This window comes from Schistocerca americana, chromosome 8 (genome assembly GCF_021461395.2).
Source record: "Schistocerca americana isolate TAMUIC-IGC-003095 chromosome 8, iqSchAmer2.1, whole genome shotgun sequence".
NCBI classification, from domain to species: Eukaryota; Metazoa; Arthropoda; class Insecta; order Orthoptera; family Acrididae; genus Schistocerca; species Schistocerca americana.
The window spans coordinates 486045309-486117397 of NC_060126.1; positions in this window are offsets into that span (position 1 = coordinate 486045309).

A 72089-nucleotide genomic window follows, 5' to 3' on the forward strand; every position below is an offset into this window, starting at 1 on the left:
TGTTTTGTTTCCAAAGTAATCTCCATTCAGTTATACATTGCATAATGTTGTTTCGAAGATCTTACAAGAATTGTCTAAGTAAAAAATACATTTAAAATTGCACTGAATGGCGCAGTACCCAGAACTTTATGCCGCTGGAACAACATCTTTCTTATTTTTCCAACAACAAGTAAGTAATCCTGATGGTCCAATGCAGCTTCCAGTTTGAACTTGTTGGATACAGCTTCTGTTTGGTCTTCCAACATTTCTTGTTTCTGCTACCTGATAACGAAACACTTTTAGTTACGTTTACGTTCGATTCCTCGTTGAAATCCTTGAGCAAGTCTAGTCTTCTCAACCATCTCTTTCAGTTGCTGGAATGAACCAAGTATGGTCTCCGAGCCCAGTCTCCGTGTTAACGCCACAGTATCTGCAACTACACCTTCTGAATATTGTTATCAGTCCCCGAAAATTACGATATAATGTTATTATGGTGGCTTGTTTTGCAAAATTGACAGCGTTTGGTGTATTGTACCAGATGAGAAATGATTGATTTCTGCTGTAAACTTTTGTCCAGAAATGTAAGATTTCAATTCTGTGGTACGTCCGAAGCTTCAGAGCGTTTCGGATACAATAATAAGTTTCTGTTTAACATTTCCACAAAAATTCGAGAGAGCGGCACACTTCGCTGTAAATCAGAAAATGAATGTTAGATCTGAGTCTACGACTGGATTACGAGCGTGCAAACACTGTCGCTAACTTGATTCATGTGATAAGTTTCGATACTGAATTTATAACAGTAGTACACACAAGTTTCGTAACGAAAGTCGATACACAATACTCAGAGTGAGGAAGATGTACTGACTGATAAGCAAGGTACATGTTTCATTTATTGCCATTTTACTGATTGGTTTGTTGCTTTTAAAGTTAAGCAGATTAAACTTTTTACTAGTATTTTTAATCACTAACTTTTTATAATAACTGTATTCAGATAAACCTGCAGTGATAACTGCACAAGGAAGTTAAACGTCCGATCTGGTGAGATCTCGGATATAAGCTATCGATAGTGGGAAGATGAAGTGAGACAGTGTGGCTCAACCTCCCCCACACAGCCTAAAAACCCCACCCCCATTTTTTTAATGAGAAAAGGAGAGAAATAAATCACTTAGATTTTTATTTGGCTCACACATACCTTCAAGTTTTTCCCAGTCACAAGGTTGTGCACCAACTGATTAACAGGACTGAAGCTTAACAACTGCACAGGGTCCCACAAACCTAAGTGCAAGCTTCCTGTTACCCTGATTACCAAGCTAAAATTCTGAATAAATACTTTATACCCAACTCCGCATCAAATGGTCTCCTTTCCTGGTTATACCATCTCTCTTGACAGCGATGGGTTAGGTCGATGTTTTTCCTAGCTCTGTACCAGCTCTCTTTAACAAGACAAGGATAATTCACTCAGACAACAGATCATTTACAGTCCACAAATTAGCCAGAGGATAATTAATGGAATAAGGAAACATCAAAGCAGTAGGAACTGCTTAAGAAGCCTCATGCTGTGCTGAATTGAAGGTGTAGAGGACAAGGGGTTGTGTTTAGGAAATATGGTGCGAAATTGTGATTTAGTGTGTTTCAGTGCATGATGCGCCAGCCTCACGGCAGACGGCGGACGAAGGCTGGCCGACGCGTTATGCACATGTCACAGTTTTGCAACGAGCATCAATATGTGTGTACGTGCGCGGCAGCCATCAACAGCCAGAACTCAGCATTAGCAGAATTACGCAGGCGCGGGCCGCGTGTGGCGTGGTTGCGTTAGCCAACTCATCGAGGACGTTCTAATAAACATCGGCGCCACGTAACCAGCGGATTCAGCAACAGTCTGCACTATTTAAGGGCATCAGAGGTGGGCATCGGCATGCGGTTCGACCGATTGGGCGTTCGGTCGCTGTTACGTCGTCGTCATCAGTGACAATGTCCCCGAGGACCTGTCAGCGGAGGGCGTTGCCCACTGCTGCACCGGCGACTCCCGGCGTCATCACGAGCCGCAGTGTCTGCAGGAGGTGCTCGGGCGGGCCTCATGCTGCTAACCTCCTACCGCCTGCGCAGGCGCTGACCGTGCATGGCGTCGCGTTCCCCGGACTGCGTGCATCAGCACGTCTCCACCACGACACGAGCAGTGGCGCTGAGCTAACGGAAAATTTATTGTAAGAACCAACAATAAAGAGGAAGATTGCTAAAAACAGCCACCTTCTTCTACCCAGCCACGCCCTACAACCCCAACCACGTCACCCGCTCTGGTCATCCTATTACAAAGGCCGCATTAATGCAAGGAATGGAATTGTCCCATTTGGTGTGATTCTTAGCATGACAAATAATTAAAACGGCCTTAAGATTACGATTAAACCTCTCAGAAAAGTTGAGTGTATTATGGGGTGGTCACAATGTGCTTAACGGCATTACCAAAACGAAACTGCTTAAATTCTCATGACACAGAGGCGATGGCACTGTCGCTGACAAGGTCCTTTGGTGCACCGAATCAGGAAAATATTTGAGTTAAATGATGAATAGTTAATGAGACAGTAACACTTCTACTTGGCAAAAGCCACCTATAACGAGAAAAGACATCAACAATAACTAATACATAACGATTCCCAGCTCTTGTTCGAGGCAAGAGACCGACGCAATCCATGAATACTTTATCCACAAGGCTTCGCTCCCATTCGAAATGCAATAAGTCTTCAAGTGAGTTGCAATTGGGCTTCCTCATTTTGCAAGATTCACACTCCTGAATCAATCGGCGAATATACTTGTGCAAGAACGGCCATGTAAAATGAGCACGGTCCTTAGCAAAGGTTTTTATAGAGACCCAGATGCCCACCTAATAAGGAACTGTGAAAATAACAAAATACAAATGGCATAAGTTCAACAGGCAAACAAATTTTGGGATCGGATAATTTCCCAACTTCACGACAAAGTATACCCTCCGCAAGGAATAACTATAATGTTTTGCACCTGCCAACAACAGACTTCCTACAGATCCTAATTAAGGATCTTGTCCTGCTTATTCCTTAAATCAGAAAATAATCGAGGTATCTCAGTTAATGCGTCAAAAACGGAAGACCTGATGACGGAACAACATTCCCCAGATTCGTGGGGGCCCTCCTCAAATATGTTGTAGGAAAGCAGCCTACTCACGCTGTATAAAATTCACGTCAGTCTTTCCATTGTGTACCAGCCTAGTCTGCTGTAACTAGCTCTAACGTCATAAATGTTGCGCAATACTTTAAAAATCAAGTAAAGAACCTGAAACGTTTCTAGCATGTCAGGAGTAATACTAAATCAATATGTGTTGAATATCAGTTCAATAACTTTAACCATTTTCGAAATTTGGACATTCTTCTGTAAAAATCATTGGCGCAACAGAAAAGAGCTAGAAACTTAAAAATTTATATTTAGATTCCTTTTTCATAATAATTTAGTAAAAACAGTATTCTGGATCTCACAAATTAAAAATTTAGTTGAAATTAATGATTTCCTGGTTTTTGTCTAAAAAATTAAGGAAGCAAGATAGATTAAGTAGGCGAATAAGTAAGGCTAGGATGTTTAAATTTAAGTAGAAGGGAGATCCGCTGTAATCATAAAGATATGAGAAATTTCAACTGAATAACTATAAAACTATAGCGATAGCGTATCTCCAAAGGGCAAGTTCAGAGCTCGTCTACTGCGTGTAGTGTAATTAAATTATTTTTCTCGCCCAAAATAATTGACTTAGCCACGTCATACCTTTATTATGATTACTTACCTGTGTGCTGAGTGCACATTTAAATTGGCAGCTTCATCAGCCATCAGCAAAGGAAGTGATGATTTATTCAATAACTTAGAGTGGTGCATTACTAGCCCAGCGGCAAGTCGGGAGAGCCGATTTGATCAGGCGTGCCCTTAGCCGTCCGCACCGCGGCTTTATATGTAAGAACGCTGCGCGAGGAAAGAAGGCCCCAGTTCTCTCCAGACGCTGATGAGCGCACCATCTGTGTCGGGAGTCACGTCGCGTCGGTATCATTGCTATAACAGCCTCGGATGCCGTAATAAGTTACTCGGGATACGCGTAACCATGAAATCGTTTTCGGGTGAAGTGTTAACTCTGGGATGACTTTAATCATCTATCTTCAGTTTGTGTATGTCGTATTTTCAAGTGTCGTCGCGGGACAGACATTCTACCATTATTTAGCGTGGCATTTGACGAACATTATCATCAAATTATGGCGAGCATTCACTTAAACATTTAATTTGAACAGTTATAGTTGCATCAGCACATTAGACTCTGAACTGCTCTGTTAGTTGGATTGTGTGGATTCTTTTTGGTCTGTGCCTTTCAGAATATAGTGAACATTTTTAGAGAATCGTTTTTGATTATGAATCCCAGACAATCTCCTAATTCCTCAGAGCTATAAGCTGTAGCTATAAGTGTATTTCTCAGATGAAGTGGGCACAAGGAATTCTAATCACAGGCTTCACGTTTTGCTAATCACTTTCTGGTTGCCAATATTGTAGTTAGAGAGCCAGTGTTGAGAACGGCAAACAACAGCATAAATAATAGGAACATTTATATAACAATTAATTTCCACCAGCCGCCCCACAATGTGGCTGAGCGCTTCGGTCACCCAGTTATCTGAGCCCTTGGTATGGCGAACCTGGAAACGAAAGGCAGATATACGGATCGCCCACCTCGCAGTCCTGCCCGTATTCCTTGGGCTGGCCAAAATCCAACTCCAGTTCTGGTTGTCTGTCTCTAGGTCAAATTCTCTGTGTTCAAGATAAAGGCCTGCCGTTGTGGCTGAGCGGTTCTAGTCGCTTCAGTCCGGAACCACGCTGCTGCTACGGTTGCAGGTGCGAATCCTGCTCTGGCATGGATGTGTGTGCTGTCCTTAGGTCAGATAGGTTTAAGTACACTACTGCCCATAAAAATTGCTACACTACGAAGATGACGTGCTACAGACACGAAATTTAACCGACAGGAAGAAGATGCTGTGATATGCAAATGATTGGCTTTTCAGAGCATTCACACAAGGTTGGCCCCGATGGCGACACCTACGACGTGCTGACATGAGGAAAGTTTCCAAACGATTTCTCATAAGCAAACAGCAGTTGACCGGCGTTGCCTGGTGAAACATTGTTGTGAGGCCTCGTGTAAGGAGGAGAAATGCGTACCATCACGTTTCCGACTTTGATAAAGGTCGGATTGTAGCCTATCGCGATTGCGGTTTATCGTACTGTGACATTGCTGCTCGCGTTGGTCGAGATCCAATGACTGTTAGCAGAATATGGAATCGGTGGGTTCAGGAGGGTAATACGGAACGCCGTGCTGGATCCCAACGGCCTCGTATCACTAGCAGTCGAGATGACAGGCTTCTTATCCGCATGGCTGTAGCGGATCGTGCAGCCACGTCTCGATCCCTGAGATGGGGACGTTTTCAAGACAAAAACCATCTGCACGAACAGTTCGACGACGTTTGCAGCAGCATGGACTACCAGCTCGGAGACCATGGCTGCGGTTACCCTTGACGCTGCATCACAGACAGGAGCGCCTGCGATGGTGTACTCAACGACGAACCCGGGTGCACGAATGGCAAAACGTTATTTTTTCGGATGAATCCAGGTTCTGTTTACAGCATCATGATGGTCACATTCGTGTTTGGCGACATCGCGGTGAACGCACATTGGAAGCGTGTATTCGTCATCGTCATACTGGCGTATCACCCGGCGTGATGGTATGGGATGCCATTAGTTACACGTCTCGGTCACCAACAGTGGAAGTTACATTACAGATTTGTTTCGATCCGTTGCTCTACCCTTCATTCGGTCCCTGTGAAACCCTACATTTCAGCAGGATAATGCACGATCGCATGTTGGAGTTCCTGTTAGGGTTGGGTTGTTTGGGGAAGACCAGATAGCGAGGTCATCGGTCTCATCGGATTGGGGAAGGACGGGGAAGGAAGTCGGCCGTGCCCTTTCAGAGGAACCATCCCGGCATTTTCCTGGAGCGATTTAGGGAAATCACGGAAAACCTAAATCAGGATGGCCGGACGAGGGATTGAACCGTCGTCCTCCCGAATACGAGTCCCGTGTGGTAGCCACTGCGCCACCTCGCTCGTTCGCAGGTCCTGTACGGGCCTTTCTGGATACAGAAAATGTTCGACTGCTGCCCTGGCCAGCACATTCTCCAGATCTCTCACCAATTGAAAACGTCTGGTCAATGGTGCCGAGCAGCTGGCTTGCCACAACACGCCAGTCACTACTCTTGATGAACTGTGGTATCGTGTTGAAGCAGCATGGGCAGCTGTACCTGTACACGCCATCCGAGCTCTGTTTGATTCGATGCCCAGACGTATCAAGGCCGTTATTGCGGCCAGAGGTAGTTGTTGCGGGTACTGATTTCACAGAATCTATGCACCCAAATTTCGTGAAAATGTAATCACATGTCAGTTCTAGTATAATATACACTCCTGGAAATTGAAATAAGAACACCGTGAATTCATTGTCCCAGGAAGGGGAAACTTTATTGACACATTCCTGGGGTCAGATGCATCACATGATCACACTGACAGAACCACAGGCACATAGACACAGGCAACAGAGCATGCACAATGTCGGCACTAGTACAGTGTATATCCACCTTTCGCAGCAATGCAGGCTGCTATTCTCCCTTGGAGACGATCGTACAGATGCTGGATGTAGTCCTGTGGAACGGCTTGCCATGCCATTTCCACCTGGCGCCTCAGTTGGACCAGCGTTCGTGCTGGACGTGCAGACCGCGTGAGACGACGCTTCATCCAGTCCCAAACATGCTCAATGGGGGACAGATCCGGAGATCTTGCTGGCCAGGGTAGTTGACTTACACCTTCTAGAGCACGTTGGGTGGCACGGGATACATGCGGACGTGCATTGTCCTGTTGGAACAGCAAGTTCCCTTGCCGGTCTAGGAATGGTAGAACGATGGGTTCGATGACGGTTTGGATGTACCGTGCACTATTCAGTGTCCCCTCGACGATCACCAGTGGTGTACGGCCAGTGTAGGAGATCGCTCCCCACACCATGATGCCGGGTGTTGGCTCTGTGTGCCTCGGTCGTATGTAGTCCTGATTGTGGCGCTCACCTGCACGGCGCCAAACACGCATACGACCATCATTGGCACCAAGGCAGAAGCGACTCTCATCGCTGAAGACGACACGTCTCCATTCGTCCCTCCATTCACGCCTGTCGCGACACCACTGGAGGCGGGCTGCACGATGTTGGGGCGTGAGCGGAAGACGGCCTAACGGTGTGCGGGACCGTAGCCCAGCTTCATGGAGACGGTTGCGAATGGTCCTCGCCGATACCCCAGGAGTAACAGTGTCCCTAATTTGCTGGGAAGTGGCGGTGCGGTCCCCTACGGCACTGCGTAGGATCCTACGGTCTTGGCGTGCATCCGTGCGTAGCTGCGGTCCGGTCCCAGGTCGACGGGCACGTGCACCTTCCGCCGACCACTGGCGACAACATCGATGTACTGTGGAGACCTCACGCCCCACGTGTTGAGCAATTCGGCGGTACGTCCACCCGGCCTCCTGCATGCCCACTATACGCCCTCACTCAAAGTCCGTCAACTGCACATACGGTTCACGTCCACGCTGTCGCGGCATGCTACCAGTGTTAAAGACTGCGATGGAGCTCCGTATGCCACGGCAAACTGGCTGACACTGACGGCGGCGGTGCACAAATGCTGCGCAGCTAGCGCCATTCGACGGCCAACACCGCGGTTCCTGGTGTGTCCTCTGTGCCGTGCGTGTGATCATTGCTTGTACAGCCCTCTCGCAGTGTCCGGAGCAAGTATGGTGGGTCTGACACACCGGTGTCAATGTGTTCTTTTTTCCATTTCCAGGAGTGTATTTGTCCAATGAATACCCGTTTATCATCTGCATTTCTGCTTGGTGTAGCAATTTTAATGGGCAATAGTGTAGTTCTAAGTCTCGGACTGATGACCTCAGATGTTAAGTCCCATAGTGCTCTGAGCCATTTGAACCATTTTTCAAGATAAAAATTAGACTTTTCAAAAGCAACAGAACAGCCAAAGTCTCACACTCATACACCGAATACCTAAGCTTAGGTGCCACCAATCTTCGCAAGGCAAAGGAAACAAGTCAGTCTCTCGAAGAATTACTTAGAGCTGTCGTAATCGCCTCAAATGCGGCCTGCAGGCTTCCCCCAAACAAATTCCCATTCCTTCTTACGAAGAACGTTAAGAGGGGCAGATAACTGAGCGAAATTAGGTACAAGCTTCCGAAAGTATTTGGCCATCCCGATAAATCTGGCAACTCCCTTTTTCTTCTTAGAAGGAGGAAACTTCTTGAGATCGGAAATGCGTTCTTTATCAATTCTGATTCCAACTTAAGAATCCAGATGCCCCAAAAACAAAATTTGCTGCTCGGCAGCAGTGACCTTAGAAGGTTTAACCGTCATACAAGCAGACCTAAGCCTCAATAAGACCTGCGAAAGACCAACTATACACAATAACATCATCTAGGTAAGATATGTGTATGGTGCGAAAAGTGGCAATTGACCCTGAATAAAGAAAAGTGTGAAGTTATTCACATGATTACTAAAAGAAATCAGCTAAATTTCGATTACGCGATAAGTCACACAAATCTGAAGACTGTTAATTCAGTTAAATACTTAGGGATTACAATTACAAATAACCTGAACTGGGACGATCACGTAGATAATATTGTGGGTAGAGCTATCCAAAGGCTGCGATTCATTGGTAGAACACTTAGAAGGTGCAACAGGTCTACTAAAGAGACTGTTTACACCACGCTTGTCCGCCCTATTCTGGAGTACTGCTGTGCGGTGTGGTATCCGCATCAGGTGGGACTGACGGATGACATCGAAAAAGTACAAAGAAGGGTAGATCTTTTTGTATTATCGCGAAATAGGGGAGATAGTGTCACAGACATGATACGTGAATTGGAGTGGCAATCATTAAAACAAAGGCGTTTTTCGTTGCGACGGGATCTTCTCATGAAATTTCAATCACCAGTTTTCTCCTCCGATTTGCGAAAACATTTTGTTGGCACCCACCTACATAGGGAGAAATGATCATCACGATAAAATAAGAGAAGTCAGGGTTCCCACAGAAAAATTTAAGTTCTCGTTTTTCCCACGTGCCGTTTGAGAGTGGAATGGTAGAGAGACAGCTTGAAGGTGGTGAATAGCAGAGTAATCATGTAGATGTAGATCATACAGATAATTATAAATATAATTTACAAGCCATGAAAGCACGGCAGCTCCAGTGGCTGGGCCAAAGGGTATACGGTGGAATTCATACCAATTCCGGTCCAACAGAACGCTGTAACAGACTTGGAATCCTCACTCAAAGTTATTTGATAATAAGCATAACTTAAATCAATCACTGTAGAATAGGAGGCATCAACAAACCAAGTAAAGTAGTTATGGATATCTCGAAGGGAAGTGATCATGATATATCTTTTTCATTGAGGATCCCGTAGTTAACAACGGTCTAAAAGCCTTGCCCTGTCGCTTAGGCACCAAAGATAAACGTGAGACATGTGGAGAAGTTGAAGGTGTAATTACTCCATAGCAAAACACGATCTCAATCTTTTGCCTTAAAATCTTCATTTTAGGTGGTGGCAGACGATAAGGAGCCTGATGAACGTTAACATCATACACTAAACGGGTTTTATACTGAATCTTGTCGGTCACTCTCAACCGATCAGTTAATACATCGGGAAACTTGCTCAAAGGATCAATTAACTGAATAGCCTGAGGTTTACTAGGATGATCCACTTCCGTCCACTCAGTCTGAAAGGTATTAATATTAACACTGTTAGCGAAACAGGAACGGAACGCTATACTCTCTCTTGAACGTACTCAAAGAAGAAGATATTACTGGCAAAATCGAGGACTAATCCGGTACACTGTACATCCAAGCAATGAGGTGACAATTTCTTCACAACTAATAATTTAACGGGTCAGGAAAAACTAAGGATCGACAGACTCACTCGCTCCTCAACAGTAAAGGCCAACGGCTGCCTATTGATAACACATCTGTTGGGGAGGGGGAAGGTCTAAGAGCTGCGAAGTTAACGCAAATGTCGAAACTCGAGGTACCAATCATAATCAAGTAAATAAACAGAACTTCCGGCATCAAGCAGACCGCAAATTGGTTCTCTATTAATTGAACACACACATAAGGAATAAGCGGTTTGTTACAATCGCGAATACGCGCACAAAACCCAGTGGTCCTTTTCGCTCGAGCGATTACTCGCTTACGATGGCGTCAGCTGTTGGGCCTAGGTCCGCACTCAGCGGGACACTCCCGCACTAATGACTCCGGAAATCACACTGGGAACAGCATTAACTAGATGATAATTTAACAGCTGATCTGCGATAGTTGTCGCGACAACAACAAGAAACAGGTGGTTCACCCTCAGTTAGATTACGCTACTCATCAGCAAATGTAAAGGCTTCGATAGAGGTTAGCAAATCAGTGAGTTGAGCAATGGTGGCCGGCTTCCGAGCGAACACGAGCCTCGACCGATCCTCAGACCTCATGTCCTCTAAGATGTTAGAAATACAGTCCCATTCGGTGACATTCATACCCAAAGCTGAGACACGCTCAGTGAATTGAAACAAGGATTCATCAGACGCCTGTACCTTCCAATACTACAAGCGGTCAAGTTCGTTCCTAATACGTGCTGGTAACTTCCTTTCAATTATTCGGCCTAGATTTTCCAACTCTCAGAGTACACCTGACACCAACTCGCTTAACGAACGCTTAGACAAAGAATAAAGAAGAGAAAGAATGACTAAATGCAAGACTTGCAAGGCGCTAGCATGTAATTCAGTCCACACGATCGACCATAACACACACGAACTTGGTGCCGTTGGACAACCACTAGTTCAGTGACACCATAAACACAAAGTAGGATTCGGCAATTTAGCGATAGAATCCGAGATGGATCACCCAAGAGCTTGGGCTTCGGCCTTTCTGATTTGGAACTGATCAACTAAAACACCCTCTTCCCCACGCGGTCCTACACTCTCCCAACCTAATCACCCTCGCTAATCTGTAATTATTTAATCCTATGCATAGCTGTTTTACAACGCTTTTCTGCCGATCATTGAATTCAAGGTGGGCTAGATCGGCAAGATAATTACTAACAGATACTGAACCCTACACACTTGCTTACGGATGGGTTGGTTACCCTCTAAGAATTTAATGTTTTGAAATGATTCATCCAAGGCTAAAGAAATGGTGGAAATTGTTACGGCGTAAAGTCAAGCGGCGGCACGCCATTCGGGAAGGAAAGGGAAGGCTTTGAGAAGAAGTCAGCCAATCGCATGCTGACCGACCTCCCTTCCAGGACGACAACGTGACACCAGTGGCCCCTATGTGAAGAGGATATAAGTGCCGCGCCCCACTGGTGGCGGCCCACTTGGATAGCAGTGTCAACGTAAGCCACTTCGATAGCAGTCCAGGACAAACATTTGTCAGCTGGAGATCAGAGGTCACTGCAGAGATGTACAGGGTGTCCGAAAAGACTTTCCCTGATTACATAAATCGATAGCTCAGGCTAAAAGTAAGATACAAATATGAGACTTGTGTTGAATTGTTTACAACTATCAAAGTTTTTTTTCTGTTTCAGTTTCGCAGTACGTAAGTAGTGGATGATGCGCAGTGCCGAAGAAGCCATGTTAACCAATCAGGAGAAGGTACAGTGTGTTCTGTGGTACCATGAGACAAGATCACCAACCACAGTGCAGAGACACTCCGAGGCAACATTTGGAAGGAATTCACCTGATGTCAAGAGCATTAAAGCCTGGCATGAGAAGTTCAAGAACACGGGATCGGTTGCTGACCTTCCGAGGTCTGGTCGACCAAGAACCTCAGCAGACAGGGTGGAAGCTGTAAGGCAGCCTTTTCTGCGAAGTCCAAAGAAATCGGTGCGCAGGACCTCACGTGAATAACAGATGCCAAAAAGCTCTCTCCATGACATTTTACACAAACGTTTATTGTTTCGTGCATACAAAGTGCAAATCGTTCAGGCCTTGTTGCCCAATGACAGTACACGTCGATATGACTTTGCGGTCGAAATGCTATCACGTATTGAGGACGATGATGGTTATCTCAGACGAATTGCCTTTTCTGACGAAGCGACCTTTTTTTGTTAGTGGAATAGTGAATCGCCATAATGTGCGCATTTGGGGTTCACAACCCCTCGCGAGGTCATGGAGTGCACCAGAGGCAGTCCAAAGGTGAATGTTTGGAGCGCACTATTGCACGATCGAATTATCGGGCCATTCTTCTTCGCTGAGGCTACCATCACATCTGCAGTGTATCTGGACATGTTGCAACTGTATGCTGTTCCTCAGCTGCTTCAGTATCACCCCGGTGTCTTGTTTCAGCAAGACAGTGCACCGACTCATTGGGGTTTCGACGTCCGTGCCTATCTCCATATGACCTTTCCTGGGCAATGGATTGGTCGTGATGGGCCAACGGTTTGGCCTCCACGCTCTCCTGACCTAACCCCATTAGACTTCATTTTATGGGGTTATGTCAAGGACGAGGTCTACCGAACATGTGTAGCAGATCTTGAAACCCTGAGGCAACGGATAACCACAGTCGTTGAATCGATCCCTCCAGTGATGTTGGCTAATGTGTGGACGGAAATTGAATATCGCCTAGATGTGCTACGTGCTACCAAGGGTGCTCATGTGGAAGTTTACTGATGTGTGAAAAAAACTTTGATAGTTTGTAAACAATTAGACACCAGTTTCATATTTGTATCTTACTTCTAGCCTGAGTTATCAATTAATGTAATCAGGAAAAGACTTTTCGGACGCCCTGTATTATTTCGTATTTTGCCCTTTGCTTGCAACACATCCGTCTGATTACCAAAGTTAAGTATTGTATTTGATTAATTGTAATAAAACACATTAATCCGAGTTGTTTGATTGTTTGTCTAGCGAGCCTAGTAGGCAGGATCCCTAGACACTACAAGATTGGCGACGAGGTGTAAGAATAACAGAGCGACAACCTGTTAACGTCTCGAACCCCGAGCAGCAGCTGCCACAGGCTTTGTTTTGTCGTGGGCTTTTGTGTTTTGCTGGCGCCTTAATTCTACCTTGTCTTTTACTTTGCAGGGTTGTGTTTACGTGTTTTAACAGTGTCTCTTATAGGGTTTTTTCTAGTTAGTGTTTTCAGGTGGGTGTTGCGGAAATTTTCTTTGTTTGTGTGCTTATTTTTATTTTTGCACTGTCTGTTTATTGCGTTTGTCCATTCCGAAATGAACAGCCCACCTCTCCCACGCCCCGCTGAGGCGCCTCAGCTGCAAGCGATAGATGTAACGCAGCTAATATAGATGTTTCAGTTTCACACGCAGCAGATTGCAATCCTTCTAAACACGGTACGGCAGTTACTCGCAAACCAAATTACTAACGCACCTCGACATGCAACAACTAGCCAGTTTAACGAAAAAGAGGAGGAATGGCTCGAGTGGTTGCAACAGTATGAATCCCACATCATTGCTCACAAAGTGGCAGGTATTGAGAAACTACATTACTTTTTGTTAACGGTAGGAAGTGCAGTCTTTCGCCTCATACAGAAATTGTTCCCTAACGCGGCTCCTAATGAACTTTCCAGTGATCAGGTTATAGGTTCTCTAACTAGCTAGTATGACCAACAAGTGAATATTGTGACAGCTAGGTGCCAATTCTTTCATTACAAGGAAAGGTCAGAGCAAACTCATCGCGAGTGGGTAACAGATTTGTAGGGTATGACGAATAAATGCAAATACAAATGTGCTTGTGGTGCCATATATTCAGATGTTATGTTGTGTGATGCGATCATGTACAATGTAACTCAAATTAAATGGCTCTGAGCACTATGGGACTTAACATCTTAAGTCATCAGTCCCCTAGAACTTAGAACTACTTAAACCTAACTAACCTAAGGACATCACACACATCCATGCCCGAAGCAGGATTCGAACCTGCGACGTAGCAGTCCCGCGGTTCCGGACTGCAGCGACTAGAACCGCACGGCCCCCGCGGCCGGCACAATGTAACTGATATCAAACTTAGAGAACAGATTTTAAAACAGTTAGATCCATCATTGCAGCACATAGTGCAAATTCTAGGTCAGTTTGATTCAGGTGCCGTAGCGGCCTATAAGTCTGAGCAGCCGCCAAATTATCGGTTTGAGTCGTCACTAGCTCATGACTGACCCAGTAGCCAGCTACAGCATACGCGCGCCAAATCACGTAAAAAGTTCTCTGAACAAGCGGCTACATTTGTGAATAGAATTAAGTCATGCCCTCGGCGCTATTCACGGCATAACCGCAGAGACTGTCCATTCAGAAAAGCACAGTGTTACGCTTGTGGGAAGAAAGGTCATGTACAATCCGTATTTTTGCAACGGAGCATACATAAGAATTCTGCCCACTCACAAAAATCTAATCACAAGGCCCATGTAAACAATGCAGTGTATTCGAAGCCTGCTGTAGGCATTAACAAAACTAGCAACCAAGCAAACAGTTTCTTCAGTTCTACGCCAGTCCAACAAACTTTTTGTTCATTTGCATCTTAGTGGAAAACATGTGAAATTTCAGTTGGACACGGGTGCCTCTGTTACATTGCTGCATCATAACACATATGAACTGTTAGGCTCCCCATGCCTGTCTAAAGCTAGAAAGCACCTGACGGCTTACAATGGACAAGACATACCCGTTCTTGGAAAATGTACTTTGCCTGCAATGTACCGCTCACATGCGAAAACTGTGACTTTCACTGTGCTACACTCACGCATTTGTGAGAACATATTTGGCCTTGATTCCTGTGAATTGTTCGGCTTTCAAATTCAGGACAATGTGTTTTCAGTGACTGCATTCAATGCCAAAGACAGTGTAGCTAGCTTGCTTTTCTGAAGGTTTAGGCAAGGCTACCAATTTTGTTGCACACATTACTATGAAAGACAATGCTCGGCTGAAATTCTGCGCGGCCAGAACTGTTCCCATTGCATTACGGGACAAAGTAGTTGCTGAATTTTGGCCGGCCGGAGTCGCCGAGCGGTTCTAGGTGCTACAGGCTTAGGTTAGTTAGGTTTAAGTAGTTCTAAGTCTAGGGGACTGATGACCTCAGAAGTTAAGTCCCATAGTGCTCAGAGCCATTTGGACCATTTTTTTTAGTTGCTGAATTTAAAGAATTGCAAGCCAGCAGAACTATTGCGCCCATGCGAGCTAGTCAATGGGCAAGTCCTCTAACATGTGTGAGAGTGGTTCTGATCTATCTTTCTACCACAGTTGCACAGGGACGCTCTGTGAGTGTTTTAGGAATTTGGTATGGTACCTACGGCCTGCAAGGTAGGAAGATACCATCCCATGCATGCAGAGTGCAGCAGTACAGACAGTGATGTAATCAGACACTGATCTCAATGTCGCTCCAACTACACTACCTGTACGGTAAACATTATTGCTAACATAAATTAGTATACAGGTTCAGGCGTGACTATATGATACCAAGGTTTATTATTTCTCTAAGTATGACTACATAATATCATAATTATAGAACGTACAGGATGGTAAAAAATTGATATTGGGTGTTCCCAACTGTGAAGCGAAATTCCTAACTATTCTATGGCTCTTTAACAGTAAGATGGTTGATGACCAGGTCTGGGATCGATAAAATACAAACAAATACAGTAGGGGCAAGAGGTATCAATTAAGCTAAAAATACACAATGAAAATAACGAAAATTCAATGGGGTCTGTATAGGGTATGTAACTATCACTGCAAAGATAACTGCACTATTAAACAGTTCAATAATTTCAGAGCATAAAGCACTCTGCAGTGGATAATCAATCCTTTTTGTTGGATCGAATATCTTCCATCTCTTCTTCAATTAGCCCCGACAACCATGAATATGTTTAGAGACTGGTCATAGTTGAATGCACAAAGAAATAGGAGACATGGAGACGACCGCAGTTCTCAATGTCAATTGAATATAACTTGTTGGCGTAGCGCGGGCGCGCGTGTTTACCTTTCGTCCGCGGCGGCAGTGGCGGCTGTCGCTGCGAGCTGTGAACCTGAGAATCTATTCTAAATCTCTCTCGACTGTTAAACCCCAATCTGATACATTTCCTACATCTTTGGTGAAGCCGAGACACTCATTTATTCCCTAGCTAAGTTAATTGGCATGGTAAATACTATTTGGTTGGAACAGTGCATGCGTCATTGCCCTCAAAGCGTTAACTGTGAGTGCCGGCGCGATTCTCCGTACCAGGAGACTTTGCAGTTTAACCTCTTACGAGTTAAGACAAGCCTGTAAACAAGTGTTTACATAAAGACTCGCAGTCGTCCCAGCGTGGCGCGAGTCGCCTTGCTCAAGCACTCAACGATTTGCTGCAAGAGAAAATACGAATTTCTCTGTCTACATTTGTCTATATCAAAGCTGGTGGCCACGCGTTTTCTTTCTGACCAATCAGAGCATTCGTATTTGTTACAACTCCACCCACTAGAGTTTTTGTAGCCTATCACAGGCGCCGTTTCTTTCGTAGGGTAGAGTTTAACTTCTTCTGCGTAAAACTGAAATAAACAGATTTTTTTTTAATGCGAGTCTCAACACAGGTGTCTACAATGAGTCACCCATGTTTTGAGTTTGGTTTCTCTGGACGTTTATCTGACATCTCCGGCCATGTTCCTGTAGAAAGGCGTTTCAAAGTGTCGTCGTTAAAAGCAGGGACAAGCGCAGCTTTTACCAATGGCCTGCGCAGTGGCTCTGGCGATTCATTGTGTCCCCAAATGTCCAGCTGTGTGGGTTTCGGCCTAACACTCGGATGGGCTTTGCCGTAATATTCTCCTTCCCACAGAACTGCGTCTCTTAGCTCGGTTCTGGGATATTACTTGTGTGCAATTACTAGTGTGAGTGTTAGTGGTTTATATTAATGAAATGCTGGCTTGTTTGTTCACTTCGTCTATCAATAATTTGTATATTTTCACGTAACTATGTCGTGTGTCATATCGATTTAACTGGAACTGTTTCAGGAATAAAATGTGAGGTGTGTTATTTGTTTGACACCTTACAGTGCACGGTTTTGCTCCTCAAACCTTCAAGTCGGCATAGCCTCACCACACAGCAAGGTGTGATTCTTGTTCAGAATGACAGTGGACAGTCACGTGTGTTGATCCCCAAAGCTTTACAAAAGGAAGTGTTGCAGCTACTTCGCCAAGGACACTGGGGAATTGCTCGTACAAAACAGTGCATCAACACTGTATTTGGCAGGGTATGGACACCCAAATTGAACAGATGACATCAGTATCATGCATGTGCGGAAAATCAGTCCGCTCTGTCACAAAAATTCTCTGCTTGACCTAAGTCACAAATACCATGGCAACGTGGGCACATGGACTTTGCGGGATCTGTTTGGAACATTCATTTGTTCATTGTGGTATATTCTTGTAGCATGGTTCAAAAATTCAAATGGCTCTGAGCACTATCGGACTTAACTTCTGAGGTAATCAGTCCCCTAGAACTTTGAACTACTTAAACCTAACTAACCTAAGGACATCACACACATCCATGCCCGAGGCAGGATTCTAACCTGCGACCGTAGCGGTCACGCAGTTGCAGACTGTAGAGCCTAGAACCGCACGGCCACTCCGGCCGGCGTAGCATGTTTCTTTTTGCCGTGCCAATGAACTCTATATCATCACGTAGCACAGTCCGGTGCTTTTCGCTATTTTTTGCCTCGTAGATTTGCCTGAAGTCATAATGTTGGCCGGCCGGAGTGATCGAGCGGTTCTAGGCGCAGTCGGGCCAACCACTCACTTTCCGACGACAACCCAACCGCCAGACAGTCAACGGACTCACCGAGAAGATAACTTCCACTTCATCTGACTGGGGCACAACAGGAAGTTCAACGGAACAACGTAGAAGGTATTTACGCTCACAACCAATCATACATGGAGCTGTCAAACTACACACCGTGCTGGAGACCAACAACACAATAAGGAAACTACACTGCCAGCTGATGTGGCCGAGCAGTTCTAGGCGCTACAGTCTGGAACCGCGCGACCGATACGGTCGCAGATTCGAATCCTGCCTCGAGCATTGATGTGTGTGATGTGCTTAGGTTAGTTAGGTTTAAGTAGTTCTAAGTTCTAGGGGACTGATGACCTCAGCAGTTAAATCCCATAGTGCTCAGAGCCATTTAAACCATTTGAACCATTATGTTGGACGACGGCCCTCAGTTCACATCAAATGAGTCTGAAAGATTCTGTGAACACACTGGCATACGGCATCTAACTAGTGCCCTATTCCATCCACAGTCAAACGGTGAAGCGGAACATTTTGTCAGAACCTTCACACAGCAGGTGGCCAAACTTCACACCGCACACACCGGGGATCAAGCATTGTAATTGTTTGTCGCCTACTATCATTCCCATCCACGAGTTGGACCGTCGCCAGTGGAACTGCTACACAGCCGCCGCCATCGCACACTGCTTCACCCTGCTCAGCATCTAGCGGCGATGGAAGGCCGCAAGTATTGCTTTGCGCTGCATGATATTGTGTTTTACAGGGTTTTTAGCAGCAGCAGATGGTGGGCATGAGGTGAGATCCTTCGTCGACTTGGCGCATGCATGTATCTCATTTCAGGCCCAGATGGATTGCAGAGATGACATCACGATCAAATTCGCCACTGTCATGTCCACAGTGATCCTTTTGTATTTCTTCCCCCACATTCAAAGATTCCAAGGAGAGCACGGCTATAGGAGCCTCCATAGGACAACCCCATGGAAGCTTCACCTCCTCCACCTCCTCTCGTCTTACCGATGGAACTGGAGCTGGACCCGCCCACGCCTTCTACATCACAGTATGATCCTCAGGAGGTGGACGTGTACCCTTCTGCATGTTTTCCATAGGATGTTTCCACCAGTGTGAAGGCTGGATGATGAGGTACGGAAGTCTGACGCCCCCTGCAGCCACAGCTTCCAGGCCATCAGTGTGTTTACTCTCGTACCTCCCCTTCTGTTGTTGTGCCCCATATATGAGGATAGTCTATCGCTTTGGGGAGGAGAATGTTATGGCTTAAAGTCAAGTGCCAGCACACCAGTCAGAAACAAAAGAGAAGAGAAGGCTGTGAGAAATCAGCCAACTGCACGATGACCGACCTCCCTTCCAGAACGACAGCGTGATACCAGCGGCCCCTGTGTGAAGAGGACGTAAGCACCACGCCCACCTGGTGGCGGCCCACTTGGATAGCAGCGTCAACATCAGGGACTTCGATTGCAGTTCAGGACACACTGTTGCAAAGAGCGACACGTCTGTGTGATCGCCAAAGTTAAATATTGTATTTGATTAAGTGTAATAAAACTCATATATACGAGTTGTTTGATTGTTTGTTTAGCAAACCGAGTAGGAAGGATTCCTAGACAGCAGAAATAGCGGCACCCATCCACCTAGCCTACTGTTTCGGATTAAATGTGAAGAGGCTTTCCCATTGCCACACACAACCCTGCTGCCAGCTCTGAAACAACACCGTCGATAGGTGTGCAACAAATTTCAGTTCATATTGAAGATGTTCGCGTTTGAGATAGCTATGCCTGCAGAACTCCTTGCCTCAACACTGGCCATGGTTATCTGAAACAAACCGAAATATGTTACAAATATTACGCTTTGTAGGGACAAATCATGTTAACAGGGGCACACAATTCTGCTCCCCGCTTCCCCTCCCCCCCCCCCCCCCCTACCAAATAGCCAACAGGAATGCAACCTGCCGGCCGCTGTGGTCTCGCGGTTAAGGCGCTCAGTCCGGAACCGCACGACTGCTACGGTCGCAGGTTCGAATCCTGCCTCGGACATGGATGTGTGTGATGTCCTTAGGTTGGTTAGTTTTAAGCAGTTCTAAGTTCTAGGGGACTGACGACCACAGATGTTAAGTCCCATAGTGTTCAGAGCCATTTGAACCAAGGAATGCAACCTGCTCTATGGCTTACACTATCTCGCGAATTACCAGGATCAGGGAAATGAGAATGAAGGACTAGGCCCCTTCAACTAATGTCATTAATCATTTGACAACAAACATTTATTTTTCAAAGTAACAACAGATCCCCTTTAATAAAACAGGTAGAAAAATTCCAAGTTAATTTGCCACGTTAAATTTACACAATAAAAAACTGCTGAACAATATAGTTACTCAATTACAATTAAGTTTTCCAGGTACATGTGGGCTCCGCCTTTTAAAAACGGTGTGCCTCAGGGTTCCATCCTGAAGGTCGACTTCTCTGCAATCGCCATTAATCCTATTACGGCCTGTCTCCCACTGGGCATCTCCTACTCCCTTTTCGTTGACGATTATGTGGTCTATTGTGTGGTGTCCCCGCCAGACACCACACTTGCTAGGTGGTAGCCTTTAGATCGGCCGCGGTCCGTTAGTATACGTCGGACCCGCGTGTCGCCACTATCAGTGATTGCAGACCGAGCGCCGCCACACGGCAGGTCTACTCTAGACTCCCTAGCACTCGCCCCAGTTGTACAGCCGACTTTGCTAGCGACGGCTCACTGTCTACATACGCTCTCATTTGCCGAGACGACAGTTTAGCATAGCCTTCAGCTACGTCATTTGCTACGACCTAGCAAGGCGCCATATTCAGTTAATATGTCTTCTGAACAGATAATATTGTGAATCATGTACCGTCAACAGCGACGTTCATCATTAATGGATTAAAGTTAAGTATGAAGCTAATTACGTCCGCTTTTTGAATTCTAATTCCTTGTCATGTTCCAGACCTCACGTCAGTATAGTTCTTCTCTCCTCACGCCAGCCTGCGTGAGCTAAAACGCGTGCATTTCGGCCTCCATTAGTAACACGGTGTTGGCTCTTCAGCCAACACAACATATTGCATTTCTCTACGAACTTGTCTTCATCGATGTCTCGATCGTCTTTACTCGTGGAGCATCGACAATGGCTTTTGCTTTCCCACTGACAAAATCGTTTGTATAAATTTCTGGTGTCGCAATTGGTTTCTTCCACTGTCTTTACAGCTTGCGCCTATTGCTCTTCTGTTCGCTGAAACTACGCAATTCCTGGGGCTCAGGTTCGATAGGAAACTTTCTTGGTCCTCTCATGTGTCTTACCTGGCTGCCCACTGTGCCCAGTCCTTCATTGTCCTACATGTCCTCAGCGGTACTTCCTGGGGAGGAGATCGGACCACCCTCCTTCGTTTGTACCGATCCAGTGTCCATTCGAAACTAAACTATGGGTGTTTCGTTTATGCATCTGCAAATCTGTCCATCATACACTGTCTAAATACAATCCATCATCGCAGCATCCATTTGGCCACTGGTGTCTTTTACACTAGCCCAGCTGAGAGTTTGTCTGTGAAAGGTGCCAAACTACTGCTGTCATACTGACGTCATGTTCTCCTCAGCAGACATGTATGCCGTTTGTCTGTCATGCTTGGCCACCCTTCCTATGCTTGGCCACCCATCCTATGCCTTCTTCTTTGATGACTCCCTTGATCGCCAGTATGGGGCGCGTCCCTCTTCTGTGTTACCTCCTGGAGTTCGCTTTCGACTATTGCTCCAGCATCTTGACTTCTTGCTACCTTAAATGAAACAACAAGTTTACTGCTACCAGTCACCGTTTTATTCATTTCCAAGACGCGTTTCAAAAGTTTAAACCTCCATCATCAGGTGGATTTACGGTGACTGGTAACAGTAAACTTGTTGTTTCATTTAACGTCACGATAAAGCCTAACCTAAAAAGTTCGCATTTAAAATTCTTGCTACCTGCTACTTTCCTTGCTACCTGCCACTTTCCTCGCTACCTGCCACTTTCCTTGCTACCTGCCACTTTTCTTGCTACCTGCCACTTTTCTTGCTACCTTCCACTTTCCTTGCTACCTTCCACTTTTCTTGCTACCTGCCACTTTCCTTGCTTCCTTCCACTTTCCTTGCTACCTGCCACTTTCCTTGCTACCTGCCACTTTCCTTGCTACCTGCCACTTTCCTTGCTACCTGCCACTTTCCTTGCTACCTGCCAGTTTCCTTGCTACCTTCCACTTTCCTTGCTACCTGCCACTTTCCTTGCTACCTGCCACTTTCATTGCTACCTGCCACTTTCCTTGCTACCTTCCACTTTCCTTGCTACCTGCCACTTTCCTTGCTACCTGCCACTTTTCTTGCTACCTCTCACTTTCCTTGCTACCTTCCACTTTCCTTGCTACCTGCCACTTTCCTTGCTACCTGCCACTTTCCTTGCTACCTTCCACTTTCCTTGCTACCTGCCACTTTCCTTGCTACCTGCCACTTTTCTTGCTACCTCTCACTTTCCTTACTACCTTCCACTTTCCTTGCTACCTGCCACTTTCCTTGCTACCTGCCACTTTCCTTGCTACCTGCCACTTTCCTTGCTACCTTCCACTTTCCTTGCTACCTGCCACTTTCCTTGCTACCTGCCGTTTTCCTTGCTACCTTCCACTTTCCTTGCTAGTTGCCACTTTCCTTGCTACCTGCCACTTTCCTTGCTACCTGCCACTTTCCATGCTACCTGCACTTTTCCGATGGTTGTGAAACCTTCACTGCCTTGGCTTCGTGCAGTGGCCTGTCCTCATCCGGGACTTCATTCGCTTCCTGAGGACATTACTCCAGATTCGCTATATCGCTGTATGTTTCTGGACCTTTGCACGGAACTTCGCGGTAGTACCTTTGTGTACACTGATGGGTCTTGGATTGAACACGGTGTCAGGTGGCTTTCGTCATTAGCACTGACGATTTTCGGTATCTGCATTGCTCAGTATTTATAGCAGAGCTCTTCGCCCTGTATCAGGCCACGCAGTTCATCCAAGGACTCATGATTTTCAATTATGTCGTGTTCTACGACTCCCAGTGCCCTTCAGAGCATCTGTTGGCTTTACACAGTCCATCCCTTAGTCCAATGGGTGCAGGAAAGCTTTAACTTGGTCACTCTTGATGGAGCCACTGTGTTGTTTATGTGGGTCACTGGTTACGTCGGTCTGACAGGAACGAGGCCTATTACGCTTCTGCCGAAGCTGCAGTCCTCGTACCTCGGCCTGCTAATTCTTCCATTCTTTCGAGGATCCCTGTGTTGCCGTCTGTCAGCAGGTGGTGTCACTTTGGCATCGCCACTGATCTTTGCTTCATGAGAACAAACTCTGGGGAATTAAACCTCTCCCTGTGGCTTGGTCGACCTCTTCTCGGCCTTCTCGCTGCGAGGAGATCATTTTAGCTTTGTTTCGTATTGGGAACTGTCTTTATAGCCTTCTCCATTTGTTGAGTGGTGATCCCTCACCACTTTGTACCCATTGTCCTCAGCCTTTGACGGTTCGCCATTTCCTGACGGAATGTCGTCAATTTTTTTTATTTTTTTATTTTTTTAAATCACTTACCTTCTAATTTATGTTTGCCATCTGAGTTATCGGCCGTTTTTTTTTAAAAATGACGCGCGGGCTGACGACCGCAATTTACTTTTTATCATTTAATCTTTGGTGCAAGACCTCCGTTGTGGCTCTGAGCACTATGGGACTTAACTTCTGAGGTCGTCAGTCCCCTAGAACTTAGAACTACTTAAACCAAATTAACCTAAGGACATCACACACATCCATACCCGAGGCAGGATTCGAACCTGCGACTGTAGGGGTCACGCGGTTCCAGACTGTAGCGCCTAGAACTACTCGGCCACACCGGCCGGCAGGCCTCTGTTGTCTCTATGGCATATTTTATGGACCTTTTTCCAAGAAGCTGTCCCTTTTTTTCACTATCTTTCCTTCCGTCGATTGGCCTTAACGTGTAGTCGTTTTTAATTCCTTTTTCGTCTTCGTGTTCTATGGTTCTGATATCGGCGCACATGACCTTAGTTGTTTTTGCGCTCTAAAACAAAACTAAACAAACAAACCAAACACCAGGGGTGTCTTCCAGTAGGATAACGCCCGCCCACTTACCACTGTTGTAACCTAACATGCTGTACGTAATGTCGACGTCTTGCTTGGCCTGCTCGATGACCAGATCTGTCTCCATTCGAACACTTATGGGACATCATCGGATGGCAATTCCAGCGTCATCAACAAAAAGCGTTAACCGTCCCTTTATTGACCGACCAAGTGCAACAATCATGGGACTCCGTCTCACAAACTGACATCCGGCACCCGTGCAACACTACGCATGCTTGCATTCAACATTTTGGCCAGTTATCAATGTACCAGCATTTCATATTTTCAGTGGCTTATCTCGCACTTACATTAATCTGTGACCTTGCAATATTAATCACGTAAGTATGTTGCCTAGACAAATGAATTCCCGAAATTTCATTACTTTACATTAATTATTTTTTGGTGCAGCAATTTTTTTCCGCCAGTGTATGTTATTTGTGACTATTCTATGAGAATGAGCATTTCTCAACGTGCCTTTGGCAGATTTGAAATATGTCGTCGGCGTTGTTGGCCGATTTGAAATATGTCGTCGGTGTTGTTGATTAGTCTCATGAGTTTCTGAGGACATGTACCAGTAGTGTCTGTGTTTATATTGTGTTATTAACTGAAGAGCGCGAGGATTATCTCGAGGAAAAAAAGAAATGTAAGAGAGAAACGAGTTATACCGTCTGTAACAATGCAAACAAAACAATACACTGAGTAGTCCCTCTTCTCACCAACACGACTTCAAGACAGAGCTATCACGTTCTGGGATAGTGCAAGGGAAGGCTACGGAAAAGTACTTCTACTAAAATCTCGTCCAGGTCAGAAATGTGGAATGCGCTCAGTCGTCCAAACATTCGTGGCTGTCCACTGAAATTTACTTTTCCCTGAAAGATACTTTCAAGTAAAAGACGCGTAAGTTTGAAGAGAAGTTCATTTCGAACTGGCTGAAAGCTGTGCGTTTACACCAGAAAAAAATACTGTTCAGTTCCTAAGACATTTCCTGCAGCGTCCGTTTGTCGATGAAGTATTGTTTGATTGATTACAAGATAAGTGGGGATTTGTCTTATCAGACAGTCTTACAGAGATTATATACACATATTTTTCATGCGCGACAAATTTCCCACGGTGTTGTAAGGGATCCCCTCATCAACGGGACTGGACCTTTGCTTCCAACACGGCGGAGCACTTCACATTCTCGCGGTAAAGCCAAAATCAACATTCTGTCGACGATGAACCCTCAGCTACGGTCACGTTTTCCATTAGGCTCTCTGTGGACCGACGATGTAATAAAACCGAAGTTTACGCAGTCAGAGTAAACGCTAAAGAAAATATAGTCGATAGTGTTGCAGGTGTTGTTGCTTCCTTAAGTACATGTCACTGCACGTATTACTGCGAAGATAAGCTTAAAAAAAACTACCGTTGAAATTGATACACAGATACTTGAAACTTTGATTTAAACTATTTATCAGACATTTGTTACACAAAAATAAATCTAAATGACATTCGCATGCTTTAATCTCAGCTGTACTGTTATTTTATCCACTATTCAATCTCTTGTAACAGCACAATTTATAACCACTGAATACAAGATTTCAAATAACAGTATTAATAACATTGTAACAATAATAATAATTGCTCTTAAACACACGTGAATCGTATTTAAAAAAGCACTTATGACTTCTTTTTGCCCGTAACGGCTATTGCATGACATGTCACTGATTTACATTCCTATACATATATATATATATATATATATATATATATATATATATATATATATATATAGGGTGTTACAAAAAGGTACGGCCAAACTTTCAGGAAACATTCCTCACACACAAAGTAAGAAAATATGTTATGTGGACATGTGTCCAGAAACGCTTACTTTCCATGTTAGAGCTCATATTATTACTTATCTTCAAATCACATTAATCATGGAATGGAAACACACAGCAACAGAACGTACCAGCGTGACTTCAAACACTTTGTTACAGGAAATGTTCAAAATGTCCTCCGTTAGCGAGGATACATGCACCCACCCTCCGTCGCATGGAACCCCTGATGCGCTGATGCAGCCCTGGAGAATGGCGTATTGTATCACAGCCGTCCACAATACGAGCACGAAGAGTCTCTACATTTGGTACCGGGGTTGCGTAGACAAGAGCTTTCAAATGCCCCCATAAATGGAAGTCAAGAGGGTTGAGGTCAGGAGAGCGTGGGGGCCATGGAATTGGTCCGCCTCTACCAATCCATCGGTCACCGAGTCTGTTGTTGAGAAGCGTACGAACACTTCGACTGAAATGTGCAGGAGCTCCATCGCGCATGAACCACATGTTGTGTCGTACTTGTAAAGGCACATGTTCTAGCAGCACAGGTAGAGTATCCCGTATGAAATCATGGCGGTGAATCGACTAAGTACAGTACATACTGACGAAACTAAAATGAGCTCTAACATGGAAAGTAAGCGTTTCCGGACACATGTCCACATAACATCTTTTCTTTATTTGTGTGTGAGGAATGTTTCCTGAAAGTTTGGCCGTACCTTTTTGTAACACCCTGTATATAAAGTTGTTGTGACACACCTATCTGATTTTGTTAATAGTGCGGGAGAAAAAAGAGTACTGAGTGTTCTAACGCAATACACAAAAGCTGTATGACTGTGAAATTAAAAAGTGTTCACTTCTTTTACTCTAGCTTGTGTCTTCTTGGAAAACAGTTGCAGTTTGATCTAGTTGCACAAATGATAAGACCTCTTCGATGGCTCTCTCCAGTGATATATATAGAAAACCTACACATATCGATGAGCCAAAACTTTATGTGCATTGCCCAATGCCAGATTTAATGCTGCCAGATGGCACTGCGGACATGTGACGCGGTAAGTGTGCACGCGGAGCTGGAACGAATGGGGAATCTTTCTAAAGATGATATGGGCAGCGAAGGGAGAAGTCCATTGACATAAACGATACTGACAAGGGGCAGACTGTTACAGTCCAGCGCATGGGAACGAGGATCTCGCAAACGGTGAAGCGCTATTTGTCCTCTGTGTGCTTTCCCATATAAAATGGGAAGATAAAATACTGACTATGACCCGATAATGGACGCGCTGCACTAGTACGAACTAAAGGACCAAGAGAAACCCTAAGAACTTATGCCCCAGAAGCAGAAAAGTGGACGAGTCAAAAGCCTTTTACAAACAGTTACAAGTGCTTTTAAACAGATAAACGGATTTTACTTATGGGAGATGTCAATGCTACAACTGGAAATACGTGAATTCTAAAAATGGTAAGCACATTTGGGTAAGACGTATGTCATGTAAACGGAAAAATACTTAGAGATTTTGCTAGCTTTAACCATTTAAAAATTACCAACATTTTCTTTAGGAAGGAATGCAAAAGTTCAGCTAGTCAGCAAGAGGATATTAATCTACTATAGATTATATTATAATAAATGAGAGATTTCCTGGACATGTTAGATATACCAGAGTTTATCGAGTAGTGGATACTGGAGCAGCTCACTTCTGATTGGTGTCAATAATTAGCATTTATGCAAAATGGAGAATACCGAAGAAACCAGTTAAGTATAAAAGAAAGACCAAATTCTCAAAGTTTACCTTGCAGAAGATATCAGCATAAAAGACCTCTATCAAAAGCGGATAAAAAAAACATTAGCAAATTTAGAAACGGTAGAAGACTTAGAAGAAGAACGGAAAAACTTAAACACAGCCATATCGAACATAGAGGAGAGAAACGTAGGATTTGGAGGCCAGAGACAGAAAAACCTATTCAAGAACTACAAGAAGCTTTCAGGACCTACATAAATAATGCCATTAATGAAAAGTGTAATGAATATAAAAAGAAGAGAAATAATGCGAAATACATAACTCGGAAAGCGCACGCAGAGTTATGGGAAGGCTTCATTAACAACATAGAGCACGATTTACTCGGCAGACAAATTGTCGCTTATAGAGTGAAGGAATCAGTCAACAGGCAAGAAAATGATCGTACACGTATTAATAATATAGGGGAGAACGAATGGATAACTCATTATAAAAAATTGTGGTATGATATACTTTAATTCAGACGCCTGGACGATACTAATACGAGTGAACTGACGAAAGCTCTTAAAGCTACAAAAAGTAGCAAAGCCACTTGTTTCGATGGTATAAATATGGAACTGTGGAAATATAGAGGGTTATTCCTACATCTTAGACTTATTCGTGTATTTAATGGGTGTTGTAAAAATAAGAAGGTACCAACAGACTGACTGAGAGCCAAAATGATATATGTCTTTAAAAGGCGATAGACATAAATATAGCAACCATCGAGATATAAGCCTCCTGGATTCAGCCTATAAATTATGTGCCAAAATTCTGAATGAAAGACTTAAAAATATCACGGGAAAGGTAATATCTGAAGAACAATCAGGTTCTAAACAAGTACGATCAACTATTGACAATGTTTTACACTGCAACAAGTTACAGAAAAAAGACAAGAGTTTAATAGAGAAACCCATCTCATTTTTGCGGTTTTTGAGAAATAATTCTATAACGTGAACAGAGAAATACTATGGAATATCATGGCTGAATGAGGTTATGCATCTCACCTTTTAAATGCTATTAAGAGTCTGTAAGCAAATACGTAATTTGATATAGATATGGGAAATATAATAACAAAGTCAATGGAAGCAAACAAAGATATACGACACGGATGCTATATTTCCCCAGTACTCTTCAATATGGAAAATGCTGAACATAAACGGAATTATTTTATATGGTAACACCAGACTAAACGTAATTTTATATGAAAATGACCTAATTTTGATTACAGAGAACGAAGATGACCTTCAGATGGAAGTCTATAAGTTACAACATATGGCCTGAGATTACACCATAACATTGGCGGTAGATAAAACGAAAGTGATAATATTTCAGCACAGACTACTGCTAAGATCTAAAATATCTCACAGCAAGTAAAACATTTTAAATATCTAGGAAGCGTCATCGCTTACAAATATAACCATGACGTCGACCACCGGCCGCTGTGGTCGAGCGGTTCTAGGCGCTTCAGTCCGGAACCGCGCTGCTGCTACGGTCGCAGGTTCGAATCCTTCCTCGGGCATGGATGTGTGTGATGTCCTGAGGTTAGTTAAGTTTAAGTATTCCTAAGTCTAGGGGACTGATGACCTCAGATGTTAAGCCCCATAGTGCTTAGAGCCATTTGAACCATGACGTCGACCAAAAATTAAATAAATGATCGTAAAACGTCGGACAATTTCATATACTGACTTCCTCTGCCTCGTGATGACTGGGTGTTGTGTGATGTCCTTAGGTTAGTTAGGTTTAAGTAGTTCTAAGTTCTAGGGGACTGATGACCATAGATGTTAAGTCCCATAGTCCTCAGAGCCATTTGAACCATATACTGACAATGCGGTCAACAGCCCAGAAGAATTTTATTGATAGTGACAACGGCCGCGGAAGACTACGCTTACATCGTAAAAAGTTTGTAGAATAGAGTCAGGAAAGAAACCCAGCTGAAGTTTTATAAAACACCCCTTACTTGTGGAAGTGAAGCTTGGGCAACAACATGACACGAAAAACGAGATTTTTAAGAAGAGTAAAAGTATGTACAAGGGGAGATCAAAAAAGAAATTAAGATATAGGGAAATATTTAGGAATACGTAACCTAGACGAAAAAATAAAGAAAAATAGGAGAAAATGGAAGAACAGTGTAGATAGTCTGGCTGGAAATATTATTTTCGGTGAAAGATCTTAATTAAAAATACACTGGAAGATGAAATGTAGGAAGGCCATACAAGAGATGGAGTACCGTAACAGGCAATTTGGCTAATACCTGAAATGAAGTAGAAGAAGAAGAAGACCTGGTACACATATAGGTTACTGTCAGGCAACAATTACTGTGGGGGTAAGAAACACCTACCTTACATAGTTCAGAAGATATGACGTCGTAAGCAATGAGATGCATGAAAAACAGCCGCATTGTTCTTGACGTTTAGGTTTATTACTTCTTTTGTAACAACTCTATTCCCAACACATTTTGTAGACAATATCCACATACACTATTGAGTGTACCTACAAAATTAAATCATTGTACGACCCACAGACTAGGAGACATGACAGCATAAACGTTGGGATGTTTGAAAATCTGCTCCACCGTGCTTGACATTTAAATTTTTTAACTCCTTTGTTGCTAATTCTATTCACAACACATTTCGCAGACAGTATCCACTTATGTCACTGGATATATCTACCAAATACATCACTGTACGACACATAGTTCGAGAGATATGGCGTCGTAAACACTAAGACGCGTTAAAAATTGCCGCATCATGCGTGAAGTTTGAATTCATTCATTCTTTACTACTAAGACCCTCGAACAGTCGAGTCAAATTAAGGAAATCCCTGACACCTGGTAGCGCTTTTGACGGCTTTCCAACTGTGAAGCGCCAACTTCTGTAGGCGAAAACAGTGGCTGCCTATAGAGCTATGAAGAGGCTTTTCCATAGAGATGTTTACAAAATCGCATTGTAGACACGTAAAGCAGTTGCCCCCTGTACGGGGGGGGGACGTTTCTAACTTTAGATACTGTACTTAACGTTATGCATATTTATTTGTACAACGGTCTCATTATTTCAAAAGCGTTTTCACGGGTACATAGAAATGAAACTTTTTTGATGCTTCACTGCAATCATAGTTCGTTTTTTGTCTTCTTTTCTAATAGAAATGCTACGATCGCAGGTTCGAATTGTGCCTCGGGCATGGATGTGTGTGATGTCCTTAGGTTAGTTAGGTTTACGTAGTTCTACGTCTAGGGGACTGATGACCTCACATGTTAAGTCCCATAGTGCTTAGAGCCATTTGAACCATTTCTAATAGAACATTGGTAAAATAAATACCCGGGGAATGTAACGTTTGTCAGCTGTATGTGGTATAAATGGGCGTAACTTTTGATTGCACTGATTTTTAAAAGCTTACATTTACTACAGCACCAACGAACTATAGACCTTAATATGTGATGTAAATTTCGACTTGACACATGTACCCGATCCTAAGAAAACGAGTTTTTAATTGTCGGACAGACAGACAGACAGGTGTACGTGAAATATGGTATCCCGGTTAAGACACAAGTTAAAAATATGGTCACTATTTTTTATAAACTTAAATTTGCCATATTTCGTGACAGTACCTTTTCCATTAGACGTTTGCAAGCAAATATAAGTCTTGGCTTCAGTTGTCTAAGTATGATTCCACAATGCATCGTTGTCGGCTGCAGAAAATTACGTGGTTCAGCGTGTTTCTCTCATTTCGGTGTTTCAAATACAGTTTCTTCCAATGTAGTTTCTTCTTTTCAGATAATACAAAAATAATAGTTAACATAATTCAAAATTATTTATGACTGCGACATTCACATTGTTCTTCCGTCAACACACACCAAGAGTTAGCTTCCGACTCGGACTGACTATAGTCAAAGACGACTCCATCGTCAAAGATATTTTACACAATTCACAAGTTTCCATTTGTAATCAGTCTCTTTGCTATTCTTCGATACATTTTCTAATAGTAATCAATATGCTTTTACTCTCAAAAACAGAAGTAAATTAACATATAATAAGACAAATTATAATAAATTCTGACAAAAATATAAGAAAACATTTTCAATTCAGTATCGACAAATACGGTAAAAGAAAAATAACATCTCCCAGATCCATTACAACTGCTCCCCAGGGCTTTTGTTGTTATGGACATATACAACAAAATCCCGACAACACTCAGTGATGGATCTGTATTACACAATTAGTACATTAATGATGCAGTCTGATAACCTCTTCCAAATTTGGACTCTTTGAATCTGTGGACTTGTTACTGGCTGTTGTTGCAATGATACTTCCCCATCAATCTCATACACAAAAAAATTCAAGTAAAGAAATTATTTGACCTGACAAATACACATGGTATAAAACATACATGAGAAATATTCTAACATACAGATTGAAAATAATAGGAAGGTAAAACTCATTTCCTAGAATAAGATTTAATTAATTTTTTTTATATTAATGTTAATTTCATTATTTTTACATATTGTAACACTAAAAATGATACTGGACATATATAGTGTAATGTGTTATTCTCTATATTTGCCTTTTATATATATATATATTTTTTAACTTCTGATTTTTTAATTTTTATATTTTTTTTATTAGTCATGGTTTTTTTGTTTTTTGTATATTTTTTTTGCTTATGATTTTCTTTTTAAAATTTTTTTTTACTCATGTTTTTTTTCTTTTTTTATGATTTTCTTCTTTTAGTACAACTAAAGATACATCAGTATTATCTAAATTTTTTGCAATTATTTATGTACACTTTCCTCTCTACTACAATATTACTACAAGTCACATTTTTATGAAGAGTACTTTTGCTCCCCACAACATCAGTATAAACAACAATAAACTGCTCATATATCATGAGGCTTTATCTAAAATTGGTTTTGAAACTTATACCTTTGCATGCATGTCCTCACATGCATGCCTTCACCCACAGGGAAGACTTAGCTTCCAAAATTAGAAAAATTCAGAAATGCTCACTAGGGAGACTTTTTTTGTAGAAAAGTAAAAATAAATCTTTCTCTCATTCTTTGTTACATCAGTGTTTTTTTTTTTCATCAGTTTCAATTAACATGTGACTTCAAATTATTAATTTATACATGCAAATATACATACTTGGTTGTACAGGTAGTTTTGTTCTAACAAGCATATTCCAGTGGAGGACTTTTGTTTTAGATGGTAATAGATTATCTAAATTTTTGAAATTATGATTTCTGTTTATACAGTTTTAAAGAGACAACATTCCTGAGACCAAATAATTTCTTTGACTTAGGATACACCAAACGATAAGCATTAGGGTGTGGATTTTCTACGACTTTTCTCATGCTTGAGCAACATTCTGCTTGCAAATGCTATGGTACAATGTATCTTAACTCCATTCTCTACTCTTTCTTGAAATAACTCTGCTCCAAGCCCATAATTGCTGCTATCAGTGTTCAAACGAAATGGTGAATTAAAATCAGGTCTGTGTAATAAGTGTTGCTTCCTCAACTCTTGCTTAATTTTATCAAACTCTTCCTGACAACTTTTATCCCAAACCCAAACAGTGTTTTTCTTAAGTAATTGTCTTAAACATGGTGCATTCAGACTCTGGTCACTTATATGTTTTCGGTAATAACCGCATAACCCAAAGAACGACTTTAATTGTTTCTTAGTCCTAGGAATAGGAATTTCTGAAATTGCTTTAATTTTTTCTGCATCTGCCAAAATTCCCTTGTCTGTGACAACATGACCCAAAAATTTTAATTCAGAAACTGCAAATTTACATTTCTCTAATTTCAATGTCATCCCCCCTTTTCTAAGTTTTTCACAAACTGACTTCAAAATCAAAAAATGTTCCTCCCAATTTTTCCCTGTAACCAAAATATCATCTACATAGATTATCAGTTTAGACGCAAGTTCTTGCCCAAATACATGATCCAAAGCTCTTATAAATTCGGAATCAGAAGAATTTAACCCAAATGGCACAACACAATATTGGTAACTCTTACCATTGTACAAGAAAGCAGTATATTTTCTAGAATTAACCGAAAGTGGTACTTGATGAAAACCCGAAGTTAGATCCAAACTTGACATATATTTTATCTCTGTAAATTTATAGAGTAACTCATCAATATTTTCAGGATGGTCTGTCTGTCTGAACAAAATTTTGTTTAAGTGTCTAGAGTCCAAAACCAATCTTACTCCACCATCTTTTTTCGAAACTACTACTAGAGGATTATTATATGCACGGATACTCTTTTCTATTATATTACATCCTTCCATCTTTTTCAGCTCTTTCTCTACAGCAGGTCTTTTTGATATTGCAATAGTGTATGGTTTTATGAAAAATGGTTCATGAGGTTTTACCTGAAGCTCACACTGGTAATCCTTTACCCTACCAGGTATGTCACTAAAAACATCACTGTATTCCCACAGCAGATTTTCTAACTGTTGTTTTTGCTCCCCAGACAAATTTGTGTTTCTGAAATTTTCAAATTTACTAAATTCCCAAATTCAACTTCATCAGTATCAAATCTATGAATTTCAATATTCTCCAATCTATTTTCTTTTAGTAAATTAATACTGTCAAAATTTACATTACTCTGATCACCAAGTGTGTTCACAAAATTTGTCTGAATGTATTCCCTTTCACTAGTTTCTATCAAAAGTTTTCTTCCAACCCAATCAAATGCTGTATTTACTTTTACTATCCAATTCATACCCAAAAGAAAATCCTCATTAAATTCCTGAATTACAAAACATCCATGTGTGAACAACTTGCCTTCAATTAAAAATGTCACTAAAGCCTGGCTTTTTACCAATTTACTGCTCTTCCCAGTAGCACCTTTTATCTTTACCCCAACAACTGGCAGTTCAACATAATCTTTCCCCACTTTCAATTTTTTGCTTAATCTTTCAGATATTCCCGAGATCTCACTTCCTGTATCGATTAAACATTTACCAATCCATGACCCAATTTGAACTTTTATGTAAGGACTGCAAAATTGATCACTTTTCTCAGAACCTGTATCCTCATGTAATAAATCACTTTCAATTTCCCCAAACCTATACTTATCAGAATCATATGGTATACCATTATATGTATTATTTGTCACAGTTATAAAATTTGTACAAGATACAAAATTGTCATTAGTACTCTCTATTATCTCAAATAGCCAAGAATTTTCATCCAAATCACATTGTATACTATTGAAGTACTTATCCTTCAGCTTTTCAAAAATAAAATATCTCATCTTTTTCCACCACTCAGGACATACAGTTTCACATACATTAATAAGCATCTTCCTAAAGTTCTTGTCAAAAGAAATAGTTTCACTGTTCAGCCATATATTCATAAGAAATGTGTGTGTATCATTAGTATCTATAAAAGTTTCACTTAGGTTAGAAGTTATACATGTGTCATCGTTATTTGTGTAGTCAGATTCTTTACCAACAACATCAAAATTCACACTTTTACATACACCCAGATTGCGAGTATTATACATCCTGGTAACATCCCTGGGAATTTCTATAATATTCTCACTATTTAATCCATTTTCAACCATGTGTATACCCAACTCCCTATTTAAACTAATGAAATACCTTTCCTCAACATCAACATCAATACCATTACAATCATTATCAACTTTATCAACAACATCATTATCATTACACATATTCAGGTCATACACATTCAAATTATCCCCCAAAATATTATTTCCCCTTTCTAAAGTTACCAGATCCCTTTCACCAACATTTTCATTCTCACAGCATGCATTCTCTCTTTCATTCACACACATCTCTGAACTACTGCAAATTACATCATCCGACAAAGTGTTTTTCTTTTCTGCCCAAGTGTAAAACTCTGTTAAATTAAATGAATCACAATTACTTTTATCTACTGTATGTTCTTGTGTATTGAAAATGTTATCTTTATTATTATTATTTTCCTCTTGAAATTTCTTCAATAAGTAACAACTAATGACCTCATGTGATAGCTTAGGTTTGGAACTGACCTGTTTGGGTTTATGATAGTCACATCCATTGGTCCTTTCATCATGCTCACCTTCTGCCTCAACCTTGGGGACCTTCAAGGGGGTGTCTACTCGTTTTTTATTTCCGGTTCCTGTTTGAACTGCTGATTGTGGTTCTGCCAATGTCTCTGATCAACATTTCTGATCCCATTCCTATGCCAAACATTACCTGATTGTTGGTAGTTTCTATTGTACTGACCTCTATAAAAATTTCTGTGATTTTGATCCCTAAAGTGTTCTCTATTTTGTTGATTATTAACGCGAAAATGTTGTTCTTGTTTTGGATAAAAATTATGGTCCTTCTTTACAAAATTGTTATATCCCCCTGAATTTTGACTGACACCATGATAATTGTTTTCTTCCCTTTTTTGAAAGTTGTCATTTCCCCAATTTTGACCATTACCTTTCTGAGTAAACCCACTGTGTGTTCTTGTTGTTACCCTATCCAACTTTTCAATATAATCGAGAAACTGCTCTACATTACTATCAGGACAATGAACTAAACTCAACGGCATTGCTGATGGCAATCTTCTCTTTAAGGTATCAATTTTGATCAAGTCATCCAAAGGTTTTGTTAAATGAATAAGTTTTTGAAGTTCACTTTTGCAAAATTGTTTCATGTTCCCATCTGATTCCGTATAGTTTCGCCCATTCAAAAATTCACTTTTGATTCTAGTTTGTTTAAGATCATCCCAATATTTTTCCAAAAATTTTGATTCAAATTCTGAAAAGGTCATCCCCAAAGTTACAATCTGGTTTGCCCAAGTCAAAGCTTCCCCTTCCAAGAATTTTTTCACAAATTTAATTTTTATTTCATCTGGTGAGTGAGGTAAAAAACAATCCTTACAATACTGCATAAAATCAACGGGATGTAAGGGTCCATCTACCGAAAAGTGCTTCACTGGAATATTAGATACAAGATTACATGTGTTGACGTTGTAATTTTTGCTTTGAAATTCAATGTCAAAACTTTCAATTTTTTCGCTAAGTTCTTCGACAGATTTTTTGTTTTCCAAATCATAGCATTCTACTTTTTCTTCTAGAGTAACCAAACGATTGTCAGTTTCTTGTTGTACATTTTTAACTAAAACTTTTGTATTCTCATCCAAATTTTTAATTTCCCCTTTTATCTCATTAAAATCAATTAAATTTCTTTCCCTATCTACCAGTAACTCATTTTTTACAGTATTAATTTCACCGCTCAATTTAACATCAATTTCATTTACTTTTGCTTCCACAGATTCAATTTTTTCCTCAACACTACCAACTCTGTTAGAAAGCTCACCCACTTGGGTATTGACTGCTTGGACTTGCAACAAAATGTTATCAATTTTTTCATCCCAGTAAGTCTTATTGTCGTCAGCTGATTGTTTAATTTCTTTCGTGAAATTTACAAGAAAACTTTTTACATCAAATTCATCGGTTCTTTCTCTTTCATTTGACCTGTCCTGATGTTTGAAGTCTATTAAATTACTACTTTCTACAATACTCTCGAAAATCTCATAAGTCATTGTGAAGAACAAGAATTTATACACAACAATACAAAACAAGATAAAAATATTGTTTTAACAAAATACGAGGGTTTCGTGACTTATCTGGAACACTCTTCTACTGTTGCAAAACCACGTTTTCCATCCATGTGATTGTTGACCAAAATTCTTGAAGTATTTTCTTCTGTCGAAAATTATATTTTTTGCCGAAACATTTCTTCTCCAAAACTTTTACTTCCCGATGAACACAAACACTGTAACACACATTCTGAAGAAACTGGTATTAACACACAAAAATTTTCTTCCTCGTATCACTGTTGAAAATCTCGTGAACACAATATCCCGGCTACAGTCCCCAGTTGAAATATGGTATCCCGGTTAAGACACAAGTTGAAAATATGGTCACTATTTTTTATAAACTTAAATTTGTCATATTTCGTGACAGTACCTTTTCCATTAGACGTTTGCAAGCAAATATAAGTCTTGGCTTCAGTTGTCTAAGTATGATTCCACAATGCATCGTTGTCGGCTGCAGAAAATTACGTGGTTCAGCGTGTTTCTCTCATTTCGGTGTTTCAAATACAGTTTCTTCCAATGTAGTTTCTTCTTTTCAGATAATACAAAAATAATAGTTAACATAATTCAAAATTATTTATGACTGCGACATTCACATTGTTCTTCCGTCAACACACACCAAGAGTTAGCTTCCGACTCGGACTGACTATAGTCAAAGACGACTCCATCGTCAAAGATATTTTACACAATTCACAAGTTTCCATTTGTAATCAGTCTCTTTGCTATTCTTCGATACATTTTCTAATAGTAATCAATATGCTTTTACTCTCAAAAACAGAAGTAAATTAACATATAATAAGACAAATTATAATAAATTCTGACAAAAATATAAGAAAACATTTTCAATTCAGTATCGACAAATACGGTAAAAGAAAAATAACATCTCCCAGATCCATTACAACTGCTCCCCAGGGCTTTTGTTGTTATGGACATATACAACAAAATCCCGACAACACTCAGTGATGGATCTGTATTACACAATTAGTACATTAATGATGCAGTCTGATAACCTCTTCCAAATTTGGACTCTTTGAATCTGTGGACTTGTTACTGGCTGTTGTTGCAATGATACTTCCCCATCAATCTCATACACAAAAAAATTCAAGTAAAGAAATTATTTGACCTGACAAATACACATGGTATAAAACATACATGAGAAATATTCTAACATACAGATTGAAAATAATAGGAAGGTAAAACTCATTTCCTAGAATAAGATTTAATTAATTTTTTTTATATTAATGTTAATTTCATTATTTTTACATATTGTAACACTAAAAATGATACTGGACATATATAGTGTAATGTGTTATTCTCTATATTTGCCTTTTATATATATATATATTTTTTAACTTCTGATTTTTTAATTTTTATATTTTTTTTATTAGTCATGGTTTTTTTGTTTTTTGTATATTTTTTTTGCTTATGATTTTCTTTTTAAAATTTTTTTTTACTCATGTTTTTTTTCTTTTTTTATGATTTTCTTCTTTTAGTACAACTAAAGATACATCAGTATTATCTAAATTTTTTGCAATTATTTATGTACACTTTCCTCTCTACTACAATATTACTACAAGTCACATTTTTATGAAGAGTACTTTTGCTCCCCACAACATCAGTATAAACAACAATAAACTGCTCATATATCATGAGGCTTTATCTAAAATTGGTTTTGAAACTTATACCTTTGCATGCATGTCCTCACATGCATGCCTTCACCCACAGGGAAGACTTAGCTTCCAAAATTAGAAAAATTCAGAAATGCTCACTAGGGAGACTTTTTTTGTAGAAAAGTAAAAATAAATCTTTCTCTCATTCTTTGTTACATCAGTGTTTTTTTTTCATCAGTTTCAATTAACATGTGACTTCAAATTATTAATTTATACATGCAAATATACATACTTGGTTGTACAGGTAGTTTTGTTCTAACAAGCATATTCCAGTGGAGGACTTTTGTTTTAGATGGTAATAGATTATCTAAATTTTTGAAATTATGATTTCTGTTTATACAGTTTTAAAGAGACAACATTCCTGAGACCAAATAATTTCTTTGACTTAGGATACACCAAACGATAAGCATTAGGGTGTGGATTTTCTACGACTTTTCTCATGCTTGAGCAACATTCTGCTTGCAAATGCTATGGTACAATGTATCTTAACTCCATTCTCTACTCTTTCTTGAAATAACTCTGCTCCAAGCCCATAATTGCTGCTATCAGTGTTCAAACGAAATGGTGAATTAAAATCAGGTCTGTGTAATAAGTGTTGCTTCCTCAACTCTTGCTTAATTTTATCAAACTCTTCCTGACAACTTTTATCCCAAACCCAAACAGTGTTTTTCTTAAGTAATTGTCTTAAACATGGTGCATTCAGACTCTGATCACTTATATGTTTTCGGTAATAACCGCATAACCCAAAGAACGACTCCCAGATCCATTACATACGGACGGACAACAAAGTGATCCTATATGCGTTCCGTTTTTAGCGGTTTAGGCACGGAATCCTAAAAACGTACATGTTATCATTCATTATAAACTTACAGACGTCAGAACATTCACCACATTGTCTGCTATTACTCGGCGAAAACCCCACCTTAAAAAACTTACTCGTTAAGGAGGTGTCTGAGGTGTCCTGTGTTAGTTTCTTACTATGTATACTGTATAGTCCGGCATTGGCTAAGGCTTCGTAAGGATCGAAATAAGGTGAGCGATCGTCCGGTTTCCCTGCCGGACACACCGAAGAACTTTGTGGCAAGGAGAACGGCGCACGCTACGTCTCCTTTTCCCACCTTTTCCTCTCTTCCTCCCTCCTACCGCGCGCTCTGCAGAGGGACGAGAGATCCCCTGCTATCTCCGAGAAGCGCTCACGCCTTCCACACGGACCGCCCCTGGGACATATGCTTGCCCGCGGCAATAACTTGCGGGCAAACTCCCCCCGCTCTTGGCCGGAAGCGTTTCGCAAGCGTTGCGCCGTACGAGAGAGAATCTCGTTAGCTTTGCGTAAGCGTGACACGCCCCGAAGGACCCGGCCGTGGGTTCTGCTTGACGAGATGGCTCTGCCGCCTGCTTCTCCACTGCTCTCGCAGCCACGTGGCAGGTGCGTTACGACCGTAATGTGCACTCTCACTATTGTGCAGAAATGACAGTTACTCCGTGTGACATTCTTACAGGAGACAGCAGACGTAAAAACAAGGAAAAAGGTGTATAAACATAAGCAGGGAACAGATACTTCTTGAGTATCTTCCTGTCTCTGATAATCATCTGTCGGCTGACACTACAGCAGATGCTCAGTGTCCTTTTCACTCACACATACTTCAGCCCCTCTTCTCAAAGACTCTCTAACTTACAACAGTTTCGATATATAGTTTATTTTTCAGACCCAGTTGCACAATTTTTTTATTCAGTACAACTAGTTCCGATTTCCCTGGATCATCTTCAAATCTGTGTAGTTGCGTCTGCAACCCATCTTATTTGTATCGGAATTATACATAAAAATACAGTATTCTGATGTAGCAACGCCAAACATTATCGGCTCACTACTAATATCGCTCTTTATCGAATAACTTCAGATTTCACGAATTCTCAACCCCACCCCTTAAAGTCTGGTAGGGGTGCATTTCCCCCACAGCATTGTTATACAAACAACGAGTCACGTATGTACAAGATTTGATTGCAATTGGTCTAGATATTTGGAAGTCATGTTTCTATGTTCTTTTTACTCCCACCCCTGTGGGAGGTAAGTGCTTCTTACCCCACAAGTGCTCATTTCCTGACAGTAAGTGATATGCTTTACGAAGTTCCGTTGAAATCGATGTAGTGTTTAGGACGAGATGTGGAACATACATAAATGCCTACTTACGTAAAGACACTGATACATGCGAGTACATACACTACACATACATACGAGTACACACACATACAGAACATTATGACTGCTGACTTACCATCGATATAAACCCGTCCAGGCGATAGCAGCGTCACCTGTCGAGGAATGACTGCTAGCTAGACACACGCACGGTGCGTGTAATGTCAGTGAGAGTGCTGTGCGCGTGTAGGATGGAGAATGCGCGAGCGATCTATCTGGGTTTGACAGAGGGCAGATTGTAATGGCCTGGAGACTCTGCACACTCATTTCGGAAACTGTACGACCTGTCGGGTGTTCGAGGAATGCTCTGGTGAGTGTCTTTAACATATGGTGAAACCAAGGTGAAACCACGGCCAGACGTCGTGGGGTTGGGGGGCCACGCCTCATAACAGATGCCGGACGTCGTAGGCTGGGAAGGCTGGTACAACAGGACAGGCGGAGAACTGAGGTGGAAATTAACAAGTCCGTAAGAACACACAGGGCACCGAACACTTCTAACGATAGCCCTCCGCAACCGACGACCAATGTTAACAAAATGTCTGTGAAATCTTATGGGACTTAACTGCTAAGGTCATCACTCCCTAAGCTTATACATTACTTAACCTAATTTATCCTAAGGACAAAGACACACACCCGTGCCCGAGGGAGGACTCGAAACTCCGCCGGGACCAGCCGCACAGTCCATGACTGCAGCGCACCAATGTTAACACCACAACATCGGCAACTACGACTGAAATGGGCACGTGACCATCGCCACTGGACGTTGGCGCAGTGGCAGAGCATTACATGGTCAGATGAATCCCGACGTATTCATCATACAGACGGGAGAGCGCGAATCCGTCGTCCTCCAGGGAACTGCTCCTTGACACCTGTACAGAGACAACCTGGGACCGACTCCATTATGCTCTGGAGAACATTCAGGTGGACATCCACGGGTCCAATGGAGCTGGTGCAAGGCACCATGACAACCAAGAGGTATATCGTACATTGATTGGAGACCACATACACCCCTTCATGATGGACATGTTACCCGACGGCAGTAACATTTTTCAGGAAGCTAATGCGCCATGTCACAAAGCCAGGAGTGTGATGGAGTGGTTAGAGGAACCCAAGGGCGAGTTCGAGTTCCAATTGATGTGCTGGGCCCACATCTCGCCGGATCTGAACCCAATTGAATGCATCTGAGATGTGATGGAACGTGGCGTCAGACCTCATTCCCCCCCCCCCCCCCTCCCTCCTGGGAATTTACGGGTATTAGGTGACTTGTGTGTGTGGTAACAACTCCCTCCAGCGTCCTACCAAGGACTCATTGCTTCGATGCCACGAAGCGTCGCCACTGTTACCCGTGCCAAAGGTGGACGTACAGGCTATTAGGTAGGAGGTCAAATCTTCTGGACAGTGTACCTACACTACTGGCCATTAAAATTGCTACACCACGAAGATGACGTGCTACAGACTCGAAATTTAACCTACAGGAAGAAGATGATGTGATATGCAAATTATTATCTTTTCAGAGCGTTCACACAAGGTTGGCGCCGGTAGCGACACCTACAACGTGTTGACATGAGGAAAGTTTCCAGACGATTTCTCATACACAAACAGCAGTTGCAGGCGTTACCTGGTGAAACGTAGTTGTGATGCCTCGCATAAGGTGGAAAAATGCGTACCATCACGTTTCCGACTTTGATAAAGGTCGGATTGTAGCCTATCGCGATTGCGCTTTATCGTATCGCGACATTGCTGCTCGCGTTGGTCGAGATCCAATGACTGTTAGCAGAATATGGAATCGGTGGGTTCAGGAGAGAAATACGGAACGCCGTGCTGGATCCCAACGGCCTCGTATCACTAGCAGTCGAGTTGACAGGCATCTTATCCGCGTGGCTGTAACGGATCGTGCAGCCACGTTTCGATCCCTGAGTCAACAGGTTGGGAAGTTTGCAAGACAACAACAATCTGCACGAACAGTTCGACGACGTTTGCAGCAGCATGGACTATCAGCTCGGAGACCATGGCTGCGGTTACCCTTGACACTGCATCACAGACAGGAGCGCCTGCGATGGTGTACTCAACGACGAACCTGGGTGCACGAATGGCAAAACGACATTTTTTCGGATGAATCTAGGTTCTTTTTACAGCATCATGATGGTCGCGTCCGTGTTTGGCGACATCGCGGTGAACGCACATTGGAAGCGTGTATTCGTCATCGCCATACTGGCGTACATCCGGCGTGATGGTATGGGGGTGCCATTGGTTACACGTCTCGGTCACCTCTTGTTCGCATTGACGGCACTTTGAACAGTAGACGTCACATTTCAGATGTGTTGCGACCCGTGCCTCTGCCCTTCATTCGATCCCTGCGAAACCCTACATTTCAGCAGGATAATGCACGACCGCATGTTGCAGGCCCTGTACGGGCCTTTCTGGATACAGAAAATGTTCGACTGCTGCCCTGGCCAGCACATTCTCCAGATCTCTCACCAATTGGAAACGTCTGGTCAATGGTGGCCGAGCAACTGGCTCGTCACAATACGCCAGTCACTATTCTTGATGAACTGTGGTATCGTGTTGAAGCTTCATGGGCAGCTGTACCTGTACACGCCATCCAGCTCTGATTGACTCAATGCCCAGGCATATCAAGGCCGTTATTACGGCCAGAGGTAATTGTTCTGGGTACTGATTTCTCAGGATCTCTGCACCCAAATTGCGTGAAAATGTAATCACATGTCAGTTCTAGTATAATATATTTGTTCATTTCTTCTTGGTGTAGCAATTTCAATGGCCAGTAGTGTATATACATGCATGCATGCATTTTTATAGTATATATAGTGATTTAGAAAGGCGTGCAGATTGTTGGCGCCTGTTGCCAAGATTAGCAGTTGACACTAAACCGTAAAGTAATGGCGTAAACAGACAATAATATACTACATCGTTTAACTGCGCTGCTGACGATCAGACAACCTGGGACCGACTCCATTATGCTCTGGAGAACATTCAGGTGGACATCCACGGGTCCAATGGAGCTGGTGCAAGGCACCATGACAGCCAAGAGGTATATCGTACATTGATTGGAGACCACATACACACCTTCATGATGGACATGTTACCCGACGGCAATAACATTTTTCAGGAAGCTAATGCGCCATGTCACAAAGCCAGGAGTGTGATGCAGTGGTTAGAGGAACCCAAGGGCGAGTTCGAGTTCCAATTGATGTGCTGGGCCCACATCTCGCCGGATCTGAACCCAATTGAATGCATCTGAGATGTGATGGAACGTGGCGTCAGACCTCATCCCCCCCCCCCCCCCCCCTCCCTCCTGGGAATTTACGGGTATTAGGTGACTTGTGTGTGTGGTAACAACTCCCTCCAGCGTCCTACCAAGGACTCATTGCTTCGATGCCACGAAGCGTCGCCACTGTTACCCGTGCCAAAGGTGGACGTACAGGCTATTAGGTAGGAGGTCAAATCTTCTGGTCAGTGTACCTACACTACTGGCCATTAAAATTGCTACACCACGAAGATGACGTGCTACAGACTCGAAATTTAACCTACAGGAAGAAGATGATGTGATATGCAAATTATTATCTTTTCAGAGCGTTCACACAAGGTTGGCGCCGGTAGCGACACCTACAACGTGTTGACATGAGGAAAGTTTCCAGACGATTTCTCATACACAAACAGCAGTTGCAGGCGTTACCTGGTGAAACGTAGTTGTGATGCCTCGCATAAGGTGGAAAAATGCGTACCATCACGTTTCCGACTTTGATAAAGGTCGGATTGTAGCCTATCGCGATTGCGCTTTATCGTATCGCGACATTGCTGCTCGCGTTGGTCGAGATCCAATGACTGTTAGCAGAATATGGAATCGGTGGGTTCAGGAGAGAAATACGGAACGCCGTGCTGGATCCCAACGGCCTCGTATCACTAGCAGTCGAGTTGACAGGCATCTTATCCGCGTGGCTGTAACGGATCGTGCAGCCACGTTTCGATCCCTGAGTCAACAGGTTGGGAAGTTTGCAAGACAACAACAATCTGCACGAACAGTTCGACGACGTTTGCAGCAGCATGGACTATCAGCTCGGAGACCATGGCTGCGGTTACCCTTGACACTGCATCACAGACAGGAGCGCCTGCGATGGTGTACTCAACGACGAACCTGGGTGCACGAATGGCAAAACGACATTTTTTCGGATGAATCTAGGTTCTTTTTACAGCATCATGATGGTCGCGTCCGTGTTTGGCGACATCGCGGTGAACGCACATTGGAAGCGTGTATTCGTCATCGCCATACTGGCGTACATCCGGCGTGATGGTATGCATCTGAGATGTGATGGAACGTGGCGTCAGACCTCATCCCCCCCCCCCCCCTCCCTCCTGGGAATTCACGGGTATTAGGTGACTTGTGTGTGTGGTAACAACTCCCTCCAGCGTCCTACCAAGGACTCATTGCTTCGATGCCACGAAGCGTCGCCACTGTTACCCGTGCCACAAGGTGGACGTACAGGCTATTAGGTAGGAGGTCAAATCTTCTGGTCGAGATATTCGCTATTTTTGACTTCATTAAAACAGCAAATACGAGTAGTTAATACTTTCAGCCAGAAGGCAAATACTTGTTTGTAAATAATGATTAATGTATAATGAGGCGTCGCATAGCAGCGGTGGAATTTTCTAATGATGTAATTTGTCGTCTTTGGGCGGCAATAAAAACAGAAAAATACGGATAGATATACGATCCTTCACTATTTTGTTCGCTGGAGAACAAATGAAGCCTGGAGCGCTAAGAAAACTTGTACTGTTTTTCTCAAGTAAGACGGACGCAGATCTGTGGCAGTCTGATCTAATTTTTTACTAAATGTATAAAAACGTGTTATGTTTAAGTTTGAGTGAAGTGTAAAGAACTGTTATAACTTACCGTGACGACGCACGAGCGACTCAAAGAAGACAATGGCTATATAAAAGAGCGCTCAGTGGACATGATACGGACATAAAAATCTACCGTCATTGTAGTACTAAGCTTAAGGTACGAAATGTTTTAGTTTATAATAAATATTTGTTCTGGGAATACTGAATCATTTAGCAGTGCTCATTCCTATTATCTCCTCAGTATTATTTTCATTTTAATTATGCATTTTGCTAATATTACAGACGCCAAGATCAGCAGTTCAATGTGCGTGTTACATCGATAAAAAGAAAACTGTTTTATCGTCTTCTTGCATCAGCTTTAATATTGAATTTCCTTTTGTGTGATGTTACAGTTGTTTTTGCGCCCTTAAGAACTTTCTGGTCCCTTAGGAAATTGTTTTGTCATAACAATAACTTCACAACCGGGTATGATCGTATCTACGATCATGAAGTAATTAGAAAGACGATAACGCAATTTCTTATTCAACAGCACGCTAGTTGTGACTGCCTCAAGCCACGCGAAACTGCAAGTAAAAACTAATCACATCTCATAATGCAATATTTTATGACAATGGTCAATCCATGATTCTTACGCCAACTGTGATTGATAAAACAGTAAGCTAAATCTCAATTTCCAACTTTCCATTGAATAACAACATCACTCTTATTTTGTAACATCACACTTGGCGCCCGAACAGGGACTTCACCAAAAATTAGTTCAAATTCTTGGAAAATTTTCTATGTGCTTTTGTTAATAAATGTTCTGTCGTTTCATGTACACATCATCTCTCTGTGAGAATGACGTAAAATATGCTGGCCAATAACGCAGTTTAATTACCGAGAGAAAAGAAAAGAAAAGAGACGTGAATTTGTGGAGACAACATAGCGGTAATCAAGCCATAAAAAAGTAAGTCAGAATTTTGCATACGCAGTGTAGTGCTTCAGTAGCAACGTTGCTTTTCCAAGTCGATCCACATCCTTTCTATCTCCTTCCCGCTATAGAAAATCTGCTTTATTTTATCTTTCAAAGTAAAATTATTCGTAGTCTGATAATAGAAATTATTTCTCCCCCATTGTTAGTATAGCTCTATTACATTTTCAACATGGTGGATAGTGTGTGCAATTTGCAGTGAAGAGCATCTTCATTCATTTGTCTGAAACGTTTAGGTTCCATCTTGTCTTCTCGCCAGATAGAATTTCATTTGTTGCTCACGCGAGAGCGGTGCTCTTAGCAGACTCACCACGTCCCTGACAAACGACGAAAGCCTTGCGTAGCACGTGGTTTACTGACGAAAATGGCAGATAGTAAACAGAGACAGGTGACAACAGGAGACGGGAGTGAAGACGTTAATAGTATTCCATACCCTTTACGATCGCGAACGGTAGGTTCCCGTGTGGAAACTGAACTAACCATGTCTGTAACAGGGGAAAGTGACCCTAAAGTCCAAATTCTTCCCGCTGCAGCTACAAATGACCTCGGTGCGTTAATGGAAATGCTGAAACAACAGTTTGACGCAGTAAATGAGACTATAAAAACACAAAATGAGACTGTTAACGCCCGATTCGATGCTGTAAGCGAATCAGTAAAAACACAAAATGAGACTGTTAACGCCCGATTAGATGCTGTAAGCGAATCAGTAAAAACACAAAATGAGACTGTTAACGCCCGATTAGATGCTGTAAGCGAATCAGTAAAAACACAAAATGAGACTGTTAACGCCCGATTAGATGCTGTAAGCGAATCAGTAAAAACACAAAATGAGACTGTTAACGCCCGATTAGATGCTGTAAGCGAATCAGTAAAAACACAAAATGAGACTGTTAACGCCCGATTCGATGCTGTAAGCGAATCAGTAAAAACACAAATTGAGGCTGTTAACGTCCGATTAGATGCTGTAAGCGAATCATTAAAAACACAGCTAGGCACAATCAAAACAGATCTGCGTAAAGAAATTACGGCTGAATTAAATACCCATTTGGGTGAGGTGCAAACTAAGATCAGTGATCAAATTCAGAAAATGCAGAAACAGGTGAAAAGTGAAATAGCTGAAGTATCTGGAACATTAAACACAAAAATTCAGGCAGCTACCAAAGAAATAAACTCAGTTAGACATGCAGTATCTGACATTGAAGGTGTAGTGGAGGATCTGTCGAGGCAGATAGACTCAATCAATATTGGAGAACAGGTTAAGAGCACCGTGAAAGCACACACGGAGGCATTGTCGGAACACTACGGTGAATGGATAAAGGGTAAAGATATTTTTATCGAAAAGAAGGTCAGGGAGGAGCTTAGGGAGACTGTCAAGGATGTAACTTATGAAATCTTAGCTGCTCCTGGTAAGTCTGGAGACACAGTGGTTTCTGAATTGGGACAGATTCGGAGGACACTTACACGGGATCTTCCCGAGTGGAAGCAGCAAGTAGTGGACGAAGTCAGAATGCTGAGAAACTGGGTAGAAAATCCGCACACGCATACGCAAACTATAGGGAACAACTCTTTAGACGGTGACGAATGTCAGTCAACTCCTTATCGTTCACCGCCTGATTACATGCAAAACGACAGTCCTGTTGAGTCCCGAGTAGGGAAAATAAATGATCCGCCCACAATCGTGAGTTTAATGCAAGAGGAAAGTGTGATTAAGCATCGCACTTTTCCTGTTTTTCATCCGCAGAAGCGAGAAATACACCCCATCGTGTTCCTAAAGAATTTTTCCGGCATATTTCCCAGGAGCTGGACAGACAGACAGCGTATTCAGTTCGTCACTGGCTTTATTTCTGGTGATGCAGCATTATGGGGAACGGAAATGGTAGACACGTGTAGGAATTATGAAGAGTTTGAGAAAATGTTCTTGGCAAAATTTTGGAGTAATGGGGTACAGCAAAGATTAAGGAAGGAGGTGTATGGTGCGGAAATTTTCAATGAGAAGCATGGAAGTCTCCGGCGATACTTCGAGAAGTATCTAGCAAAAATTAAATTCTGGGATTCTCCGATTTCTTCCAAGGACGTAATTATGATTCTCAAAAGCAAACTCCCTGTGTCTATTAGAGAGAAACTAGTAAATGTGTCCGAAGAAGACACGGATGTATTCCTTTCTGTGTTGGATTCCTTAGATTTAATTAGCGAGGATGTGCGCTCCAAGGTTGGCAGCGGCAAATTCTTCCCTGGCAGCCAGCAGAATGCATCGCACGCGGACAACAATGCGCCGAAGGAGAGAGCGAGCTACTGCGACCGCTGTTGCCAACCTGCCAGCCGTTATGAAAACGCAAATGGCAATAACTTTAAATGGAAGCAGAAAACCAATTACAGTAATCAGCAGAGATACCACCCAATTTACAACCACCAGGTACAACATCAGTACGGAAACCCACCCTTTAATTCTGCGCCTGAGCAGTATGGAAATTCTCCACAAACGATTGGTAATTTTTCAAATGGGCCAGTGTACAATCAAAGTTATAGGTCGAAAAATAGCAAGTGGCATGGGCAAGGCGGAGGCCACCCAGCACATCAGAACAACTTTTCACGGAATAGAGGACCGCGGAACAATTTTCAAACGGTAACAAATGCGAACTTTCCTTCACAAGGAAATGATTCTGCCGGCAACCAAAAGATCGGGCGACAGCAGCCGTCTCAAGTATTTTATTCACAAGTGAATGCACCCAGTGGATTTTACCCCTCTACACCGGCATTTGTACCACATAACCAGCACCAATATGAAACGGAACAAACACTTAAGGCCATGAATGACAAACAGGTTAAACATCCTGCGTAAAATTAGAGGCAGCGCCTTTCAGCCTCCAAGAGGTCGCTGCGGATTTTGAGTGGGGGCACTAACGAATACTCTGATTCTGAGTATGTAAATGCGATACGGTACGACCATGAGACCGACTTACGAGATGACCTTGCACCTGACAAAGAAGCTCAAGACATTAACGACATTTATGATGAACAGGTCCAGGCTTCGATTAAGATTTCTATTGCCAACATTCCTTTCACAGCCGTTGTTGATACAGGAGCAAACATCAATGTGATGTCATCATGTCTCTTCAGACAGGTGTCTTCTGTTTCAAAAGTTTTATCATTGCCGATTCAGGGCTGCTCCATATCGGGAGCGATTGGTCCATTGAAACAGAGAGTTAGTTTACAGACACAGCCTCAACTGCAGATAGAATCTGTTTCGGTTTCCTGCCTCTTGCGTACTGGAAATTTCCTTGTGTGAACTGTTTATAATAAGTATTGTGTTGAACAGCGCACTGACTACATGGTAACGGCTACTACATGTAAACTTTAAGTATTAAATGTTAAGTATGGAAAAATTGTTTATAGTGATGGACATTGAACTGATATTTCTTCAACAAGCTGAAGCAGGAAATAGGGGTTGCACCAAGAATTTCAATTTAATTTTAAGTTAGTATTAAGAAAAAAAAAGTGCTTGCGAGGCGATTGCCCGGAGCTATATAAATATGTAAAGGTGAGAAATGGAGAAGGATGCGTAAATAAGCACTTCTCTCAAGGTACAAGAAGATTTATAGATTTATTTTTAGTAATGTAAGTACTTGAAGTTCTGTTGTAAAAGCCCAAATTACCTGCTTTAAAAAAAAAAAAAAAAAAAAAAAAAGGTACATGGTCAAACAGTCCAGACAGTGGACAGGAGTAGAAGAAATAGCTTAAAGTTCAGTTAAAGCGTGCTGTTAAATGGAAAAACAAGTGGTAACCCACATGTGTTCACGCAAGGAGACAATAAGCTGTAGTAAACTAAGTTAGGTGAAATACAGTACAAATGGAGGCAAACCATGAAGCATCAATAATGTAGCGTAAGTACTCCACGAGGCCATTAATTGCTATGAAAGTATACTATTTCCCTGTGATCTGAGCCCAATGTAAAGAGTATATGAGGAATGTTAGCTGACGAATTGATTTCAGTAGAATAAAGGTACTAAATAACCACACAGCAAGCCCCCTGTATCATAAATAAGTCCAAGTAAAGATCTTCAGAAGATTTGTAGTGTAATCTAGCGACCATTCAATACCCTAATTGAAGGCTAATCCAAAGAACAAGCAATTCAGTGATATTTAAACTTAGTACTGACTATAACCAGAGTACGACGTAGAAGTAGCAAAGCATGCTGTAATGAAAGACGTTGAAATTTATATATGTGGCTATGTTTATTATGATAATTTTATTTACATGCAGATTTTATTGTAAAAATGTCTCCTAAGACACTCCTCTTATGAAATCCATTTTCCTTGTGCCCGTTCATTTTGATCCTGGTTCATTAACCCAGACCAAGGGTCGACTTGTAAAAGGCACGTGTGCTTCGAGGCAAAGCAGTGCTTATGAGAAATGAGACACGTAGCGTGATGAACTTCGCTAGCTTTGGTAATGTTTGTTATGGACCGGTTGCGTAAACCCAGTGAACTGTCGGTAATTCCATTCATGCGAAAAAAAAAAAATAGACACGCGTTACCCTATTTTTTTTTAAACAGAGAACGATTGCTGAGTACATGAAGCGAAGAGGGAGACCTATTGTTATCCAGTCTGCCCTCAAATATATAAAAAAAAGATTCAGCGTTAAATGCATACTCGTTAAGTAGTAGATATTCTGCGTGGCATAGAAAATGATCTTGGGTGCACTAAAGAATAAATGCAACGAGTGTTGTGAAACCTGTAGTTCTCATAATGAGGAGATGAGCCCTTAAAAGAAAGTTTGAAAGAATATTTTTAGGTTTACTAGTGAAAGTAAACCTTGAGATATAAAGAGTCCATTCATAAAGCAGTTGTTCACTGGACTTAACAAAAGGAGTGACCATTAATTGTAAATATTAGCTCGTAAGTGATCTTTTGTAAATAGTAGAATATAAGTCTTTCTGTACCAATGGAGGAAACCTGCAAAATTGGTTGTTTTGTAAATGAACTCTATCGGCGAAGGAACTAAGCACGAATGCTGTGTGAAGATGCACACTAAAGTGCGACGTGCATAATAAAAGTAACTGTTCACTGTATATTAGTGGTAGTGTTGTACTGCAAGTGTAAAAAGAAGTCAAGGCTACGACAACAGGTGCAACGCAAAGTTCAGTGTTGTTCTAAGTGCAGCGACAGCTAAAACATTCGTCGTCACTTACCTGTGAGCCTCATGGGAGGCAGTTGACAGAGAAGTATGGAGGCAGCTTCAGTGTCCTGTTCCTCCTATGAAAAACGCGTGCGAGGTGTTTGTATCGATGCACTCGTGTGATACGAAGTTTACACACAAAAAAAAGGAGCACTCGACGACCACCAGCTCTGTTACAGCCTGAGCGCGAACGGATACTGAGTGTTGGAGCTCACGCAACACTGTGCAGCCGCTGTGAGTGGCTGACGTGTGGGTGACGAAACAATCCAAACTTTAAACTGCTAACCGCCATGACTTCCATCGTACATACTGGAGGAAAGACATTTGTACACTTGTGTGACTACATCTTCATACGTAAATTAAGCAATTTTCTTGAGTTGAAGTTAAGATGAGTGAGAAGTAGATTATTAGATTACTGAGTCCTTAAAGCCATTAATACCGGCACTCCTGAACACTGCTAAAATGAATTATAATCCTGTCTCTTGATGGACAAAGAAAATGAATGTGCACTATAGGAAGACCCTAAACTCCAGACCAGTCCCGATCCTTAACAAATGTATCCAATAGGTTATAAGTTATACTAATAATTTTCCACTTCTTCTGTTTCATATTGTAAATAAAAACCCGGGAAGCCGCATGAATTCCTGGCACCACAGCGGAAAGGACAGATGTACTGCATGATGAACGCCGTAGACAGCTAACACAGAAAGTGAAAGCATCACGAAGTGTAGTGCTACGTTATTAAACTGTAATTGAACCACAATGAGTCAACTGATGCTCGAACAAGGTCCACTCTAGTTTAGTGAAAATAAGCACTCACTGCACTCATGTATTAGTTGTTAAGCTCAAGAGAAAGTAATTTCTGAATTCTATCCCCTGAAGAGCGAAATGAACGTACACTTATTGTTATAAGCAAATATGGACCAAACTTAAAAATGCACATAAATGTTAGTCTTGGTATTATGGACTGAAGTGACTGATGAACAAAGAATGAAAAACTTTATTTTGAAAAACGATAAATATCTGATATATGTTTATAAATGTAATTTCAATTTAAGTACATAGTACGCCAGTAACATTATGTAAATGTCACACCAAAAATCACGAATATCTCATGAGGACATGAGGATCGAGGTAATCCTTCGGCATTCCCTCTCTCCTCATGGGAGGCAATGAGATATTCGCTATTTTTGACTTCATTAAAACAGCAAATACGAGTAGTTAGTACTTTCAGCCAGAAGGCAAATACTTGTTTGTAAATAATGATTAATGTATAATGAGGCGTCGCATAGCGACGGTGGAATTTTCTAATGATGTAATTTGTCGTCTTTGGGCGGCAATAAAAACAGAAAAATACGGATAGATATACGATCCTTCACTATTTTGTTCGCTGGAGAACAAATGAAGCCTGGAGCGCTAAGAAAACTTGTACTGTTTTTCTCAAGTAAGACGGACGCAGATCTGTGGCAGTCTGATCTAATTTTTTACTAAATGTATAAAAACGTGTTATGTTTAAGTTTGAGTGAAGTGTAAAGAACTGTTATAACTTACCGTGACGACGCACGAGCGACTCAAAGAAGACAATGGCTATACAAAAGAGCGCTCAGTGGACATGATACGGACATAAAAATCTACCGTCATTGTAGTACTAAGCTTAAGGTACGAAATGTTTTAGTTTATAATAAATATTTGTTCTGGGAATACTGAATCATTTAGCAGTGCTCATTCCTATTATCTCCTCAGTATTATTTTCATTTTAATTATGCATCTTGCTAATATTACAGACGCCAAGATCAGCAGTCCAATGTGCGTGTTACATTGATAAAAAGAAAACTGTTTTATCGTCTTCTTGCATCAGCTTTAATATTGAATTTCCTTTTGTGTGATGTTACAGTTGTTTTTGGGCCCTTAAGAACTTTCTGGTCCCTTAGGAAATTGTTTCGTCATAACAATAACTTCACAACCGGGTATGATCGTATCTACGATCATGAAGTAATTAGAAAGACGATAACGCAATTTCTTATTCAACAGCACGCTAGTTGTGACTGCCTCAAGCCACGCGAAACTGCAAGTAAAAACTAATCACATCTCATAATGCAATATTTTATGACAATGGTCAATCCATGATTCTTACTCCAACTGTGATTGATAAAACAGTAAGCTAAATCTCAATTTCCAACTTTCCATTGAATAACAACATCACTCTTATTTTGTAACATCACAACATCCACGGGTCCAATGGAGCTGGTGCAAGGCACCATGACAGCCAAGAGGTATATCGTACATTGATTGGAGACCACATACACCCCTTCATGATGGACATGTTACCCGACGGCAGTAACATTTTTCAGGAAGCTAATGCGCCATGTCACAAAGCCAGGAGTGTGATGCAGTGGTTAGAGGAACCCAAGGGCGAGTTCGAGTTCCAATTGATGTGCTGGGCCCACATCTCGCCGGATCTGAACCCAATTGAATGCATCTGAGATGTGATGGAACGTGGCGTCAGACCTCATCCCCCCCCCCTCCCTCCTGGGAATTTACGGGTATTAGGTGACTTGTGTGTGTGGTAACAACTCCCTCCAGCGTCCTACCAAGGACTCATTGCTTCGATGCCACGAAGCGTCGCCACTGTTACCCGTGCCAAAGGTGGACGTACAGGCTATTAGGTAGGAGGTCAAATCTTCTGGTCAGTGTACCTACACTACTGGCCATTAAAATTGCTACACCACGAAGATGACGTGCTACAGACTCGAAATTTAACCTACAGGAAGAAGATGATGTGATATGCAAATTATTATCTTTTCAGAGCGTTCACACAAGGTTGGCGCCGGTAGCGACACCTACAACGTGTTGACATGAGGAAAGTTTCCAGACGATTTCTCATACACAAACAGCAGTTGCAGGCGTTACCCGGTGAAACGTAGTTGTGATGCCTCGCGTAAGGAGGAAAAATGCGTACCATCACGTTTCCGACTTTGATAAAGGTCGGATTGTAGCCTATCGCGATTGCGCTTTATCGTATCGCGTATCGCGGAACGCCGTGCTGGATCCCAACGGCCTCGTATCACTAGCAGTCGAGTTGACAGGCATCTTATCCGCGTGGCTGTAACGGATCGTGCAGCCACGTTTCGATCCCTGAGTCAACAGGTTGGGAAGTTTGCAAGACAACAACAATCTGCACAAACAGTTCGACGACGTTTGCAGCAGCATGGACTATCAGCTCGGAGACCATGGCTGCGGTTACCCTTGACACTGCATCACAGACAGGAGCGCCTGCGATGGTGTACTCAACGACGAACCTGGGTGCACGAATGGCAAAACGACATTTTTTCGGATGAATCTAGGTTCTTTTTACAGCATCATGATGGTCGCGTCCGTGTTTGGCGACATCGCGATGAACGCACATTGGAAGCGTGTATTCGTCATCGCCATACTGGCGTACATCCGGCGTGATGGTATGGGGGTGCCAATGGTTACACGTCTCGGTCACCTCTTGTTCGCATTGACGGCACTTTGAACAGTGGACGTCACATTTCAGATGTGTTGCGACCCGTGCCTCTGCCCTTCATTCGATCCCTGCGAAACCCTACATTTCAGCAGGATAATGCACGACCGCATGTTGCAGGCCCTGTACGGGCCTTTCTGGATACAGAAAATGTTCTACTGTTGCCCTGGCCAGCACATTCTCCAGATCTCTCACCAATTGAAAACGTCTGGTCAATGGTGGCCGAGCAACTGGCTCGTCACAATACGCCAGTCACTATTCTTGATGAACTGTGGTATCGTGTTGAAGCTTCATGGGCAGCTGTACCTGTACACGCCATCCAGCTCTGATTGACTCAATGCCCAGGCGTATCAAGGCCGTTATTACGGCCAGAGGTAATTGTTCTGGGTACTGATTTCTCAGGATCTATGCACCCAAATTGCGTGAAAATGTAATCACATGTCAGTTCTAGTATAATATATTTGTTCATTTCTTCTTGGTGTAGCAATTTCAATGGCCAGTAGTGTATATACATGCATGCATGCATTTTTATAGTATATATAGTGATTTAGAAAGGCGTGCAGATTGTTGGCGCCTGTTGCCAAGATTAGCAGTTGACACTAAACCGTAAAGTAATGGCGTAAACAGACAATAAGATACTACATCGTTTAACTGCGCTGCTGACGATCAAACACTGCAGCCAGTCTCAACCTTTAGGAGTTTCTCTCCAGAGCGATTAAGGTGGAACAACTACATGATTCTAACTGTGAGTAAGATCAATTGCTGACTTAGATTAACGGAAACCAAATTAGGGAAGAATAATAATTTACCCATGAAAGAGTTTGCTTATTGAACACTTATTCCGTCAGTTCGTCGATTTGGGACGTTTATCACATTGGGTTAATTAAGAGACAGAAAACATTTAGTGAGGAGCTGTAAAACGGTTAATAAAAAATATAGAGTGTGACTTGCAACTATCCTGAAAAACTTCATTACTTTTTCCAACTCTATTAGATAATTTATAACTAAGTACCGGAGAAGTCGGGTGTTTCCCAGGTATTTATTTATAGCATAAGAAGCCACCCTCATTCCGCAAGCGGCCTTGTCAAGGAGGGCGGAGTGGGGGAGAGCGGGAAACAGGAGCGTTGGATAAGCATAAACCCCTTTCAGGCTTCTGGTCACTTTAAAATTTTATCGAATGGTTTTCAACGTTCCCTAGTGGGTCCACCCTATATACTATAGGTGCTCTATAATTTTCCAAGTCTATTAAAAACTGTGGTAACAATTGAGATAATTAACTATAAAATATGAGTTTTTTCTAAACATTGTAAGGTGTCAGGCAAATCCAACACCTTCCATGAAAACACTGACATGATAGCAAATCCGGCAGTATGTCACATAGCTCCAAGTAAATCCTGACATTAAATTAACCAAAGTAATACGATCAACGAGTGAGCAAATGGAATACCACAGACTAACACAAGAACGCCTAAATGCATGTCATACCTTCCCACCGTGAAACAGACGGAGTTCTGAGAGGAGAAACGAGAACAGACGCCGAGAGCAGAATCGTGTAGGCTAGGAGGCCCTACGAAAAGGGACGGACACCCACGTCGCCATCCGACCACCAAAACCACCCCCAGCCCAAGTTAAAAGATAGAGCCCTCCAGAAGAACAGTATAGATCTTACGATAACACTAAAAGGGCTACACCAGCTGCAAGTTTTAGCGTGAGACTTTTTCGCGTCTCTGTTACGTTGCAAACGCTGAAAACATTGCCCCACCACGAAAAGTATAACATTTCTCATTGGATAGACAGAATTTTGTAGGCGGAGCTTATGGTTAACATTGAGACCCTGATTGGTCAGTTGAAAACACAGCCAGATAGCTTTTTTTAAACCAACTTCGGTATATTGTAGTAAGGAGAAGTTAGGAGAGAGTTGCTTCCGAGACGGCGAGGTGTGGAGCTGCGCCGCCCGCCGCCCGCTGACGCTGCCTAACCAACGACAAGGTAATGAACGCACGTGATGCCGCATAACAGCGCATAAAGCTTCACTCAGAACTGCAAAAGTCTCATCTGCTACACCCCCTTTTTACGTAATACTAGTGTCTATCGTCAATTAAATTCTCATGGTGTTCACATTTGCTACTTGAAGTAAAAATCTGAAACGCGATGATTTTTCTGTTCTATAATTATTGAGAAGCCACATCAGCCACTGTAATTTACGACAAGTTAGATAAGTAATTAAAGATAATTGAATGTCACTGTAGACCATTTCGATAGTTTTCTCTTTTGCGAAACTTAATTTAAACCTAGATTATAGATGTGATATGGCATAGGTCATCCTTCGATCCTTTGTAGAACTTGGAAACCCATTCACGGAATATTCATTCACATTTTTGTTGAACGCAGTTGGTTTTTATCATTCTGTAATAAAATATTTCCTTTTATCAATAGTGCAATTTATAAACAATGTTTAGTGAGTAGAATAAAATTTCCAATGGTAAACTTAACTGCTTTTTCGACATTATTTTACCAGCTAACTAAAAATAGGAAAGTCTTGAACCCCTTCCACTAAATTTAGTTAGTATTAAGATTCTTTTACAGGGAGTGCAGTGGAGCTGACGCTGAAATCATTAAGTATTTGATTATATCATCGCTAGTCTCACTGAACTCTTCTGAACTCTACATGTCATGTGTGGTCTGGCGTCTCCTTACCAGCAACAGGTCCCAAGTTCAAACTAGTCAATTCCCTAAAAAACACGCTCAGAGCGTCGTTGCGCGAAAGTGGTAGGGAGACACGACTTAGAACAAACAGACACCACGAAGAATGTTAGAACATGAAGTTTAAAATGTAACAGCTCATTCGTTTTTTCATAAGTTAAATAAATTATAGAGTTTCATACACCTGCAAGTATGGTTTGTGTGCTGTGCAAAATTCATCGTAGAATTCCCTTACTTATGAAGAAATGTGTACCCATAGCAACAAATGCAGCCAATAGTAAGTGAAAAAAATGATGAAATTTCACATAAAAAAATTATTTTGTTATGTTTTTGAACTTTCACTGCTATGAGAGTGAATGCTGAATACTTCCTGGTCGTGGTGACAAAGTTTTATGAATTTATTCATAAAAGTATAGACAGTGGAAATTAAAATGTCCTGTGGTGCCTCACCTGCTCCAAGTCAGCCGTTTGACGTCCTACCCTCCTTAATATGCAACAACAATGACAGTTCATTGCGTAACACATTAAAAATTTTTTTATTGTTTCACTTTCGTGTTGTCCAGAACAGTTTCAAGGACCCATGTAATTCTCTCCCTTTCTCTAGGCACTAGCATTAATTCACCAAGTTTCCCAATCAAAAGTCACAGTTTTCCGTAAATATTACCGGTACACGCGATAAAAGTGTGTAGGGTAGCATTCCTGTCCCAAACTCATACGGGTGATGGACGTAAACTCAATTTTGCTATGTTTCATGTGGGCGAACAGTCTTGGGAATACATACGTATGCCTTCTTGCTAAGGGTCTACCTCTATGTTTCTGAGATTCGTGCTATTTCTGGACCCAGTTGTTATAGGCAGATTCCCGAAAATTGTTACTTCGAATCGTTAGTAACTGTTGGCGACCTTGTGTAGTGCTCCTATTTGTGAAGATTCAACTCTTGTGTAATGACAGATTTGGTCATGTAATTTCATTAACATTATATGGACTTTGTCTTTCCTTCTGTAATGATTTCCAATATTTTCAAAATATACTTGTTAATCTTCCTCTCCGATTTCGGGTTTTATAATCTCCGTAAAATAATTTTGGAATCCGTGAGCATCAGCGTGGTCGTTAATGTTTTTGTATTCCATAGCAAACTGTGTAAATTTCCTTTGAGAGTGCGTTCAGTTTAAAAGCTCAATTAGTAGTACTGTAGAAGGCGTACCCCAAACCCTTTTCTGTTCTACAACCGTTTGTATACGTATGTACAAGCAAACTATGGCCAATTATATTCAAAGAATCGCTCTAGTTCTTGGTTGGCGTTCTCATATTTTCCTAAGTCGTTTGGCAAGTATGAGAGGGATTTTGTCGTTGAAGATATCTCACGGATTTCAAAATGATGATAATATGGCAGAACTTTATCCCGCCATTTCTCGTAACTTCTCACTACCAAAGGAGATCGTTCGTTGTTCTCCAGTGTGGCGATGGTATTAGTAGCTGAAATGTAGATTTTATGCAACAACGTCTGTCTTTCTTTTACTTCCATCTACAATTACAAAATTGTTTCGTTCTTACACTATCGGTTTCAGTCTGTCATTCAGCGATGCCCATCTTCAGATTTGAAAATGCAGGCTTTCTCGGCGAATCTCGATGATAAAATCTTCTTGGGTTGACAGCCGAATCAATACGTTGTTTTCCGGTCTATGGACCAAACAGTTTTGTGGTCGTAAACGGAAACAAAAGAAATTCATTCTATGCTTTCTGGATCACTGTTCTATTCGCTACCATGGGAAGCGTCTGTCTTCTTATCTTTAGTGACGTTTTTGAAGCTTCTATCAAAATGCGTTAGCATGGATTAATTTCCTGGTTTTAAAAAAAGAGTAAATCTGATAACCAGTGACTTCCAGTATCTATCGATCATCTTTAAGATTTTAAATAGCAAATGGATTAAAAATACCGAAACGTGTCTCTAGAGAGAACAAAATAAAGAATGCAACAGACTGGATGGTCGGAAACATTCTGAGAAGCTTGTAAGGGTGCTGCAGAGGGGTCGTGCTGAGATGTAACTGTTACGTAGAAAATTTGATACGTTTTGTCGTTTCCGATTTAATTAGTAATGAAGTTAACCAATCAGGCCGTTACGCGTGTAAATTCAAGCGGCCCACGTGTTCTTCGTTTGGTCTCCTAAAAACGAACAAGAGAGGATAAAAAAATGGACATGGAACTGTAGTAAGGATCGAACCCGATCTAAAGACTGAGCGGCCTCATGCGCTATCGCCTACGCTATGAGAACAAGTGATACTAATTGTATATTGCGGGCCCATTTTAGAAGCGTGGAGAAAAGTTACCTCCTTAAAAGTTAGCAGTAATGAAAGTACTTTGGTTTGAATTTTGGTATTAGTCTTTAATTTTAAGAAAAAAGGTTGCGGAACTCAAGGATAACCTTGACAAAAATCTCCAAAACCACGGATGTTCTACGCTAGTGAACTTGGCCATTAACACCTTGCCTGTCGGATAGAGCCACCTCAAGAGAGCAGCATGCTTTCTCGCTCCAAAGACAGCCTCCAGTTACCACAAAACTTCTGCAGGAAATGAGGTCTCCGGGACCACCTACACTGTTCATTTCCGTTGGAATGTCATCGAGATTTTACCACGTCGACCACGTTTGTGATTAAACTGGAGCGTCAGGAAAGGAAAATCGATTGACCTCGCAAAGGACGGGCAGATGCGAGGAATGGTGATAGTATAATAAACAGAGACCAAGATGCTATCCACGGGACATGTATCGGTTTTCATTTTGACGTATATTGGGCATTGTATTTCCGCGGATGTACGAAGTACCGTTACAATAATTACAATGTAAAAACTTTCTAAAAATTCGTTAATACTGACAACCTGTCGAGAATCCGTTCTTAGTAATATTATGTTAATAATTAGGAGGCTACGCTTGCGTGAAACTGAATCAGTGAATTTACAGACGGGCTGAATCACAAAGTTAAAACCAAAATAGACGACGGAAATACACAAGCTAATTGCAGGAAAATTTCGACACCAATAGCTTCCATACAAAGAGAATGCCGCTCCTCCCCCCTCTCCCATCGCCACAAACACATATACAATGATACGGACTGAATCCGCAACACAAAAGAAAAGGGAATCTAATATGAGAGATAGGAATCAACTGTTATACAGAAATGCAAACATTTGGAATAAAAGATGCACCCATGTGGCGTATAAAGCAACTATCATCATCCAAGCAGATTTTAACAATCCAACATGCAAGAGAGACAAATTCCAGCGAGTTGAGGTAGGTAAACATAAATACCATTGCTGCTAAGTTATTACAAATGTCTCACCCCGATACACGAGAACTATCATACCCGAGAAGCCACAACAGTAAGTAATTGATGACCACTCACATACCTAACAACTCAATGCTAAATCTGACAGAAGACATGACATAATTACAAGACACACACAAGTAAGCCCACTCACACACGGCCGCGGCGACATTCATTCCGGCTTGGAGTTTCAGTTATTTTGCTATTGTGTCTTGACAAACAGTTTCAGCGCACGAAGCACCAAATTCAAATGGCTCTGAGCGCTATGGGACTTAACTGCTGTGGTCATCAGTCCCCTAGAACTTAGAACTACTTAAACCTAACTAACGTAAGGACATCACACACATCCATGCCCGAGGCAGGATTCGAACCTGCGACCGTAGTGGTCTCACGGTTCCAGACTGAAGTGGCTAGAACCGCACGGCCACACCGGCCGGCTACAAAGCACCAGCCGGAAGGTAAGCACACGTGTAACATCATCACAAGCTATAGATAATAAAATATACGGGTGCACAAAAAAATGGTATTGAGGTCAAAATAGGGTTGGGAGACGTTAAAACTAACAAAATTTTCCACTTAACTACAGAGCTTAAGTCCACAGTTGTGAAATTATGGTTATAAAACGGTAGCCAATCAATGACAAGTGCACTAATGTATGTGCATTTTACGTACTTGTTCCAGCTATTATTTGTTGTGCCAAAGAGGGCAGTTACTGGTTGAGTTATCTCAAGGGAATTGTTTAGGTTGAATAGTCACAGTTTCGTAAACTTTAAACTCGTGTCCAGAGACGATCCCGTTAGATACGATTTTTTTCTGTTGTTCACACGGTAAAGATCGGCTATTAAAGTATGTTCGAAAAACCGTAATTCCTTTATTTGAGATAATAAGCCACACTACAGAAACAGCACTGCAGCAAAGCAGTTACCATGTGGTACTTTGAAGGTACAGCATTTCTGGTAATTAAATACACTCCTGGAAATTGAAATAAGAACACCGTGAATTCATTGTCCCAGGAAGGGGAAACTTTATTGACACATTCCTGGGGTCAGATATATCACATGATCACACTGACAGAACCACAGGCACATAGACACAGGCAACAGAGCATGCACAATGTCGGCACTAGTACAGTGTATATCCACCTTTCGCAGCAATGCAGGCTGCTCTTCTCCCATGGAGACGATCGTAGAGATGCTGGATGTAGTCCTGTGGAACGGCTTGCCATGCCATTTCCACCTGGCGCCTCAGTTGGACCAGCGTTCGTGCTGGACGTGCAGACCGCGTGAGACGACGCTTCATCCAGTCCCAAACATGCTCAATGCGGGACAGATCCGGAGATCTTGCTGGCCAGGGTAGTTGACTTACACCTTCTAGAGCACGTTGGGTGGCACGGGATACATGCGGACGTGCATTGTCCTGTTGGAACAGCAAGTTCCCTTGCCGGTCTAGGAATGGTAGAACGATGGGTTCGATGACGGTTTGGATGTACCGTGCACTATTCAGTGTCCCCTCGACGATCACCAGTGGTGTACGGCCAGTGTAGGAGATCGCTCCCCACACCATGATGCCGGGTGTTGGCCCTGTGTGCCTCGGTCGTATGCAGTCCTGTTTGTGGCGCTCACCTGCACGGCGCCAAACACGCATACGACCATCATTGGCACCAAGGCAGAAGCGACTCTCATCGCTGAAGACGACACGTCTCCATTCGTCCCTCCATTCACGCCTGTCGCGACACCACTGGAGGCGGGCTGCACGATGTTGGGGCGTGAGCGGAAGACGGCCTAACGGTGTGCGGGACCGTAGCCCAGCTTCGTGGAGACGGTTGCGAATGGTCCTCGCCGATACCCCAGGAGCAACAGTGTCCCTAATTTGCTGGGAAGTGGCGGTGCGGTCCTCTACGGCACTGCGTAGGATCCTACGGTCTTGGCGTGCATCCGTGCGTCGCTGCGGTCCGGTCCCAGGTCGACGGGCACGTGCACCTTCCGCCGACCACTGGCGACAACATCGATGTACTGTGGAGACCTCACGCCCCACGTGTTGAGCAATTCGGCAGTACGTCCACCCGGCCTCCCGCATGCCCACTATACGCCCTCGCTCAAAGTCCGTCAACTGCACATACGGTTCACGTCCACGCTGTCGCGCCATGCTACCAGTGTTAAAGACTGCGATGGAGCTCCGTATGCCACGGTAAACTGGCTGACACTGACGGCGGCGGTGCACAAATGCTGCGCAGCTAGCGCCATTCGACGGCCAACACCGCGGTTTCTGGTGTGTCCGCTGTGCCGTGCGTGTGATCATTGCTTGTACAGCCCTCTCGCAGTGTCCGGAGCAAGTATGGTGGGTCTGACACACCGGTGTCAATGTGTTCTTTTTTCCATTTCCAGGAGTGTATAATGGTCATGTATTTTAATTTTTGGTAATGATTGCTTCTTTATTTTCAGAAGTTAAGAAACCGACTGCAGAATTTTCAAAACCGAAACCACATGTGAAAATACGTAGAATGTCCACAGTTCGGTATTGAATGGTACACTGTCCAGTCACATTAATGTGACCCCTGTCAAAAACCTGAATAACCACCTTTTGCACTGCAGATTGCTGCGAGACATGCAGGAAGAGAGTCAATGACATTCTGGAAGGTACTAACAGGACTCTGGAGCCATGCCGACTCCAGTGCCGTGGTCAGCTGTGCTGGATTTCTGGGTTGAGGCTTCATGCCGCGTACAGTCCGATCGAGATGGTCCCACAGCTTCACGAATGGGTTTAAATCCGGGGTTTTTCGTAGTCAGGGGAGTACGGTAAACTCATGCTGGTCCCCTTCCAACCACGCACATACATTGCGAGCTGTGTGACACGTTGCATCGTCCTGCTGGTAGAGGCCATCGTACCGAGGAAAAACAGACTTTTTGGTGGTGGACATGGTCCCCAAGGATAGATGCATACTTGTGTTGAGACACTGTGATTCATCCAGAGAATGCCACGGAAACGTTCCCCTTGTCACAACGCTCCCTCCTCCAACCTGGATCCTACGGACTATTGTTGCAAGGTGTTTTTCTGACGTTTCATGCCATACACGCCAATGGCCACTTTCGGATCTACATCCACATCTACATCTACATTTATACCCCGCAAGCCACCCAACGGTGTGTGGCGGAGGGCACTTTTCGTGCCACTGTCATTACCTCCCTTCCCTGCTCCAGTCGCGTATGGTTCGCGGGAAGAACGACTGTCTGAAAGCCTCCGTGCGCGCTCGAATCTCTCTAATTTTACATTCGTGATCTCCTCGGGAGGTATAAGTAGGGGGAAGCAATATATTCGATACCTCATCCAGAAGCGAAACCTAGACAGCAACCTACACCGCGATGCAGAGCGCCTCTCTTGCAGAGTCTGCCACTCGAGTTTGCTAAACAACTCCGTAACGCTATCACGCTTACCAAATAACCCTGTGACGAAACGCGCCGCTCTTCTTTGGATCTTCTCTATCTCCTCTGTCAACCCGACCTGGTACGGATCCCACACTGATGAGCAATACTCAAGTATAGGTCGAACGAGTGTTTTGTAAGCCACCTCTTTTGTCGATGGACTACATTTTCTAAGGACTCTCCCAATTAATCTCAACCTGGCTCCCGCCTTACCAACAATTAATTTTATATGATCATTCCACTTCAAATCGTTCCGTACACATACTCCCAGATATTTTACAGAAGTAACTGCTACCAGTGTTTGTTCCGCTATCATATAATCATACAATAAAGGATCCTTCTTTCTATGTATTCGCAATACATTACATTTGTCTATGGTAAGGGACAGTTGCCACTCCCTGCACCAAGTGCCTATCCGCTCCAGATCTTCCTGCATTTCGCTGCAATTTTCTAATGCTGCAACTTCCCTGTATACTACAGCATCATCCGCGAAAAGCCGCATGGAACTTCCGACGCTGTCTACTAGGTCATGGAGCATAAGACGTGATTCACCTGTGAAGGCCACATTTCGCTACTCATTGTAGTCCAGTTACGGTGTTAGCGTGCAAACTACAGCCTTCATCGCCGATGAACAACAGTCGGTACGGGAGCATGAACCAGGCGCCAGCAGAGGAGGCCCATACGCAGCAACGTTCGCTGAACATGGCTGGAATCCGCACGCCAATACCGTCACTCGACGTCCATCGAGTGGTAACAGGCGGCCTTTTCGGATGAATCACGTCGTAAACTCCATCTGACAGATGGTCGTCGGCGTATATGGCGTGAAACGTCAGCAAACACCCTGCAACAATCGTCCGTAGGGTTCAGGTCGGAGAAGGGAGCGTTGTGATCTGCGGAAATTTTTATGCGGCATTCCCTGGATGATATCGCCATTCTGGATTGCACAGTGGCTCAACACTGGTATGTATCTATCCTTGTGGACGGTCGTCGAGGAGACACTGTTGGTAGTCCCTTGGTTCATCTGGGCTCGCACAGTATGCTGAAAAAATAATAGTTCCACTGTCTGCCACCAGGTGAAAATATGGCGCTGTAAGCAGCCACAATGTGGTGTCAGTGCAGGAAAAGTGGCGGAACGATCATGCACATGATAAAGGTGGTTTGGCCTTTTTTTTTAGGATATGGTGGCAGAGTTACAACATGAGTTCAGCATGATCTCCTGACTCAGCAAGCAGCTGCATCTGTAACACGTGATGGCCGACAGTTGGTCGCAGCATATACGGTGTAATCAGATCGATATGTCGTCGTATGCTACCTTTCAGATCAAGAAGAGTCTCGATATATCCCTGATAGACATGATCTTCCAGACATCACCACAACCAGAAGCCAGATGGATTTAGGGTGGGGATCTGGAAGGCCACACATGTTGAAACTCAAAGCAAACCTTTCACTTGGCAGCAACATGTGATGTTTTCCATCTTGCTAAAAATTGTAGTATGGGCATGGTTACGTTTGAGCAAAGCTGGAATCGCGTGTCCCACGATGACTTCCTTATAACGTGCAGATGTCACTGTGCACCTAACGGGCCCGCAAGGTGTCATCTCTTCCAAGAAAAATAGGCCGAGAAGGAAGGATCGTGTGAGACCACACCACTCAGTCACGTAAGCTAAGTACAGTGAATGTTCCTGCACACCATGTAGCGGAGCAGAACCCCATATGCGACAGTTCTGTGCATTTATGGCATCGTGCAGAATAAAATGCGCCTCGTCTGGCCGAAGAATATTGCCTGGCCGCATGTCATCCATTTACAAGCTCGCCAAAAAACGAAGGGCAGTGTCACGACGTTGTAACCTATCTTGTGACTTCATTTGGTGCACATTCTGAATATTGTAGGGATACCGGTGTAAAATGCACCGCGAAATCTTTTGAACCTCTGACCAGGGGAGAGGCAATCCCCTCTCACAGTTCGAGCACTGGCTGCAGAATTTGATGCACGTGCTGCACGTTCAGACATGGCTACAGCAACTTCATCAACAACTGCCATGGGAACGTACCGCCTCCTTCTCCATGCTGCACCACCTGTTTCTTCAAATTTGCTGATGATACTCTATAGCCCATTTAGAGACACTGGGTCTCTTAAATTTTTCAACATACTCCGCGAGCGCACCGATTAATGAACGTACATACGATGTTTCAGCATCCTGCGAAGTATGCAGCTCGCACTGCAGCACTTGGAACCCCGTCGTTGAGATGTTTGGTTAGAATGCCACTGTGTCACGGTAAATTACATGCTCATTACCTTCAATCATAACGAAATAGTTCACGGATGAACGGTCGTATTTCAGTGTCCAACGGCACAATATTTCAGCAAGCAGCCACGTTATCATCGTCAGGTGATCAGGTTCGCTGACGAACTGATTGCCTAGGGGCTAGTACGGCGCTTTTATCTTTTTCTTTTCCCTTATCCCCTCCCCCCCCCCCCCCCTCTCTGGAAGGTAGGAGCGTAAGGAATATAAAACCGCCGCTCTAGCCCCTAGGCGTGAGTTCATCAACGCACCTGATGATTGTAACTTGGTTGCTTGACGAAATATTGTGCTGTTTGATACTGAAATGCAGCCATTCACACATGAATTATTTCTTCACGAACTGAGGAGATGATGAATCACATCTTCAATCATGTCGGGCATAGCATCTCTTTTTTTTTTTTTTTTTTTTTTTTAACAAGAACCGATTTTGGTTACACTTCGTTGTTGAGTTACATCGATGAGCTAAAGCATTATGACCACTGCCTAATAGTGTGTTGGTCCACCTTTGGAACGCAGTACAGTAACATGGATTCGACAATGTCTTGGTAGGTTTCCGGAGCTATGATCTATGTGTCTGCGCACAGATCACTCAATTTCCGTAAGTTACGGCCGAGCGAGGTGGCGCAGCGGTTAGCACACTGGACTCGCATTTGGGAGGACGATGATTCAAACCCGCGTCCGGCCATTCCGATTTAGGTTTTCCGTGATTTTCCTGAATCGCTTCAGGCAAATGCAGGGATGGTTCCTTCCCAAATCTGACGGGACTGATGACCTCGCGGCTTGGTCCCCTCCCCCAAATCACCCCACCAACTAAATTACGGTCCGGTGTTTCGTGGGTGCCTAGCTAGCGCCCCAGTAGTGACCAACACGCGTCCTAATTGGTTCAGCTTAGGTAAGTATGGCGGGCAAGATGTCGAAGTGAGTTAAAACTTGTAGGGTACCTGTGTTATCATTGTCTTCAGACATTATTGCCAAGCACACTTCCTTTCCTTTCCATGCAAACATCGAGTGTTGTAAGAATATGAAAAGTGATTAACTAGTTACTGCCAGGTAGCGTGTTTGCTAAAGACCAGTTGCAGTCTAATTTTTCTGCGACGCCAACTATTCATTCTTGTATTCCATGACACAGACTTCTTAAAGTAAAGCAAAATTTCATTGGCAAAACTAATAACTAAAGATACAGCACAAATTAAGAGTGGGCGATTTCATTTATTCTGGATTTAACCAATTGCTCATTTGTTTAAAGTAAATTCAGTTCAGTCTTCCAATAATCAAAAGTAAATTGCTTGCCTTGTTCTAAATTTTGCATTACGTTACACTGAGGTTACTGAAAGTTATTACTTTACATAACAAAGTTAACTTTAAGCCAGTCATTTATTTGACCAGTAATTTCATTTAACGTTACTTTCAGAATCTAGTATTTCAGAATAAGTAACTGCAAACTAAGTGACTTCTGACTCATTATTTCTCGTGAACTGTAGTGCTGTGGAAGAGAGTAACAACCTTCTCTTGCTATGCCAGTGATTATTTGCGTAAATTTCTCTGTCATTACCTTTATCAAGATTCTGGAGATTCATTACCCTAGCAGGCTGGCGACCATTTAGTTATCCCTTTTTTAGTTAACCAGTATTATCTTTGTGTTATCAGTTCAAATGGTTCAAATGGCTCTGAGCACTATGGGACTTAACTTCTGTGGTCATCAGTCCCCTAGAACGTAGAACTAATTAAACCTAACTAACCTAAGGACATCACACACATCCATGCCCGAGGCAGGATTCGAACCTGCGAACGTAGCAGTCGCGCGGTTCCGGACTGAGCGCCTTAACCGCGAGACCACGGCGGCCGGCGTGTTATCAGTGACTTATAGTAAATATTACGTGGTATCCTTTTTCCCCCTGTACGGCTTATGAGCGATTGCACTATATTCCACCCATTTAAAAATTATCATCTAAATTTAGCTTAAGTTTAGAATAGATTCTTCCTTTAGAAGAGTCTGTTGTAAACTTTCCTCCAACGAACCGGTTTTATTTTCCTTCGGTAACGATAGCCTAACTCATTGTAAAATTTCATTAGGCATGTGCTCTGACAGCCAGTTATATCGCAAACCAGGAGGCCGATTAGGAAGGTGGAGGTTACAAACTACTTAGTCAGTTACTGAGCTGCCGTTGCTTCAACAATAACGAATGGTAAATTTTAAGACAATAGTAATGTCACAGCTAGATAGTGCTACCTATAGATAGTTTAAGAAACTCGCTACACCATATAACTAATACAGCAATAGGAGTGGAAATGCAGAATGAAGTAGGAAAATCCACTTTAGATGACTGACAATAAGCTTTATTGTCTTAAATAAATATTCCGCAAATGAAACCACAGTATTTGACGATATCCTGAATACCGCACATTTTTCAAGAGCTCTGTGGGGACTGTGGATAAGTAAAAAATGGTAAACGTCTCCAGTACGAATTGTAGCGTCTATGAGAACATATGGTAGACTCTTCAAGGCTGAAAATCGATCTCGTCTAAATCTGAAGGTAGTAGAGCGAATGAGTTGGTTCGGCAGGCTGCCAGCCAGACAGGTATAATACGATTACGCTCTCAGCGTCACTCCACTGGGAAAGCCCTGTCAGGGGAGAAGGTATCTCGAGCATAATGAGTAGCTAAGGAGCTTAGCTCTACACAGAACGCGGGGTGGTTTGTCTACTCACAGACATCTCCGCTCTTACACGTCTATAAGCACGTAGTTACTACAAAGAATGTAGAAACAACACAGGCAGTGCCCACTGCATTAATCTGGACAGCAAAGTGAGCGTGAGTGAATTCCTGTCCGAAATTGTTTAATTTGGTCGCTGTTACGCTTCGTAGTTTGAGAATGATAACATCAAAGTTCAACGGACTGCGTTTGGTGTTATTACGCAATGACGTTGCTGATCTGCTCCGACATGTTTTTACACCTACATCTACATCCATACTTCGTGTACCAACGTGAAGTGCATGACAAATGGTATGTCCCACTGTATCAGTCATTAGGGCCCTTTCACGTAAGGAGAGCGAGGAGAATGATTGTTTAAATGCCTCTGTGTGTGCTGTAATTAATCTAATCTTGTCCTGACGCTCTCTATGGGAGCGATACGTAGGGGGTTGTAGTGTATCCCCAGAGTCATCATTTGAAGCCGGTTCTTGAAACTTTGCTTAGTAGACTGTCTCGGGATCGTTTCAGTCTGTCTTCAACAGTCTGCCAGTTCAGTTAGTTCAACATCTATGTGACACATTCCCGTGAATCAAACAAACCTGTGACCATTTGTGCTGCCCTTCTCCGTATACGTTCAAAATCCCCTGCTAGTCCTATTTAGTACGGGTCCCACAAACTTGAGCAGTATTCTAGAATGGTTTCGTAGGAGTAATCTGTAAGCATTCTCCTCTGTAGACCGACTGCATTTCCCTAGTATTCTACCAATGAATCTACATCAACTACCTGCTTTACCCACTGCTAAGCATATGTGTCACATCCAGGTATTTGGCCGGCCGGAGTGGCCGTGTGGTTCTAGGCGCTACAGTCTGGAGCCGAGCGACCGCTACGGTGGCAGGTTCGAATGCTGCCTCGGGCATGGATGTGTGTGATGTCCTTAGGTTAGTTAGGTTTAATTAGTTCTACGTTCTAGGCGACTGATGACCTCAGAAGTTAAGTCGCATAGTGCTCAGAGCCATTTGAACCATTTGAACCAGGTATTTGCGTAAGTTTACTGATCCCAACTTTGACTCATGCGTGTTATATTCATAGGATACTAAGTTTTTCGTTTTGTAAAGTACACAATTTTACTTTTCTGAACGTTTAAAGCGAGCTGCCAGTCTTAGCACCACTTTGAAATTTCATCTAGGATTGTCTGAAAATTTGTACTGTTTGGTTCAGACTGTACTTCAATGTATATGAATGCATCGTCTGCAGTGGGTCTGAGGTTACTATTAGTATTGTCTGCAGGGTCATTAAGATACGACACAAACAACAAGGGACCCAACCCACTTCCCTGGAACACGCCCAGAGTTACTTCTACATTTGTCGACGACTATCTATCCAAAATACCATCAGCGTCCTCCCTACTGAGAAACCTTCAGTCCAGTCATATATTTCGTCTGATATCCCATACGATCACACTTTTGATAATAAGCGTACATCTGAGCCTCATGCTTTCCGGAAATCGAGAAATATTGCTTCTGCCTGATTGCCTTGATCCAAAGCTTTCAGGCTGTCATGTGAGAAAAGTGCGAGTTGGGTTTTGCATGATCGATATTTTTAAAATACATGCAAACCAGCAGGGGTCGTCCTGTTCGAGATACCCCTTTAGGTTTCAGCTCAGAACATGTTCTAAGATTCCTAACGAAAGCATGTCAAGGACATTGCACGGTTTTGTGGATCACTGTTGATATCCTTCTTGTAGGGCAGCTGTGACCTATGGTTTCTTTCAGCTATTGGGCACGTTTTTTTTTTTCTTTTTCGAGGGTTCTGTGACATTACAGATAACAGATGGGCTAGCTCAGTCGCAAATCTGGTGTAGAATCCGATAGGAGTTCCATAGGACCCTGGTGCTTTGTCCAATTTTAACGCTTTCAGCTGGTTCTCAATGCCATTGACACTTACCTATTTCACTCATCTCCTCAGTGGCGATTAAATTGGAGCAATACTCCTGGGTTTTCGTTTGTAAAGGAACATTTGAGACCAGAATTAAGCATTTCTGCTTTTCCTTTTTTACTCTCAATTTCAGTTCCTGTCTTGTCCATGAATGACTGAGCGCTAGCTTTGATGCCACTAACA